Raw genomic sequence first — 58,555 nt, forward strand, 5'->3', positions numbered from 1 at the left:
GCTTTGGGTCAGTTACTTCAGTTACTCTAAAAAAATTCTGGAAATTTTGCTCTACTTGGCAGTAAAACAAAGATGATTTCTACCCGGGGTTATACCAAATTCTTTTTAATTGATTGTTTTTCTTCCCCATGCTCTACCTCCCAACAGCCAGGGATGCCACTGATGAAATATTCAGCATTGGAATGATATTTGATGTATAATTAAATAGGATACATTTAGCAGTTCAGTTTTATAGACCTTTCATGTTCAAGTTAATAAATCTTCACAGAAGGAATCTCACAAACAAGAGCAAAATATTTTTGGGAATGCTATCCTCCTTGGAAAAATACAGAATCCTGAACGTAATTACTGTATACAGGAAAGAAAACATTTATCGAGCACTTTTATGTGCCAGGCAAGGTACTAAGTGCTTTACACATTATTTAATTTAATCTTCATGACCCTGTGAGATAGGTATTATTAGCTCTGCTATACAGATGAAATAACTGAGGCTCCAAGCAGTTAAGTAATTTGCTTAAGATCACAAAGTATGTATGAGCATATCCAGGGCTGGAACTCAGGTCAGATTCTGACTCTCGTGTTTTTCCTTAAATTTTTACAGGAGTTTATTTCCAAAGCGCTTTCATTTACTATGGCTCATTCCATCCTCCCACCAACACAGTGATGTTGAACACAATCATAGGATTCTCTCTTTTAACAAAAGTCACAGAGACAGGGTCAGAACCAAGGCTTACAGCAATCATAACCTCAGTGAATTTCTATTGAGTGCCTTCTATGTGCTGGTTTCTGTATTAAGCATTTTTAATAGTTTTTCCCATTTTAATCTTCATAATCTTTTGAGGTGGGCACTATTATTATCCCATTTGATGGATGAGAAAACCAAGACTCAGAAGGGCCAATCTCTTGCCCAAGTTTATACAGTAGCCAGTCAGGACAAGAATTTAGGTTTGTAATAATGATAACACAATTGATAAAAGCAGTTGCCATTTATTGAGCTCTTCTCCTGTGTTAGATATTGCTTAGAAATTTTTTTTAACCCTACATGCTTTGAGATTTACAATTGGCATTGCTCCTTTAAAAAAAATATTTTTAAGTAATCTCTATACCCAGTGTGGGACTTGAACTTAAAACCCCGAGACTGAGAGCCACATGTTCTACCTGCTAAACCAGCCAGGTGCCCCTGGAATTACTCTTTTAATGCTCACCATTTTCAGATAAGGAAAGAAGACCGAAAGAAAATAAGTTAATGTCTCCAAAGCATACAAATGGGAAGGGGTAGAGCTAGGATTTGAATGCAGGTCTCTTTGACTCTTAGACCTATGTCCTTAACCATGAGACTTTGCTCACTCCTGTTCTGTCTCTATACACCCTTGCTACCCAAAGTATGGTCCCCAGACCAGCAGCATTGGCATCCCCTGGGAACTTGTTATAAAGGTGGCACCCCAAGCCATGCCCCAGACCTACTGAATCAGAGATGTATTTTAACAAGATACCTGCATGATTCTTGTGACTGTTAAACTTTGAGAAGCACTGCTCTGCAGCACTGCCAGCATCTCTCACACGCACACACACACACGCACACACGCACACTTGCACACACGCACACACGTACGTGGGTGAGGGGCAGAGAGAGAGAGGGGAACAGAGGTTCCATCTGAAGTGGGCTTGGTGCTGGCAGCAGTGAGTAATCTCTACACCCGACACGAGGCTTGAACTCACAGCCCCAAGATCAAGAGTCCCGTGCTCTACTGACTGAGCCAGGAGGCACCCCCAAAATTCTTGGATTTGTGATTGTGATTTTATGTTGCATAATAGAAAACAGTTATTCTTTCTCTTAGTAAACTCGTTCCTAATTCACACTGCAGAAATAAATGTTACTTTTGGTGTTCTGCAAAAGTGCCTGATTCCCACCTACATTAACATAAGGATCTAGACTCTGGAATCTCAGGGCACCTGGCTGGCTCGGTCAGGAGAGAGCATGCGGCTCTTGATCCCAGGGTCATGAATTTAAGCCCATATTGGGCATGGAGCCTACTTAAAAGAAATAAAAAGTATAAAAATAAATAAATAACATAAAAATACATACACTTAAAAAAAAAGACTTTGGAATCTCTCTAGAAATCAAATCATCTAACCAAGAGGAACTTGTCTTAGTTCCAAGAGGAACTTGTTCTTACTGGATAGTAGAAACACGAGTGGTTTTATGTTCTCCTTTGTGCTTTCCCGAATATTTAAAAATATCTAGAGTGAACATGCATTCATTCAGCAAATATCACTTAGTAGGAACACCTACTAAGTGACAGGCACTGTTCTAGGTGCTGGAGATAGAGCAGTGAATAAGCCAGAAAAAAATAAGCCAGATTGGTGGTGGTCAGAGGCAGGGCAGGGGGATGGGGCAATGTAGGTGAAGGGAGTCAAAAGGTATAAACTTCCAACTGTAAAACAAAGAAGTCATGGCGATGTCACCTACAGCATGCTGACTAGAGGTAAAAGTACTGTATTGCATATTTGAAAGTTGCTAAGAGAGTAAGTCCTGAAACTTCTCATCACAAGAAAAAATTCCATAACTAGGTATGGTGATGGATGTTAACCAGACTTATAGTGATGATCATTTTGCAATATACACAAATATTGAATCATTATGTTGTGTACCTGTAACTAATAAATTTCAATGTCAGTTAATTTCAATTGAAAAAATCTTGGGGCGCCTGGGTGGCTCAGTTGGTTAAGCATCTGACTTCGGCTCAGGTCATGATCTCATGGTTAGTGAGTTCAAGCCCTGCATCGGGCTCTTTGCTAACAGCTTGGAGCCTGGAGCCTGCTTCGGATTTTGTGCCTCCCTCTCTCTCTTCCCCTCCCCTCCTTGTGCTCTGTCTCTCTCTTACTCAAAAATAAATAAACATTAAAAAAAAATCTCAGGTGGTCTGGATGGTTCAGTTGGTTGAGCATCCAACTCTTAGTTTGGGCTCAGGTCATGATCTCACGGTTTGTGGGTTCAAGCCCCGCATCAGGCTCTGTGCTGACAGTGTGGAGCCTGCTTGAGATTCTCCCCCACCCCTCAAAGTAAATAAAGTTAAAAAAAAAAAATCTCTGTCCTGATGTCAGTATCTTTTGGTTTTTCCTCTTGGTATAGTCAGATTCCTTGAAGAACACAAGTCACGTTTCCTCTCTGGAAGGTAAATGTCTGGTAGCCAGAGATCTAGGAATTGAATGGAAGAAGAGGGCTGGGAATCTTAGCATCCGATATCCATAAATCCACTTAATCTCCTTATTTATACGGAGACTCCTATTCAACCATCTCTGGAGAATAAATACTTCAGTCTCCTTTTAGAAGAAGGAGGGCAGCAGTTGAAGAAGGGAGGAGTAACCTGGAGATCTTAAATAGCTTTAAAAATTCTTATTTTGACCCATGCCCAGAGTACACCCTGTAGATGGCCCGCTTTTCTATATCCCCACAGTGGGCGGCACGGGGACCTACTGTGAGTGATCAAGTGTGGAGACTTGAGGGAGTCTGCGGTATAAATCAGGTGGGGTCTCAGTTTGGTTCCATTTTGGATTTAGGATTCAGGTTCTCCAGGTTGGTAACTTAGTTAATGCTTGTGCATCTGCTTTCCAGCTTCTACTTTTCTTTGTTTTTGTTTGTCCTACTGACTCCACTCATTATTGTGGGTTCATGCTTTAAAAATCCCATCACTGGGGAGCCTGGGTGGCTCAGTCGGTTGGGTGTCTGACTTCAGCTCAGGTCATGATCTCGCGGTCCGTGAGTTCGAGCCCCACGTTGGGCTCTGTGCTGACAGCTCAGAGCCTGGAGCCTGTTTCAGATTCTGTGTCTCCTTCTCTCTCTGACCTTCCCCCATTTATGCTCTGTCTCTCTCTGTCTCAAAAATGAATAAACGTTAAAAAAAAAATTAAAAAAAAATCCCATCACTGGGGCACCTTGGGTGGCTCAGTCAGTTAAGTGTCTGACTCTTGGTTTCAGCTCAGGTCATGCTCTCACAGTTTGTGGGTTGGAGTCCTGTGTCATGCTCTGTGCTGACAGCGTGGAGCCTGCTGGGGATCCTCTTTCCCTCTCTGACCCTCCCCAGATTGCTCTCACTCTGTCAAAATAAATAACAAAAATTAAAATAAAAAAAATTAAAAAAATCTCATTACTGTCATTTTAGTGGTGTTCTAGGAGAGAACATAAGTGGATCTATGTGTTCATCCTCATTAACTGTTTAACTTTCATCACTTTAAAAAAATGTTTATTGGGGTGCCTGGGTGGCTCAGTCGGTTGAGCGACCGACTTCGGCTAGGTCATCATCTCACAGTTTGTGAGTTCAAGCCCCGTGTCGGGCTCTGTGCTGACAGCTTGGAGCCTGGAGCCTGCCTCGGATTCTGCGTCTCCCTCTCTCTCTCTGCTCCTCCCCTGCTCACACGCTGTCACTCTCTCAAAAATAAATAAAGTTTTTTAAAAATCTTTATTTATTTTTGAGAGAGGTGGGTGAGTGAGCAAGGGAGGGGCAGGCTCAAACCCAGGAACTGATGAACTCATGAACCCATGAACCATGAGATCATGACCTGAGCAGAAGTTGGATGCTTAAGTGACTAAGCCACCCAGGCGCCCCAACTCAGTTTTAAGGAACATTTTCCTATCCGAACTTGAATCCTCTCTTGACACCATTTAAACTTTCATTCTCTCCCAGTTGTCCTTAGAATTGGATGTTTGAATAAAATACGTACTTTCACATGTAGCTGACTGTGATTTAGGAAGAGTTCATGTTACCCGCATATTTAAGATTTTAAGTAGCAGGAAACAAACAAAATGATCACTTTCCTCAGCAGATCAAAAATAGAGATGAGACATACACATATTCAAATTGTTAAATTATGTATGTTAAATTATGTAGAAGCTTTGTGATGGCAGTATTGTTTGTAATACCAAAAAGACTGCCAAAAACCTAAAGGCCTATCAATAGAGGACTTGTTAAATAAAACATACCAATCCATATGGTAGCATATTTATACAGTTAAAAAGAATGGGGCAGATCTGTATATTTTGGTACAGGAGAGCCTGGAAGGGCAGAATAGAGTAAGTATACTGTGCTATCATCTGGGTTTATTTTTTTTTTAAATTTTTTAACGTTTATTTATTATTGAGAGACAGAGAGACACAGAATGTGAGCAGGAGAGGGGCAGAGAGAGGAGGAGACACAGAATCCGAAGCAGGCTCCAGGCTCCGAGCTGTCAGCGCAGAGCCTGACATGGGGCTCGAACTCACAAACTGCGAGATCATGACCTGAGATGAAGTTGGTCACCCGACCAACTGAGCCACCCAGGTGCCCCCGTCTGAGTTTAAAGACACATACCTACACCTCCAAGAGGGCTACCCCCTGGGAGGGGAACTAGGTGACTTGGAGACAGGCTAGAAGAAAGACTTAGTTTTCCCTTGTATAACCTTTGTAGCATTTGAATTTATACTACAGGCTTATATTACTTATTTTTTTTAATTTTAATGTTTATTTATTTTTGAGAGAGAGAGAGAGAGAGAGAGAGGGAGTCGAGGAGGGGCAGAGAGAGGGAGACACAAAATCTGAAGCAGGCTCCAGGCTCTGAGCTGTCAGCACAGGGCCTGCTGCAAGGCTCGAACTCACACACTGTGTGAGATCATGACCTGAGCAGAAGTCGTAAGTTTAACCGACTGAGCCACCGAGGCGCCCCATTCTTTTAAAAATAAAGTACTGACAGGGGCGCCTGGGTGGCTCAGTTGGTTGAGCGTCTGACTCCTGGTTTGGGCTTAGATCATGATCTCACAGTTTCGTGGGTTCAAGCCCCGAGTCAGGCTCTGTACTGGCAGCATGGAGCCTGCTTGAGATTCTCTCTCTCTTCCCCCCTCTGCCCCTCCCCAATTTGCACTGTCTCTGTCTCTCTCAAAATAAATAAACTTAAAAATAAAATAAAATAAACTACTAATGAATAGTTTTTTAAAGAATGAACTCCATGGCCTTTACCTAACATAATGCTCTCCCTCATGACTTCCACCTTTCCAAATGTTACTTCTTTAAGATAGTTATTAATTCCCAAATCCCTTTCTGGACAACTCTAGCCCGAATACTCTCTTATCTGATCTTCTTTGTTAGAAACTATTGTGCGTGGAGGAACGCCTGGGTGGCCCAGCCGGTTGAATGTCTGACTTCAGCTCAGGTCATGATCTCAGAGTATGTGAGTTTCAACCCCGCATAGGGCTCACTGCTCTCAGTGCAGAACCTGCTTTCGATTCTCTGTGCCCCCCTCTCTCTGCTCCTCCCCTGCTCATATTCTCTGTCTCTCAAAAATAAAGAAACATTTAAAAAAAATGAAATGATTGTATGTGGCAAAATTTTCACACACTGATTTGCTACCTCGCTGCTGCTGCTTCTTTGAAATAGTATCAGCCATCTTGTGTTAAACGTTCCGTTTTGTATTTTCATTTGTGTTTTACTGAGTCTTTTAGAGGTTGCATGGGGGTCTTGCAAAAAATGAGGAGTGGCTGGTGGAGAATATGTAAGTAAATGGGAAGGAGCGCAAAAGAGTCTGAGGCTCTCTCCAGACCTGTAGTCCTTCACACCCACCTACCAAGCAGAGATTCATGTGAACCAGTGACCCCTTTTCATAAAATACTAAAAGCCCCCTCACATTTTAACATTGAATTAACCCAATTATCATGACATCACTCTGCTAAGAGCCCTTGCACTCAAGGGATGAGAGGTTGGGAGACAGAAGCAAACATTTTGAAGCAAGATCAACAAGCCTAGACCCTTATTTCATAGATCCCAAGACAAGACGCTGGAGGCATTCAAACTCAAACTCAAGTCTCCTCTTAAATGCAGTTGAACTACACGATCCAGCAGAGGTCTGGCCTGCATGAAAGAGGGGAATCTTTGGACAGCAAGAAAGACAGGAAAACTCTGTGCCTGGAGAAGAGGGGAAGAGAAAGCAGGAGGTGAAAAGGAGGTGATTGTGAAGTTTTGTCTCCTCTGTAATTGTGTCCAGGGCTCTGTGGCAGTCTGTGGCAATAAAAGTCTCTATTAGCAGAAGCCAAGTTAAGATAATCAGAACTGGTTTGGAACTGCAAACCTCAACTTCCCCTAACCCAGCCCAGTTCCTTTACTTCCAGAAACCAATGGACTTCGGTTTAAAGCTCTTTAACGACCCTTTCACATCCCCCTTTTCCACACCTGGAGAGAAAGAGGGCGCAATATAAACAAGAACCGTTTCCCTATTTTTAGGGTATTTTCAGTCGATTCTCCACTATCTACTGTATCCGGAAAGTGAGAACCGTTTAGGGTAGCCATGGAGACATCGTTGGCCTCAGTCTTGTTTCCTTCCTTCTCTCTGCTATTGAAATGTTTTGCTCTGATTTCACGAAGACACCCCACTTCTGCTGACGCGGGATTCTGCAGCCTCCTCTCTCTCCTCTCTATGCAGGGCGCGGGAACACGTTTTGAAACGAGGAGAGCGTGTGCGCACAAAAACGGGCGAGGTTCCACCGGGAGTCAGCCCCGTCCACGGTCTCCAGGTTTCGGAGCCCGCCCCCGCCCAGACTACAAATCCCAGGAGATCCCGCGCAGGGCCTGCGCGCTCCAGTGATCCTTCCCTCACTCTCCCGGAGAGTGGAGATAAAGGTTCCGTTGGCGGCGCACTGCGGGTTGGTTTGTTTTCAACGGCGGTGACGGAGGTCGGAAGCCCGGCCGACTGCAGGCGGGGGCGTCAGGGGGTGGATTCCTCCTCCCCGAAGCACTGGGGGGCGGGGAGGAGGGAAGCGGGGCCAGCGGGCCGGGGACCGAGCCGCCAGGACAGAACGGGCCGGGGCGATGGAGGGCGACGGGGTGCCGTGGGCGAGCGAGCCCGTCTCGGGTCCTGGCCCGGGCGGCGGCGGAATGATCCGCGAGCTCTGCCGGGGCTTCGGCCGCTACCGCCGCTACCTGGGCCGGCTGCGGCAGAACCTGCGCGAAACCCAGAAGTTCTTCCGCGACATCAAGTGCTCCCACAACCACAGTTGTCCCTCCTCCCCCACGGGCGACGACGGCGGGGCCGAGCGCGGCCCTGCCGGCGACGTCGCCGAGACCGGGCTGCAGGCGGGTAAGGAGGGCAGCCGCGGCGGAGGCAGGGCTGGAGGAGCAAGGCGGAGGGCGGACCGCACCCCTGTCCCTGCAAAACAAGCCGGGAAGGGGCGCAAAGTGGGAGAGGGGCGGCGTGGCCGGGTCTCCGGGCCTGGGCCGGCCGGATCCGCGAGGCCGTGGGCGGGCATCCCCCGGGGCGGGGGTGGGCGAGGGGCGCTCGGAGGCCGGCGAGAGTGCCAGGAGCGCGCTTCGCAACAACCGGCCGTGCGCAGGGGCGGGGAGTGGGGGTGGGAGGGGGTGGGCGGCTGAGGTCGGAGACCCGCCTAGGGATGGAGGAGGTGGACGCCCGGAGGAAGGGCAGCAGGCAAGGTGCCCCAGGAGCCCGAGGAGTCCAGGGAACTGTAGTGGATTGTGTATGTGTATGTGGTGTATGTGTGTGTGCTTACGTGAAATGCTTTTGCACGAAAACTGTGAAGAAGTAAGGAGTGTACTGTAAATGGGGCTGGGGTCGCTAAAGGAAATCCCTATCTGACGTGCCAGGGTGCCTGAGGGGTTGCTCGTGCTTATGTCGAAGAAGTTGGGGAGAGATCGGGTTGTTGTTTGGTCCTGAGACTTCGTGACTTGATTCTCCCTGGGATGTGCTAGAGTCCCTAAAGCACTTAAAATCGTGCAGGGCCTTTGATCTTTCCCAATTTCTTGCTTCCTCTTCAACTGCTTTTTGGTGGCGATCCGGAGGGTTTGTTAAGTAGCGCGTCTAATTAGGAAATAGGTGGGAAGGGAGAAGGGACTGGCATCCCATGTGGACAGGTACCCTGGGGACAGCACAGCAAGTAAGACAGTGGGTTTAATTTAGTGATTCTCAAACTTAAGTGTGTACTCAAACCAAATTAGCCTTAAAAATGTCTCATGCTCTACCCCACAGATGGGGACGGTCTCGTGGGTGGGTCCTGAGAATCTAAACATAAAACGCTGCCGGGATTCTGTTGCAAGTGGTCTACAGACACACCTGTGGAAGCACAAATGTAGATGCTAATAGCGAATTTGAACATGAGGCTCAGACCAGAATGAATTGTTGAGCTCTTCAGAGTTTGTGTGTTGGGTTCTGTGTTTCCGAAGTTGCCATGTTTCATATCCTCCAGTTGTCTGAGACTCCAGAAATGGCGATGAAAGAAAGTAAGATGATAAGAATCTGATCTGGTCCTAAATAATATTCTTCCACTTAGTGAGCTTGGAAGTAATACAACGGGGAGGAAAGCACGGTAGCTTTTCTGGAGTGGTGGTTTGACATCGTCAGCCCAGAGATTTGCTGTTCTGAAAATGGACCTATAGAGGCTGTCAGAAAATTGGCAAGAAGGGCTAATGTTTTCAGAGATGATCCTCAGAATGTGTACTTTAACCCTCTCCCATAGCAGTGCTTTCCAGCAGCTTTCCTGCTCCCAGGTTTTTCTTAGAGCTTACCTAAAAGAGTCCTCTGTCGCTGTTATTTGATAACAATTGCTTATTTTAGAATCACTACCGAAGGAGAGAAAAAAAACCATCAGGAAGTAGATTCAGGGAGTAGATTCATCGCAGAGAGATGGAGGTTTTCAAGGCACCTTGACAGGCTCTTGTTTTTATTCTTTAAAAAGCCAAGTTAAGAAAGACAAACGTACCCTTTGAATTTTGCCTCACTGGCTTTTCTAGTTGACTGCACCACGAACTAATCTTTGCGTACTGTATTTTTTTCAAAAAATTTTTAATGTTTATTTATTTCTGAGACAGAGAGAGACAGAACACGAACAGGGGAGGGGCAGAGAGAGAGGGAGACACAGAATCGGAAGCAGGCTCCAGGCTACGAGCTGTCAGCACAGAGCCCGAGGCGGGGCTTGAACTCACAAACTGTGAGATTGTGACCTGAGCCAAAGTCAGTCGCTCAACCGACTGAACCACCCAGGCGCCCCTTTGCATATTGTATTTAACTCTCTTCACCCTCTCTAGTCTATTCATCTGAAACAAAAACCAGGGTAGGGTGCAGATGACTGGACTGGGAATAGTTTGGTTTTGTTCCAGAAAGTGCTCCCATTCCCATCCCTAGGGAGAGTTTTATCTTTGGAGGTGAAAATGAGCATCAGGGAAGATCAGTGAGGCGGCGCCTAACTCTGTATATTTTGGGAATGGCCATTTTCCCAGTTGGTTAGGTAATTGTGTTAGAAAGTAGATTTAAAACCTTACTCCTTAAAAAGACAACTAGCTCTTGTGTCCTCCTTTTACGGGCTATCGTTACAAGGTCAAGTCCACTCAGAGACTGTCTCAACTTTCTTTTGTGAATGTTGGTTTCTGAATAGGAACTTGGAATATCAAGAGAAGGAACACTGAACGTTTTTTTTTTTTAATTTACTTTATTTCACCCATCCCTCCACCCACCTCCCCTCTGGCAACCACCAGTTCTGTTTCTCTGTCTCTCTCTCTTTTTTTTTTTTGCTTATTTTTTGTTTGTTTGTTTCTTAAATTCCACACATGAGCGAAAGGAGCACTCAATTTGTAACTTAACAAACCTCTGGAAGGTTTTAATCATCATTTCAGAGTGGAAGTGTGCTTTTAGTTTGGATGTAGTGTTGTATTTGAGCAACTGAAGATCATCCAGTAACTCTAAATTTTTATTATTTCACTTTTAAATCACAGAGGAGATGGGAAGAATGCCAAAATACTGCTTTCTTATTAATTTTGACAGTTTTGTATTTATTGGGGGGTGGCAGGTTAGAGGGTTATGTAATGGATATGATATTTCAGAAGCTAAAACGTAGGTGGGACTGAACTCTTAAAATAGGAATAGCTTGGCCCATACAGAGCAAACAGAATTGCAAGTGAAATTTCTTTGATTCCATTCCTCCCCTGCTGCCCAAATCATTGGCCTTCTTTTCACTTAAGTCTAGGGGATGAGAGTCCTTTTATCTGTTGACTTTCCTCTGTCAGAGGCTTTAGAAGTAACCACATGAAGGCTTTGAGAACTTCTTTGATAAAAGGCAGAATGGAGTGTCACAAAGTAGCAGGGGGAAATTTTTCGTGTTTTGTGATCCAAAGAGTGCTTTGCTGTTGCAACGTATCATAGAGGTATGAATTTTAAGAAATTGGAATGACTCAAATGTGTCTGGTTGGAATGCCCTCTTCTGTGCCGCATTCCTCCCGTCCTGCTTCCGCATCACCGCTGTGCTGTGTCAGTTTCCTCGTTGTCGGAGCTGCTGGTTACAACAGCGGTGCTCGCCTCTAGGGTTGTTGGGAGTTAATGCACGTGTTCAGAACGGTGCCTTGTAAGGTGTTGTGTAAGTATTAGCTGTTATTATTCAATAAACATTTAGTACTTAACCTCTAGGCTTGTTGGGAGTTAATATATGTTAGTAGTTGTGTTTAGGACAGTGCCTGGCACCTTGCTGTGTATGTGTTCCACAGTAATATTATTCAGTTATTATTCAATAAACATTTAAGTACCTGGGGAACAAAGAATCAGATAAAGATATTGGCACTGGCCTTAGGTTAGTGGGAATCAGTCTTTCCCTTCTATACTTCTCTCCTGAGAAAGAAAAAAAGAATTGTAATTATTATCATTACGGTGCACCTATTATTTGTTTATGCTGGATGAGGGATGAAAAGGACTAGGAGTCCTGAAGTCAGTCCTCTAGAAAGGTACAGCCTGTCTTCAACCATATACATATGCAACGCCCAAAGCAGAAAAATGGCACAAAGGTAAGGTATGGCTGGATTATAGGCATTTTATGTGAGTTACAATTCTTAGATTAAAAAAAAAAATTTTTTTTAACGTTTATTCATTCTCAAGAGAGAGAGAGCGCAAGTGGGAGAGGAGCAGAGAGGGAGGGAGTCGCAGAATCCGAAGCAGGCTCCAGGCTCTGGGCTCTGGGCTGTCAGCACGGAGCCTGATACGGGCCTCGAACCCAGGAACCACAAGATCGTGACCTGAGCTGAAGTTGGACGCTTAACTGGCTGAGCCACCCAGGCGCCCCACAGTTCTTAGATTTTTTATAGCTCTTTGCCTTTGGTTAGCAAACAGCTTAGTTTCTTCAACATTCTTCTCCCTCTTTTTTTCACACCTCGTATAAACTGGCTGCCAGTATTTAAAAGAAGAGGAAAAGCACTAGCGTATTTATTTGAAATAGACATTTTTCTTGGACTCCTTAGACAGAAGTTGGTATAGGTAATAAAGTTCAAGTGGCAGAGTGACTTCTGGGAAAGAGACAGAAAATTGGGCGAGAGGAGATTCCTTATAGCCTAGTTTCGTGTGGCTGCCTCCTTCGTGGGGCTGAGCGGTGGGGAGGAGTTGGGTTGTGGGGTGAAACAGTGAGAGACGGGGACAGGGGTGTGCTTTCCAGTAGTTTTCCCTGGTCTGTTTTAGAAGAGCTGCCTCAGCTTTTCAGTACATCCTCAGCAGACATGGTGTTGTAATTGTGGTTCTTACTTACTACTTTTATTAGCCCAAGTGTAATGAAAACTTTCACTTTCTCTCACAAGTTTCTTCCTATATGGAGGCATCACATAGTGGTCGAAAAGCAGGTACAAACATTTCCATCAGACCTGGTTTCCTATTGTAGTTCAGCCTCCGATTCACTGTGTGACTTGGGCTTTGAGTCTTGGTTTCTTCATATGTAAAATGGTAGTGATATAATATGGTGTCTATTGGATGAGTCCATCTCTGGGAAATGCCCAGAATAGGCCAGTCTGTAAAGATGGGAAGTATAGTGTGATTGCCAGTGGGTGAGGAGAGAGGAGGATTGAGTGACTGCTAACGGGTATGGGATTTCTTTTTGAAGAATGAAAATGTTCTGCAACTAGATAGTGGTGATGGGTGCACAGCTTTGTGAATATGCTAAAAATACTGAATTATACCCTCTAAAGGGGTGAATTCATACAAATACGTACATACATAAAATGGGAGTGGTAATGTCTACCTCCCAAAGTTGTTGTGACAACTAGAGATAAATACTCTAAAGCACTTAGCACAGTCATATGGTTCGTGTTAAATCTACACGGCTGTTTGTGTGTACGTATGTAGTTTGAGCTGGAGCCGGATTCAACCCCGCGTCTCTACCTACACTCCCAGTCAGTTCTGCTTCTGTGACTCGTCCCTTACTCTTCCGACCTGCCCGTGAGAATATAAAATGCACCCTGGCAGTGGAGAGATTTTGTTCTACATGAGTCATAACCCAGGCTCCGTAGCTTGCCATGGAGCTATAATTGACTTCAGTGGGAGACTTTATCTGATTGAAATTGAGTGTAATGTGACCCTACCTCCTCTAGCCTCATATTCCAGTTTCCAGTCCCTGACATTTAGGGTCCCAGGCTCCAGTTTGCTGATTTTGCTGCCTCCGGTTCCCTGGGGGGAGCCTGGGAAGAAGTGGCTTCTCCCAAACACGGTAACTCTTTGCACCTTTTCCCTTTACAGCCTTTCCCTTCCTAAGTTTCCTTTCCTAGGGTAATCTGTTTCCCATGGCACAGGGCAGCTCACTATTAGAAAGGGTTGGATAATTCTGCCTGCCTTTAAAAGAAAAGACATGATTACCTTCATGATTTGCAATATGTGTAGTTTAGTCTTAACTGTCATTACTGACTTCAGTATACTTAGCTCTTCAGCCTTGCAAGTGGTTTTTTAATGTTTATGTATTTTTGAGAGAGAGAGAGCGTGCACGAGCAAGGCGGGTGGAGGGGGGGGCGGGTTGCTGGTGCAGAGAGAGAGGGAGACACAGAATCGGAAGCAGGCTCCAGGCTCTGAGCTGTCAGCACAGAGCCCGATGCGGGGCTCCAACTCGTGAACCCCGAGAGATCATGACCTGTTGGACCAGTCGGGCGCCCAACTGACTGAGCCACCCAAGCGCCCTGCAAGTGGTTTTTTTTTTTTTAATTTTTTTAAACATTTTTATTTATTTTTGAGACAGAGTGAGACAGAGCATGAACGGGGGAGGGGCAGAGAGAGAGGGAGACACAGAATCAGAAGCAGGCTCCAGGCTCTGAGCCATCAGCCCAGAGCCCGACGCGGGGCTCGAACTCACGGACCGCGAGATCGTGACCTGAGCTGAAGTCGGGCGCTTAACCGACTGAACCACCCAGGCGCCCCTTTGCAAGTGGTTTTTAAAGAAAGCATGGATTTAAAGAAAAATCCATTCTGGTCTTTAAATTTTGTTTTGCTCTGTCTGCTTTCCCAGCACCTCCTCTTTCTTAATGCTTTTATTCTCTGTCTCACTTCCTGCATTAAATGTACTTCTCAAAAACAATCTTTTGAAAATAAAACCTCAAAACAGATGTTGTCGAAGTAAAGGGGAATATGAATTTCCCCTTGTACCTGTCGCTCAATTCCTGTAGGCTCTGGACATACAGAACATGTTCTGTTTGCTTCTGGGATTGCTTCAGGTATCTTTGTTTTATCCCGTTTACTAGATTGGGGGGTAAAGACTGTGTTTTATTCATGTTTGTACCCCCTGCAAAGCCCGCCATGATGCTTTATATATAACAGGCAAATAAATACCTGTTAAATTCTTTCCCCGGATGGTAGATATTGGAATGCTGCTTTTTCCACTTCAGAAGGGCATTTCCCACCCCCTCCCTACCCCCCATGAAAGACAGGGATTTTTGTAGATTTGCCCACATTTTACTAGCTGGGCCCCTAGAAAAGAACAATGATGCGTTTGAGACATGACTGATGAGGCTAGGTTGCATTCTGTGCTGATACTCAAATGATTTTCATGCCCCAAAGATGAGTTGCATACAGTCCCAGTACGCCAGAGCTTCACCATGATAAGCTCTCAATATTCATTCACTCAACAAATCTTTATTAACGCCTGACTCAGTACTGGGCACAGGACACACAATGGTGAACCACAGACCCACTAATTGATGCTGTTTCAAGTTGACGTTATGCAAGGAAGGATTAGTGTTTCCTCGCGTTCCCTCCAGAGGATTTTCTACAAATTGGTTACCTACTTAACTATTAGCTGTCTGTGAGGGCTTGGGGTAAGGCGTATGGGAAGTTGTAAGATTAAACGACATTGACAGAAAAAGGAGTTGAGATGCTTTGCTAATTCTGACAGAGTTCAGGATAATTAGCCCCGACCTGCCTTTGATGGAGGAATTATAATTGTGTTGTTTGTGTGGCTCAAAAGCAGAATGCATTGGGGCGCCTGGGTGGCTCAGTCGGCTGAGCGTCTGACTTTTGATCCCAGCTCAGGTCTTGATCTCAGGGTCGTGAGTTCAAGCTCCACATTAGGCTCTGCGCTGGGCATGAAGCCTACTTAAAACAACAACAACAACAAAAAACAGTGCATTGGCGAAAGTTATCGTTAGAGCGTCTTTTGCCTTCATATCTCTCCTCAGACTTCCTCAGAGGGAAGCCAGCGTGAAGAATACGAGGTACGTGGGTACATGAGGTTCTCTCCACATGTGTCAAGACCTAAGGGGAATTTGCTCCTTAACGTCTCATAGGAAAATAGTTCATCTCTAAGGATGAAGGCTTCTGCTTCTTCTGTGGTCCAGGGAGTCTGATGGTGTTATTCCTAGCAAGGGTACAGAGGGTGAGTCTGTGTGCAAGATGCAGTTTTTCTTTCTGGATTCTCTCAGAGGTCTGACCGGAGTCCCCTGAAGGGTTTCTAGTCTAAGTATAGGCCACCCGATGCTTGAAAATTGATTTAATTCTTTGCCAAAAGGAGAATCGATGTAGCGTTGGTGGAGATATGGGCCCCTTGCTTAGAGCCATCAGTCAGCCTCTCTGGGAAAGTCCCCTTCTAGATGGTACTCCCAAGTCCAAACCCAGACTCTCTGAAGGAAAGTTGGTCAGAGCATGGGGACTCATTAGTATGGCCTGTGGGCCCCTGGCTGAAGTGCCCATCACGTGTGGTGCCTTTTTGTGTCCTCTTTAGCAGGTGGCGTGAATGGTTTGGACGGACTCCCCGGCCTTGTGCCATGCGCTGTGGGAAGCTTTAGACCACAACGCTCTTTGGAGTTGGGCTTTGTAACGTGCTTCCGTTCCCTGGGGTGGTGTTCGCTGGGCAGGAAGATGGGAAATAGGACTTGAGGATTGTTTTGCTTTTCACTTGTCTAACTAGTCATGCCTCAAAGCTGTCCTGAGGAATGATGATAGGTTATGTACCCGTAAAAGCCTTTGATTAAACACACACACACACACAAAACACACTTGTTTTATTTATTATTTTTTATTTATTTATTTTTTGATTTATTTGTTTATTTATTTTAATTTATGAAATTTATTGTCAGATTGGTTTCCATACGACACCCGGTGCTCATCCCAATTTTTAAATTTATTTTTGAGAGAGAGAGAGACAGAACATGAGCAGGGGAGGGGCAGAGAGAGGGGGAGACACAGAATCCGAAACAGGCTCCAGGCTCTGAGCTGTCAGCACACAGCCTGATGCGGGGCTCGAACTCACGAACTGCGAGATCATGACCTGAGCTGAAGTCGGACGCTTAACCGAATGAGCCACCCAGGTGCCCCACCTCTTTTTATTTTTTAATGTTTTACTTAGTTTTTGAGAGAGAGAGCGCAAGCTGGGGAGGGGCACAGAGCGAGGAGGGGGATAGAGGATCCAAAGCTGGCTCTGACAGCACAGAGCCGGATGCAGGGCTGGAACTCACGAACCGTGAGATCATGACCCGAGCCAAAGTTGGACGCTCAACTGACTGAGCCACCCAGGTGCCCCTCACTTCTTTTTTAAAGGTGCTTTTATCCCTTTTCTTTATTCAAATGTAAAGAAAAAGAACAAAACAGTCCAACTTCAGCTTCATCAGATTAAGAACTTTAGTGCCTTATTTATGCTGGACATATTTTATAGCTTAGTGTTTTTTACTCTTTCCATTCTATATATGGGGAGAGAATTACATTTCCCAGGGTTTTTTTTTTTTTTTTTTTAAATCAAGCCAAACTTTCCAGAGCAAAGACTAAGGCCCTGTCATAAATGCAGCTAGATTCAAGACTAATTTGAATAAAAGTTCACTCTTCATTTAAATTAGAGGGACAGTATCTGAACCAATATGGAGTTGATTTTTTTAAAGAATATTCTGTACAGCATACCCTAGCCTTAACTTTTAATATTTTGGAGATATGCAGGGGTGAGGAGGAATGTGTGGGGAGGGAGACCGGCCAGGAGGAGAGAAGACATTCTTATTCTTTCAGCATACAACACCCCACTGGGGGATCTCAGTCTCTCCTGATTGAGAAACTGGCCTGCTTGGCTGCCTCTTGTTCCGTGGGCAGAAATGGAGTGGTTCTGTCGCTCCAACTTGGAAGAGAGTTTGTAACTGTGGGACACAAGTGGTTACAGAAGAAGGACACCTGTGCTCCAGAAGAGGTGGAGAGGTGGTCCCTACTGCCGAGCAATCAGAAGGGACCCCTGCAGGCAGTGCAAGGTCATGCCTCTTTGTGCGGCTCTTGTTCAGTGAACTGGATGGTTACCCGTAACTTTCAGAGGTGTGTCCTATCCTGGAGCGTCTTTGTCGGTACTGCTTAGTCTTGAGGATTTCGGTTCTAAATCTGATCCTGCACAGCTTACTTAGATTAATGCCTTGAACTCCCCTGACTCAGGGCAAAAGTAAGGGATAGTGAAAAAACTGTTACTGCTTCAATTCTGTTATTACTGTATTTGATTGTGTGTGTGTGTGTGTGTGTGTGTGTGTGTGTTGCCTATTGGGTGGTTGTTGTTGTTGTTGTTTTTCTGGTAAAATTCTGTCTCTCCATCTCCTTCCTGTGAGATCCAGAGCTGGATACAGTTCGCTAGGTATCCTTCTGGCCCATTTAAACAAAATTACTTTGAAATAATTTTAAATTTACATAAATGTTGCCGGAACAGTACAAAGAGCTTCTTGTACCCACTTTGTGCAGATTCCCCAGTTGTTAAAGTATTGCTTTTGTGTTTGCTCATGTTCTCTTTCTCCCTCACTCTCTTTCTCTATTGTATCTACTCTTTGTCTGAACCTTTTGAAAGCAAACTGTAGACAGGTTGTTTTCTCTCCTCTAACACTCCAGTGTGCTGTTCTCCCAGCCAAGGACGTGCTTAGCGTGTAACTCCTCAAGTCAGGAAGTTAACTGACTCAGTGCTACCATCCAGCGCTCAGACCTCACCCGCGGTTTGCCAACTGTCCCAAGAACCGCGCTTTTTGTTTCTGATTCAGGATCCTATCCAGGAACACGTGTTGCATTAGTTGTCATGTCCCTTGAGACTCCCTCAACGTGGAACAGTTCCTCAACCTTTCCTTGGCATTTATGTCTTCGACAGGTTTAAAGAGTAGGTTTTATATTCTATAGGATGACCCTCAACCAGGATCTGTTTTGTCCTCGTGACTAGACTCTGGTCCTGAGCTTTTAGCAGGACGGGGCGTGGAAACGATGGAATGTGCATTGCGTCAGGGGTACCTGATGTCAGCCCCCCATATCTGGAGATGTTAAGCTTGGTCACTGGTCACGTTGGTGTCCTCTGGGTCTTTCCACCTTAAAGTCTCCATTTTTCTTTCCCCTTTGCAGTTGGTTAGTCTTTTGTGGGAGGGAGGTGTTCTAAGATTTCGCTGAGAATCTTGTTTCTGAAAACACCTCCCTCCACCGGACCTCAGCATGCACTGACAGCTCCCTCCTGCCTCGGTGCTGGTGTGTGTGCGTGTGTGTGTGTGTGTGTGTGTGTGGTTTTCACAGTCATCATCCCTTCTGGCCATCATCCCTTCTGTATTTTGTAGTTGGTATTCTTGTAGTAAGGGAGAGTTTTCCTTTTCTTTTTTTGCTTAGCTGTTTATATCAGTGTGGACTTGGACTTGGGAATTTTTTTTCAATAGATTATGATCTCATATCATTTAAGAGATTTTTTGTGCCTAATTGACCCTGATTTGGTCAGTGAACCCCACCCCCTCCCCCCTCTTGCCCCCCCTCCCCCCTTCCCTTTGAGTTGGTTCCTGTGTCCTTTTGACTCATTCCCACCATGGACTCATTCTTGATGATTACTAGGTGTGGGAGGCTGGCTCCCAAATGACAGAAGCTAAGCCCTCTGTGAAGCTTGGGGTTGGCCTCCTTGGAGGAACTGCTTCCATCTCTGTATCCCATAAATTACAGCTTTAGCTGCCTGCTGCCTGTCCCTTCCCTCCGCAGGGTGACAGCCTCAGGAGCAGTTTTGCCCAGAGGGAAACTTGTCAGCAGGCTGCTAAGTGTGGGCTCTTCATTTCACAGCTCCCAGGGAATATAAGCTTCTGGGGGGATGCCATCTCCCTCTTCCCAGGTGCCAGGACAATCTACTTCTTAAAAATGGTTAGAGTGACACCTGGGTGGCTCAGTCAGTTAACTGTCCGACTTTGGCTCAGGTCATGATCTCATGGCTCATGAGCTCAAGACCCACATCCGGCTCTCTGCTGACAGGTTGGAGCCTGGAGCCTGCTTTGGATGCTGTCTCCACCTCTCTCTGCCCCTCCCCTGGTCATGTACTCAAAAATAAACAAACATGCAAAAAAAAAAAAGAAAGAAAAAATCTTGTCAGAGAGACCTCAACGTGGTCTCTAGGTAGGATAACTTACTGACGTTTCTGCCAGCCTGACTTTTCAGCTTTCAACAAGAGCTTTGGCTCCTCGAGAGCATTTCAATCTCTAATCTCCAAAAACCATTTTCTCCAGCCTCAATGTACTTGTACCGTTTGGTCTTGAAGATTCTGAGACCAGACTACCTAGGCGTACGTTTTCCTTAAATTCTCCTGTGTTCCTAATGTCTCCTCTGTAATTCAGAATCCTTTAAATTGAGCTGAAGGTCAGAGCTTGTTTGGGAATGATAAATGAATGTGTCATGACAGAATTCTTTCTCTCCGCTCCTGGGATTTTTGTAGCCCAATACCTTGGCGCTTGTACTAGAATTTATGGTAGTGGAAAACTGTGTAACATTCATTTCTCAACTTAGGATTTGTCCTTTGCTATTGGCACTCCAGTTCCTAAGAAATAAAAACGCCTCACTGCTTGTTTGTGGAAATGCAGATTTGGATCCGCTGATTGCCTCAGCAGGTTATTAAATCCTCCCATAAAATCCCGTGTATGTCATTCACTTTTGGAGAGGACTATAAGTTCGATGCTGAAAGTGAGGTAAAAACACTTTACCCAGCGGAGGGAGATCCTTGGGTACCAGGAGCAAGGATTGCAGTAGTAACTATTGAGACCTGAATTCACTCTAAAGCCCCGCCAGCCCCGCCAATTGCAACCTTGGTGGCGATTATATTATTGCAATTGTGAGTTGCAATAATATAAGGTGAAGGTAGAGTCCATTTCGCCTCCTCCATGTAGTGCCTTCCCTACCTTGGCCATGGACTGCCCCTTTTCCTGGCCTTCGCTAGCCTCTTGAGTGTATATTAGTGATGGGAATGGAAGACAGGCAAGGAGCAAGTATTGACCTAGATCCCTTGCCATTACTCCAAAAACAATTCAAATAAAGTGTCTATCCTAATGGGTCACTAGAGACGTAAAAAGATCATTAGCATTTCTTCCCTCCAGTTCTCCCTTTTTATCATAGTCCAAAACTGAAACATAAAGGATAATAATCCAAACGGATAAGAAGAGCATGACAAATTTTTCTGACAAGCACCTACCTTTTCTTTTAGAAAAGGGGCTCTAGAGACCTCCGGCAGAATAACAACGCTCTTTAAAAGCGTGTACCAGCTAGTGGTAATACTGCGTTGTTACTGTTGTTTTTCCCCCACGGGCTTTATTTATTCCTCCCGATTTGGGGCAGTTTTCAGAGAGACTCTGTCAGTCCTCTTTAAATCGGGGTCCTGCAATCACCAAATTGTGTTTGGCCCCAAATTGGGAAAAATGTAATGGGTGTGGGGGAGGAAAAATTTCTCCTCTTTCTGGAGTCTTCAGCCAGGCCTAGGAATTAAACCGATGTTTGATGGGTACACAAGAGAAAAACGCACACATTTTATTACATTTTACATGTACATAAGAGTCCCCACAAGAGCTGAAGGGCCAAAGAAACAGAGCTGAGCATATATAGACTGAATTGGACAAAAAGAAGTAAATTATGAAAACGTGACAAGGCAGAGGAGCTCGGGCTAGAGCAGTTAGTGGTAGATAAGGGTTAGGCTAACAAGGCTTATTTGTACTGATTTTTCTTGGCCTTGACTCCAGGCCTCTGGTGATAAGAACGTTGCTTTCCTTCTGGTATAGCGAGTTCATCCTCCAGATGGGGGTTTTATCTCCTGCTTTCAGGAAGAAAAAGGGGAGGTCAGAGTGCCCTTCTTATAGTGCCGTGTGTCAAATGCCTTGGGCTCAAAACACCCTTATGTCAAAGTGGCACATTTGGGGATGGCATATTCCACCATCCGTCACGGTCACTGTCTGTTACCAGGTGTTGAGCTGACCCCCTGAGACCTAGGTCCAGCTCCTGGACCGTCCTGTGTACCATCTCTTGTCTGCTTAGATAAATGGAGAAACGTGGGCTCTGTTTTGTTTTGTTTTTTACGCTACTGGTTCCTCATCTATCAATGGGGATAATAATGGTCCTTGTCTGGTAGAATTGTGGGCATTAAACATGATGAAGTAAATAAAGAGATGTACTTAAAAAGGGCTTAGTAAGTGTTACTGTGGGGGAGGAAAGTAATTTTTCCTCTGCTCTCGTGGGTTCTTGGCCGAGACACCCCTGAGATAAAAAGACACATAAACAGGAGAAGAACAAACACCTTAAACGTGTATACCTCCCGTGTATACCGTGTATAACGTGTATACCTCCCATGTACGGGGAGGGAGCAAGGAAAAACTCTCCAAAAAGGCCCACGCCACCACCCTAAACATCATCTCCAGCTACAAAGACGTTGGGGGCGGGGAGGCCGTTCTGGGAGGTCACCGAGAGAAACACTGTGAACGGGGTAAACGTTTGTTCTGCATTAAGATAAGAGTTTCTAGAGATGTAGACTCATCTCTGTCTTCCTGGTACAGAGAGGGAGCCGCCCTTGCGAATGGAGATTTCCCTCCAACGGCTGTAAATGTAAATGTTTCTTACAAAAGGGTAACTTGTACTCAGTTTTCAGAGAGCTTCACCTGTGTCTGCTGTTTATTTTTAAGTAGCCGGCTTAAAATAAATGCCAGAGAGGCATATTTTGGGGTGGTCTATTTTGCTCCCCATTCACTGTCGCAAACAAATAAACCAAATGGGTTGCTGCTGTAGGTCCTCTCCTCGTCCTCCTTCCAGGTGGAAACCTTTGTTTAGAAGGAACCCTAACCAAGACGATCTGTATTTAAGAGGCATCGAGAGAAGAAGTAAGAGCCTTGGCTTGCACTTAAGACAATTTGATTCGAATTTGCCTGCAGCTAGCCTTGGCAGGGTTAATGTGCTCCCGCTGAGAAGTCCTGCTGGTCCCTTCTGGCAGCCCCATATGCAGATGCTGTTATATTAATTACAAAAGAGAACCCGATTAACTCAGAAGTCCTTTAAGTGTCAGTGAGACAGCTGCTCCCGCTCTGAAGCCGGTTTTCTTCCTCCTTCCTTCGCTGCTAAAAATGCACTCTCCATAGATCCTCGGAACCCCTGGCTAGTTTAGTCAACTTTTTGATCTGCAGTTATCTTAGTCCAGGGAGAGCTTGCCTGATTCAATTCACAGATAAAAACAACCAGACCAACCACCCATCCCCCTCAGTGGGTCTTCTTTGACCCGTGAAAACCTGATGGTGCCCTGGAATTTTTGGAGCTGGAAAGGATGTTGGAGATGATGTCATGCAGCTCTTTGAGTTCACAGATGAGATATCCAAGGCCGAGGAAACTCAAGTGAATTGCCAAAGTCACCGAGCTAGTGAGCGGCGGAGCCTGGGATACACTCCTCCCTCCGGAGCCCTTTGCCGAGAGAGGCGGGGAGTGAAATGATCTAGGGTTGACTTTGTTTCTGTCCGTGCCCTTGTTCAAATGTGGTACACCTGTGTCAGCGATCAATGAAAAAGCTAAAGAGTAGTAGCAGAAGCAAAGGGCTTGAATAGTGACGCGTTGAAAAACAGATGGCGAGACCCACATGGAAGATTTTTCTTCAGTCCACTAGTTGCACGGAGAATCCCAGCAGAGTGCCTGGAAACACATATTAGAACTGGGCTCAGCACCAGCCCCCTCTCCCACTGCAATGGTCTATGGTGGTTTGACCCTAGCTGGCTTATTTGTGGTGGCTGTTTGTGTCACTACAGAGATTGGGGAGGAGGGTGATAATTTGGGTCAGATGATTAACGGGGTGTGTCTCCTGTGGTTTTGGCTGATGGAGCATGTTTTACTGGCTCTCCTATAGTTGGCCCTTTGTCTCAGAGGTTTTGTGATCTCTCCCTCTGGTCCTGAAAAGTGATGAGTTGGTTTTAGTTCAGCCATTTGGTTGGTTTTATCCACTCTCCACGCTCATTTAGGTTTATTTTTTTTATTATGTGTCAACTTTTGTTGTAGGAGTTACAAAGGTTGTCGGTGTGGACTTTCACCTGGACACCTATCTATGAATCCGAGCAGCACTGGGGAAAGAGGAAGGGATAGAAAGTGTGGGTGAGAGGGACTCTAGCTGGCGAATCTATCCTTCTCACGGCTCAGACGGACACCACTGGAGCTAAATTCTGTGAGGTGAACGGGTCGGCCTTATTCTGTTGTCCAGGTCCAGTCTCCATGTTGACATGAAGGTTTTTAGGAATAACAGTTGCCCCTAAACTATTCACCATCCTACTAGACTTTTCTGAGTACTTGCTGGAGCTGCTTACAGCTTTCTGAAGATAATTCTCCCACAATAAATAGATTCTTACACCGAGCAAGCAAGTGCATAAGCCAGAGTACTTAACGAGGAGTCAGTCACTGTGCTGGGTGTTGAGGATACAGAGAAGAATATGGCCCTTCCTGCTTATGATCACTATAAACAGATAACTAGAATTGACCATGATAAGTGTTGTTTAGATAAAACAAGATAGGAAGGGACTCAGGACTAGCCCATTGCTACTTGCTAGGTGGTCACACAAACAATTGACCAAGGCCCCCTCCCCTCCTCTCCCTTCCTCTCCCCTCCTCTCCCTTCCTCTCCCCTCCTCTTCCCCTCTTCTCCCCTCTTCTCCCCTCCCTTCCCCTCCTCTCCTCTCCCCTCCCCTCCTTTTCCCTCCTCTCTTCCTCTCTCCTCCCCTCCCCTCCTCTCCTCTCTCCTCCTTTCCCCTTCTGTCCTCTCTTCTTCCCTTTCCCCTCTTTCCTCTCCCCTTTCTCCTTTCCTTTCCTTTCCTTTCCTTTCCATTTTTAGGTGATCTCTACACCAGCATGGGGCTCAGACTCACAACCCCAAGATCAAGAGTCACATGCTGTACCGACTGAGCCAGCCAGGCACCCCTTCCCCTTGCTTTTAGATTGTGGATCAAAAAGACTAGACCCCTTGCTGGTATGTTACTCTTGTGCTTGGTAAATACCTTGCACACAATTAGGCACTCTGTCACCACTTTCTTTCTCAAAGCAACCCAGCTCTTTCCCAGGAGAGTAGATTTCCCTGTCTCGGAGTCCCGTGTTGCTGATGTACACGTGCAGGCTGGACTTACAGTCAGTCCAGCAGGTGCTGGTCTTAGAGACAGGCATGAAAGGAGGGGCCTAATGAGATGCACAGAGGGGTCTGGGTAAAAGCAGACTTCTTGAAACCTTTTGGTGGTGCCATTTGTGGAAGAGAAGGAGGTTTGAGGATTTGTAATGGGACAGGTACATTCCGAAGTAGAAGTGCTTCTTAAACAAATTAGACCTCCCTTACATGAACAAAGTAAACAGCTCTTGGATGGTTCAACAGCTCATGGTGAGATGACTGAAGCGAATCCCTTTCAGCTGGTACCATACAACATTTCAGTGAAGGTGTGTGTGGCTGCCCAGAGATAAGCCTTCTTACAGCCTAAGAACCCAGGGTCCGGGCCTTTCTGAACAAACGCAGGGGCTGCCTGAATCCTAGGCAGGAGCAGGCACCGGCACCCGAGCCGGGAATGATTGCATTCAGAATCTGAGGGTTTCAGGTCGATGAATTTCTGGTTCCTTTTCCCAGACAGAGGTCTCTCATACTTTAGGAACATAAACCGAAGTCTCGCCATCCATAAACCGAAGGAATGTGATTTGGCCAGGCGATATTGATCTTAACTGAGCACCCGAAGTTTTAAGAGAACAGATGACTTGGCAGCTGGGATGCCGTCACCCGCCATCAGAGAGATGAACTGGAAAAGATTCTGGAGCTTCGGCAAACTTGAATAACATTGTATTTCGATATATGTATATGTAAAGATTAGCTCACACATTTAGTTATAAAATATGTCATAAATGAGGAAGATAAGCTAACACTGCAGATGGTGGAGACATTTAAAAGGGCCTTACGTTCAAGTGTTCGGTCTTCTGTCACAAAGGTTTTCATTTTCACATGTTCAGGTACAGTTTCTCCTTGGGTTCCCATCCTGATTAGTGTAATCCTTTCTGGCTCTGTCATGTCAGTGATCTTGTGATTGTGGTTGAGTCCTTGTATACTCCTTGACCCTCCACTGGATGTAAAAGGAAGGGGAAGGGATCGGGTCACTGCCACCTTTCTAGGTAGAGACACCTGCTCTGGGGACAAACCACGGAGGGGACTTCTGTTTGATATTTGAGGAGCCTGTTCTGATTGAGATGTTTTCCTGATGTCTTGTCCAACCAAGGGCTTCTGAGATACTTCTTCCCTAGGGCCCGGCCGTCCTGACTGGGTCTCTGTGCGAGTCTCTGTCTACCCCTCCTCACTGTCTCTCTGTACTCTCCTTCTCACCCTCCTCCTCCCCAACCAGGCCAGCTGAGCTGCATTGCCTTTCCAGCTAAGGAAGAGAAGTACCTCCAGCAGATTGTGGACTGCCTGCCCTGCATCTTGATCCTCGGCCAGGACTGTAATGTCAAGTGTCAGCTGTTGAACCTGCTGCTGGGTGTGCGGGTGCTTCCCGCCAGGCTGGGCAGCGAGGAGAACTGTAAGCTTCGGCGCCTCCGCTTCACCTATGGGACTCAGACTCGGGTCAGCCTGGCACTCCCGGGCCAGTACGAACTAGTGCACACGCTGGTTGCTCACCAGGGCAACTGGGAGACCATCCCCGAGGAGGACCTGGAGGTCCAAGAGGACGGTGAGGACGCTGCCCATGTTTTAGCTGAACTGGAGGTGACGATGCACCATGCCCTCTTACAGGTACCCGTCTCGTATTCCTTCAGTTGCGCGCGCGCGCGCGCGCGCGCACACACACACACACACACACACACACACACACACACACACACACACACCAGCTTTTCCTGTAGTTGAGCTCTCTCAGAAAGTAGTTTGGCCCTCTATAGTCTGGGCTCTGAGCATCAGCCAATAGAGCACATAACCTGGGAAGTTGAAAGCCAAGGCCACAGCAGTGCCCACCCCTGCCTCTGCTACCCTGCTGCAAGCCCCTGCACAATGTACTTATCTCCTTGCCTCCCTGTCTCCTTTTCTGCCACAGAAGGAATGGGCTACTTGCACCTCAGGCTTTCACAGAATAACCATGGTCAGGGCTAGAAATCCTTTTTCATTTCTCAGCTGGAAGGTGTTGCTAGAATCCCTTTCTAAAAGGAACGATAAGGTAATAGATTATTAACGCTCTTATTAGAGCCGAGGCCAAGTGAAGAATCTTGTGAGTTTTTCCGTAGACCTGGCCATTATGTACTAAGTGGGACAGGCCACGTCTCCTACTTTCTAAGGAACTCCGGGAACCCGAGAACAGGTCTGGCTCAGTGTAAGGAGATACGGAGATCCCGTCATCTGAAGAACGTCTTTGCTTCTCTTTTGAAGTGAACTCCCGAGAGAGAGCTACACCTCTTGCAGCATCTTCCGACAGATCATATTGACTATCTGGTATTCCTGTCTCCACTTAGGAAGGACTCAGCTCTTGTGCTGGCTTCCTCTGCTACCCTATAGCTAGGACTGGGCTGACTGATTAGACCGAGTGAGGCTCAGCAAAGAAGGTGACTCTGTCAGGGGTCAGGAGTGGGTAAGATGAAAAGAATGCAGACCTGCTCAGAACAGAGAGTCTCTTCACGTTGGTCAGCTGTGCCGGAAAGGAAGGGCTAGTCTAGCAGGACTAGGAAATTTGCTGTTTCTTTCTCGTAGCCTCCTTACCTACCCCTGTTCTAAAACGCCTGATCTTCTAGTCAATGAATGAGTCCTTTGGTTGTGACTATGGCCTCTGAGACTCCAGAAGTAGAAAGTGTCATCTCATTTCCTTCCAGAGACCAGATTTCTTTTATCTTGATAAATGCTAGAGGGGCTGTGTGCACAAGCCAGCGTTTTCTCTGAGCTGAGTTTCGGCAGCGGCTTTCCTCTGTTTTCACACGGAGAGCTCGCGATCCTTAGCTCCAGGGTTGCCGAGAGGGTTCTTGGAGGACCCTGATGGTAGCTCTGACGGTAATCCTTGTTTATTGACCGAGGCTGCTCAGTTGACCCGCGAACCTTCTTCACAGTTCACGAATACTTGAGCCATACACAGTCTTTCTGTGATATACTGGCCTGGTCTGGTTCTTTCAGGTTCCAGTGGCTCAGTGGTTTTCAGACTTTCTCAGAATTTCTTAGAATCTCATTCACTGGGGTCACCTGGCTGGCTCAGTCAATAGAGGATGCTACTCTTGATCTTAGGGTTGTGAGTTTGAGCCTCACATTGAGTGTAGACATTACTTAAAATATATGTGAAGGATTTCATTCACCATAAGAAATAACATTTTAGGGGCGCCTGGGTGGTTCGGTCAGTTGGGTGTCCGACTTCGGCTCAGGTCATGATCTCGTGGTTCGTGGGTTCCAGCCCTGCATCTGGCTCTGTGCTGACAGATCAGAGCCTGCAGCCTACTTCGGATTCTGTCTCCAGCTCTCTCCCCAGCTTGTGCTCTGTCTCTCTGTCTCTAAAATAAATAAACATTAAAAAAAATAATAAAAAAAAGAAATAACATTTTATATCAAGACCTAGTACATATATATATGTGTGTGTGTGTGTATATATATGTATATATGTATACACGTATACATATTGACATAAAATTTCATGAAAGAATACTTTTACTTTTTGAAAAACACACTGTTATCTTCTCCTCTATTTGATTTCATCTAGCAAAAATGATGACAGAAACCTACTAAACTTGATGTTGTGAGGTGCTACATTATGACCTGCAGCTTAAAAAATACCGTTAGATGGCTGGTGTAACTGCTGTCGGTTGGGCCGTGATTCTCTTCCTGTTCTTGTCTTTTATTTTTATTTATTTTTTTAATGTTTATTTTTGAGAGAGAGAGAGAGAGTGAGCAGGGGAGGGGCAGAGGGAGAGGGAGACACAGAATCCGAAGCAGGTTCCAGGCTCTGAGCTGTCACCACAAAGCCAGATGTGGGGCTCAGCTCACAAACCCCTGAGATCATGACCTGAGCTGAAGTCGGACGCTTAACCGACTGAGCCACCCAGGCGCCCCCCTGTTCTTGCCTTTTAAAAAACAATCTGGGAATGTGAGCAAAGCCATGTGCGGGAGAGGCACGTTCTTTGATTGATTTCTCTGGATCCCTTCATCTTATTGGCTTTAATTTTTAATGCTCATTTACTTTTGTGCCATGAATTGAAGTACTTCAAGCGAGCCCCGGACAGGAAAGTGAGAGCTGTTCCCCAGGTGCACGTCTGAGCACTCATCTTCCTGAGAAGAGCCCCCCTTGCCTGCCCCCGAGGTGTGCTGAGAACTCAACTGAGGTACCGGCAGAGGAGGCCACTTGGTTGGGAAGTTGAGCCACCAGATCAGCTTCTCTCTCTGCACGACAGAAATACGGATTTTCTTTCTTGAGGAATATTCTTCACCAGTCTTGAGGAATTCTCTAGGCTCTTGTGCTCTGTTTCATGTGGTTTGTGAGGCTTCCTTAGCCAGTGTTTGTCCGGATCTGCTTTCGTCTCCAGTGGTTTTGATGTAGAAATAGCAACGGACCCCAACGGTTCTAAGTTTGGAACCCCTTGATGCTGTGCCTCAAAGAAGCCTTAGTTGCCTTTGTGGAGCTCCGGCCTGCTCCGCCGCTGTGGTCGGGTTCCTGTCTTCGTTAAATTCACGGGCCTCAGTGCCGGGAGCTTGCTGCCGGGAGCAGTTCACAGCCACCTTGACGATTTTTGTGCCAGTGAAAAAGATTTTTTTTTTTGTTTAGCTCCGGTTATTTTTGGGACCAGTGAGTTAGCTCTAAACAGCCCTTCCATTTGGTTTTGCAGAGGGTGATAAAGAAAGGAAACACTTAGCTCAAGGAAACCAAGATTGAATTAGGGGAAATGAGATGTTCATTTTCAACTGTCAAATTATCAAAGCAGAATTTCCCCCTACCCTTGTATACAATGGTCATTCTTCTAGTATGGTACTTTAAAGCCCTCATAAATTAGCCGTTTTTAGTTTGTTCCAGAATATGCTGACCCACACGGCCCCTTAGTGTTTGGTATTCCCAGCTTTGTAGCTCTGGGTCCCCTGAGATTCCCAGTTCATAATTCAGCAGCAGAGGAACAGAGTCAAGCCGTTAGTTTCTGTAACCTCGTTTAGTGTTAAAACATAGTCCTTTCCAGTTGGCGACATATTTCACCCTTCACCACGCTCACTGGATCTGTCTCCACGTACAGACTCCCCTGCCCCACCCTTCCCCCCTCTCTGGCACGTATACTACCACCTTCTCTTACAAGTCCAGTGGAACATGGGTGTTTGCTTCAGAGTTTCCTCAGTCTGGAGTGTGTGTGTGTATTTTTCTTTTTCTTTTTCTTTTTTTTTTTTCAACGTTTATTTATTTTTGGGACAGAGAGAGACAGAGCATGAACGGGGGAGGGGCAGAGAGAGAGGGAGACACAGAATCGGAAACAGGCTCCAGGCTCTGAGCCATCAGCCCAGAGCCCGACGCGGGGCTCGAACTCCCGGACCGCGAGATCGTGACCTGGCTGAAGTCGGACGCTTAACCGACTGCGCCACCCGGGCGCCCCTGTGTGTGTATTTTTCCTGTGAACATCTATGAGAAAAGGAGTAGAAAGGAGCTGAAGTGATTCAACTTTCTGAGTCTGAGCCGGGACTCCTGCAGCCTGGCTGTGGCGTTTCGCTTACGGTGGCACTTACAGACTGACAGTTATTCTGCTGGCCTGTGTGTCCCCACCCTTTGGATGAATATACATGTCACCTGGCAGCCAGACTGCCACACGCTGACATGGCCATTGGCTCAGGGTGATGTCTGGTAGGGTATCTTTCAGGGAACTGAGGTAGACTAATGTTTCTAGGCAAGCTCTAATGAGTTGCAAGTAAACCTTTTTTTTTTTTTTTCTCACTACTGTTAACTCTAACCAGTTGGAGTCATAAAGTTTTCTCTTTATAACCCTCAGCCAGCAGCTAGCAATGGGCATAATCTATTAAAAATTTTTTTTAATGTTTATTTATTTTTGAGAGAGAGAGTGTGAGCAGGGGAGGGACAGAGAGAGAGAGACACGGAATCTGAAGCAGGCTCCAGGCTCCTAGCAAAATTTAACGTCGAAATTTACGAAAGTGTTGCTGGAAAATCAGCTTCTCTCAAATTTTTGTCTAGTCATTGGCGTTTATGATGGTGCCTTATAAGACTCAACTTGTTGTGTGTTGCTTCCCTTTGGTTAGACACCATATCTTCTCCTGAATGTCTTTAGATGGAAAAATAGCAGTGAATTGGTATATAAAGTCACAAAGAAAGCCGGGTGAAGGTCCTGAGGGCAAGAAGATACCTTTTAGGACTAGGATATAGTATGTTGAATTAGGTTAAAAAATGGCCATTCCAAGGCAAAAGACCCAAAGTTGGGGTTACTATGTATGAGGGGGAGAATGATACTCTAGAGAGAGAATTACAGTAAGGAAACCATGATTTTATGGGGCAAAGAGAAAGGAGAACTAAAGTGTCATGTTAATAAAGGGTATCGGAGGTTCAGGCAGATGCGAAAGTATAAACTCCTTCCAGACTGTGAGCCTGTACTCGTCCTGTTTAGCTTGTCTCGTGCCTTTCCCCTACACACGCTGACATATGTAGTGGGCCGTAGCCATCCAACACGTGTGGCTCTCAGCCAAGAGACCCGCAGACACCTACTGCAGGTTAACTTACCTGGTAAGGGTACGGGTGGTTTAGAGGCAGGTTGGCTTTTTGTGTTTTTGGGGGTTTTTTTCCATGCTCTTGAAAAAGGAAAAAGAACGGCTTGAGTCTTGAGGCTGTGTTTTCTCAGATCACCACCAGCGCTTCATTTGCGGCCTTCCAGGGTTAGCTCTTAGGGAGAAAATCTGCCGGAGATTATAGTCTTCATCTTCCTCTTTCACCTGTTTTCCAGGATCCCGTCTACCTCTTTCTTCGGCCCGGAGGCTTCCCTCTGTGTTTTCACCAAGAGCTCTGCGTGTTTCACTTTGAGTCGAGGATGGTTGGGGTGGGGATTTCAGAGACTCAGAGGCTGAAAGTACTGTCAGCAGACAGTTGGGGTTATTAAAAATGCTCTTTTTGACTTCCTTCCTTGGCATCTCAGCTGAGTCCCTGAGGATTGTCTCACGGCAGAGCCTTTGCTTAGTAGGATATACTTTTTAACCCGGGAACTAGGATTGTTAGGATCCCTAAAGTCACCTTGTCCATCCCTTATCCTTCTTTCAGAACTTCCCCAACGTCAGCCCAGACGGTCCCCGACACACAGTGGACCTTCGGTAACTGCTTAAACATGCTCTCTGTAGTCTGTCGGACCTGGATTTACGTGCTGGCTTTGTCAGTTAACTGTGTGGCTGTGCTGGTTCCCTCGTTGGCAAGGGGGGGGGGGGTGACAGTCCGTGTCTTTGAGAACTGGTGTGAGGCCTAAATGAGAGGGTGTGTGTCAAGCACTTAGCACAGTGTCTGGCACACCGTCAGTCCGTCCCCTCCTCCCTGGGTGTCCTAATCAGTGTCCTCGAGAAGAGAATTTCCCTCCCCGTCAGTTACCAGTCCTTTCCCTGACAGCCATGTTGGCCCTCCTTCCTCTTGTCCAACCGAAGTCACTCTGGTTCCAGCTTACTTACAGTTATTATCCTGCTCTAGTTAGAGACAAAGCTCTTCATACGTCATTATGAAATACTTCTGTGATGACAGAAGAGAAAGATATTGTTAAAAGGTAAATAATACAAAAGGTAAAGTTACAAAGTTAGAAGTTAAAGGTTTCCCTTCCTTCTTCTCTCTTCCTCTTGCTACTACTTTGCCTCTCTGCTTTGATGAATGTAGTGACAAGACAATAAAGCTTCCGATTCCTGTTGTTTGTTTATTATTTTAGAGAGAGAGAGAGAGAGAGCAAGCCTGAGCAGGGGAGAGGGGCAGAGAGAGAGAGAGAGAGAGTCTTAAGCAGGCTTCAAGCTCAGGACAGAGCCTGATGTGGGGCTCAGTCCTACAACCCTGGGATCATGACCTGAGCCAAAAACAAGAGTCAGGCGCTCGACTGACTGAGCCACCCAGGTGCCCCCAGATTCCTGCTTTTATCTGTATCTATGGTACTGGATGTTTGGATCACTGTTGAATACGGCTGCAAGGCAGATTGCACAGAGGCTACTCAGTATATCTTCAGCAAGGCATTTTCTATAATGTAGCAAGGATAGAGAGGTATTTTCCTTAATGTAATTGACATGTAAGAGTGATCGTTCTTGGAACCGTATAAAGATGAAGAGGAATCATCCTGTGTGAAAACAAACAGGAAAAATCTCTCAACAGTCCTGTGAGAATGGTGGGGGAGGAGAACGGATGGTAAAGGTAGGTAGAACACAGGGACTGGGACTGAGGTCGAGGCCGCGTTGGTTGTGTACTTCTTTTCTGTGTGATGTGAGCCTGAGGTCAGAACTGTAGAGAAAGCAAAGGCATCTGCGACCTACCTGAGTATATGGCTGTCTTCTGTTTGAACCATCAGTTAATATACTCATCCTCGGCCAGAACTGAGTTTCCGTGATGTGCCATGAACCATAGATTAAGGAGTCTTCCCCAGTAAGAGCCAGTGTTCTTAGGAAGTGGTCAGGCTTCTTCAGTGATTGAGCGATTTCTTCTTGGCATTTAAGATAATGTCATTTTACATCAAAGATAAAACCCAAGAGGTCACTTCTGGTGTTTGCAGGGTAGCAACAACCTCCTTTCTGTTCATTCTCTTAATGTTGCCAAGAAAATTGATGGTGAATATACCAACTTCTGCAGATTCTGTAGATTTGTGCAGAATGCATTCTACAAGAGAAATCTCTTTAGGAATTCACTGTGACTCACAGTGGGAATTATGGGATACTCTTATGATTCCCTGAGATTCTTTTCCCCTGATCGAGTTAGAAGCAAAATGCTCACTTACTCACTGCTTTATTCTTAGAGTAGAGGCAAACAGCAATTGCAGATAAATGTGTGGGATACGGGTTGAAAGACAGCAGATTTCACACATGATTACTGAAGAGTAGCGAAGGCATCATTTGTTCATCCATCCATTCCACGTTTGTTTATTGGATGCTCACGAAGCGCCAGGCACTGATTGAGGTGCTAGGAAGGAAGACAGCTTCCACGGAACAGCCCGAGATCAGACCTCCCTCTCACGTGGCCATAATAGGGCCCAGAACAGGTCTGGTTCCTCCTCTCTGTATTAATTATTACTTTTTTCACTCCCTGTCTCCAGGAGACAGTGCTGGCTTCCCTTTTTGTTTATAACTGTCAAGGATGAGTCATCCCTTCACCGTAAGTGTCACAGAATCACATAGCACGTTCTAGACTAGTATGTGCTTCTGCCAGGACGTCAGGCCGCAGCTCTTCTTTGCCTGTCTTCTAGCAGCCACGATGGCGCAGCGAGACCAACGGGACGAGGTTGCTCACTGGGGAATCGAGGAGCAGGAGCACAGTACTTGGTTTCTATCCATTTTCATTTCATACAACATCTATTTAGGAGTGGACACCTTCTTTCTAGGTGCCAGCGTACCGGGCAGCACCTACCATTAGAAAGCCCAGAATCCATTAAAAAAAAAAAAAAAAAAAAAAAGGATTTGCACCTCTGAGCACACAAAGTCAGCACTCTCCTAAGAAGGATTTTGGTTGTGCAGATGGACTCCGCGGCTTTCGGTTTTCTTGCATATACAAAATGGACATTTAAAAAAAATTTTCTTTACGTTTCTTATTTTTGAGAGACAGAGAAAGACAGAGAGACAGAGCATGAGCAGGAGAGGGTCAGAGAGAGAGGGAGACACAGAATCCAAAGCAGGCTTCAGGCTCTGAGCTGTCAACCCAGGGCCCGACACAGGGCTTGAACTCACGAACTGTGAGATCATGACCCGAGCTGAAGTCAGACACCTAACCGAGTGAGCCACCCAGGCACCCCCAAAATGGACATTTTAAATAGACATTGATTTTAGAATTTTAAGAAAACCCTTGAAATAAGCAAGCAAAGAAAATTATTCCTGAAAGCTTAGAAGACTTTCTAAAGAACTCCTACTTTAGGCTTTCTTCTCATAATATTCCTATAATAAGTGTGATTGGATTATAGCTCTAAAAATGTATATGTTTAAGAAAGGTTTGCAAGTTTAAAATATTTATTTGAAAAAACATATTCACCTATAATTCTCTACCTTATTATAACTTTTCATTCCTTGGGATTCTCTTCTCGTCATTATTAAATTATTGTGTATTATAATGCTGGCATTCAGGCAATTATGTCTTCTGCTCTCAGCCTTACAAGTTCTTACCCACTCTTTGAATATGCCCTCACGAAGTGATTCATGCTGTAGCAGTGTGACTCAGGGTAGTGAAAGGGGGTTTGTTTGGAACAGTGGGATGAGTGTCAGACTAGTCTACCAACCAGAAGACATTTCCTGCATTTCGAGGCATAGATGAAACAGCAGATTTCTTTTTGGCCTAGGCTTGGATGGAAAGTAGGTGGATTTTTAGTGTTTGCTCAAATCATAATTGGTGAGATGCTAACAGCACTTTTAGCTTTAGGGAGTTCACAGCGGCCAGCCAAATAACAGTTATGTGACCCATCTGTGAATTAAACTTACTAGTTATTTACTGGGGAAGATGAGACCTTGTGCTTTTCTGGAGATGGGAGATCTCTCTCTCTCTCTCTCTCTCTCTCTCTCTCTCTCTCACACACACACACACACACACAGATACACACACACACACACACACACACACACACACACAGAGTACAAGAGACAATTGGCTGGCATTTTCTAGTCCTTTCCTACTTAAAAGGTCCCAGGTTTTTATTTAAAAATGTTTTTCATCAAAAATGCCTGCTGCTCAGTCAGGTAAGGAATGAAAACAGAATATCAATCTGAAAGAAAATAAACAACTGCATTATCTTTTACATTTCAAATAAAGTGAATTTGCAACATGTGACAAATGTTAAGGGCACAAATGAGCAGATTCGCGCTGACTTCTTTTATAACTCTGTCAAATGTGCTAGAATTCTGTGGAGGATTGATTTGGAACTGCAGATCCCTGAAGACATCAGGAGTTAGTGTGCCTGCAGCGGTGATATGGGCATGAGTCTCCGGGTTGACCCTTCGGTCTGGGATGCCGGGCAGAGTAGACAGTTTCAAAGATAGAGAAAAGCAGCATGGGCAGTGGGTGGAAATGTATGCTCTTAACTGCCTCAGGATCCTCAGGAAAGAAGCAGAGCACAGGGGCACCTGGGTGGCTCAGTCGGTTTAGTGTCTGACTCTTGATTTCGACTCAGGTCATGATCTCAGGGGTCATGAGTTCGAACCCCGAATTGGACTCTGCTGACACTGGAGCCCGCCTGAGATAGTCTCTCTCCCCTCGCCCCTCCCCCACTCGCACGCACGCACATATGTGCGCATGCTGTCTCTTTCTCTCAATATAAATAAATTAAAAAAAAAAAAAACAAACTGTTGGCTAGGAAAGGACCCGTAGACGTTTGTTTCTAAACCAAAGCCCGTGCTTGAAACTCACTTTAAGATCGTGGGTATATCCGTTATGACTGGGTTCAATCACATGTAACAGACAATCTGAAAAACGGGCTTGCTTAAACAAGATAGAGGTTAATTTTTTTTCCCTCGTGAAAGAAGTCTGAAGCTAGGCTGGTGTGGCGGCTCTGCGGTCACCCGGGACCCAAGCCCCCTGTTTCTTTTTGCTCCATCATCCTCAGTGCTGGCTTCTACCCTCAGGTTTGCCTTAGGGCTGCGGGCTGACGTCATCTTGCCACTGGCAAGAAGGCTGAGGCCAGAGAGCGTGCTTCCTGGGAGGGTCAAACCCCCTCTAAAGAGTTCTCCCGAAAGCCCCGCCCCGTTATTGGCCACCTTGTCCGTAAAGCCCATTGCCTTCCCAATAATGCAGAGGCTAAATACTGGATAGGCAAACCTTAGTCTTGTCGTACCAAGTGATCATGAGAATGAAGGTATTACCAAGACTTAGGTGGCTAAGACTTTGAGATACCTGCAAACTTTTAGAACAGGACAGTAACAATGTTGGCCAAACCTGGTTTTTAGTTTGCTGCTTGAATGACTCAACAATATTGAGGCCCATGTGTTAGGCACTGGAGTTATAATAGCGAACAAGGTGGACATGGTCCCTGCCCTCAAAGGGTTGACAGGCTAATAGGGAAAATGGGTTTTCAAAAAATAAAGTATAAATGTGTTGAACATTAAGGAAAGGAGAAGTAGAGAGTGCTTGGGATTATGTTCGAGGAAGGACTCTCTAGGGCATGACATGAGTACACAGGCAGATTGGAAGCCTGCTTGGGAGTTGGACTGGGAGTTAGCTGGCTCTGAAAGGTTGGGCAAGTGCCATGAGCGAGGACTGGAGTGGGAGGAAAGTTCCAGACAGCCTCACTCCTGAGCTGATAATTTCCACAGCATTTCTTTCTCCTTCCATTATTTGTGTTACTCCTTCATCGGAGGGTATCTATAGGTGTTTCCAAACAACGAGGGAAGCCAGGAACTAAATTCTTTCTTCTGAAGTGGCTAAAGAGACGGCCATCCTTTCTACTGACTGCTTTCTCTCTCTAGACAAGTGCCTGTCTGCACAGGCTGCACCAGGGAGTGTTGGTAATCCAGGAAGGAGTTGGACAAATGATGGGGGCGTACCGAAGTCCCATTGGCCCATCACAGATCTGGACTTTGGTCTCAGTGTGGGACTCAGGGGAGGCAAGGATTGGTTCTGACCCTGAAGTGCTGATATGACCCCCCCCCCCCTTCCCCTTCTAGGAAGTGGACATTGTGGTAGCACCGTGCCAAGGCCTCCGGCCTGCAGTGGATGTTCTGGGTGACTTGGTGAACGATTTCTTGCCTGTGATAACCTATGCACTCCACAAAGATGAACTCTCTGAGAGGGATGAGCAAGAGCTTCAGGAAATCCGAAAGTATTTCTCCTTTCCCGTATTCTTTTTCAAAGTGCCGAAGCTGGGCTCGGAGATCATTGCCTCCTCTACCAGAAGACTGGAGAACGAAAGGTCACCGCTCCATCACCAGCTGATTGGCCTGGGCTATCTGAGCAGCAGTCACTGTAACTGTGGGGCTCCTGGCCAAGACACTAAAGCTCAGAGCATGTTGGTGGAACAAAGTGAGAAACTGAGACACTTGAGCACGTTTTCTCACCAGGTGCTACAGACTCGCCTGGTGGACGCGGCCAAGGCCCTGAATCTGGTGCACTGCCGCTCCCTTGACATCTTTATTAACCAGGCCTTTGACATGCAGCGGGACCTGCAGATTACTCCCAAACGTCTGGAGTATACTCGAAAAAAGGAAAATGAGTTGTATGAATCGTTGATGAACATTGCCAACCGAAAGCAGGAGGAAATGAAGGACATGATTGTCGAGACGCTGAACACCATGAAGGAGGAACTTCTGGATGATGCTGCCAACATGGAATTTAAAGGTAGGTCCTAGAGAGCTGGGCGTGGGCTACTGGGACCAGAGGATTCTTTAACCCTTTGCTAACCAGAAATTGAGCCAATTAATTCTGAGGGCCAAAGGAAACTCAGGAGGATCTTATCTACCCAACCGTCATTAGCAGGAGCCCACCTTAAATCATTTAGCCAGAGTGGCCTCCCTTGTTCTCAGAGGCCTTCCTGGAAGATTCCGCTGTCATTCCTTCCCAGGACTGGCAGTCCAGCTTCTGGTAAGTTCATCCTAATAGTGCTCTTTAATCTCCAGTTTGTGTCTGTATCCCCTTGACCTTGATGGAGCTGGAGAAGAGCTCCAATTGGAGAAGAATGTTAGTGGAGAAGAATTCTGGAGAAGAATGTTACTAAGTCATGCTTTAACCTTGGCTTTAACCTTCGGCATGGCCCATGCTTCCTTATTGGTTCTTTCTGTGTGTGTCGTGATCTCATTTTCTTTCCAGGCTGCTCCCGAAACCCAGCTGAGGAGGATTTCCCAAAGTCCTGTTTTCAGCTTTTCTGGAAGCCCCATTCTTCGTGGATAGCTGTTAAGAAAATTGGGCCACGATGATTGGTCAGGTCTTTTGGGGCTGACGTTTAGGTGTGGCTGACCTTGTATACTGACTGGTCTGTGGACCTCCCTGAAGGAACATGAGCCCTACCACCTGTTCATTAAAGGGAAGTAGTTTGCAAGTTACACTTTGGGTTCTCAGTCCCGGCTGTACATCCAAATCTGCTGGGAGGCTCTTTGAAAATATAAATGTTCGATACCACCGCAGAGCACTGCAGACCTATTAATCAGAATTCCTTTTCTTTTCTTTTTCTTTCTTTCTTTCTTTATTTTTGAGAGAGCAAGCGTACGTGAAAGGGGAAGGGTCAGAGAGAGAGAGGGAGAGAGGATCCAGGGAGGCTCTGTGCTGTCAGCACAGAGACCGACTCAAGGCTCGAACCTATGAAGTGCAGGATCATGACCTGAGTCGAGACAAGAGTCGGACACTTAACTGCCTGAGCCATCCAGGCACCCCAATCAGAATTTCTTATGTGAGAGCTAGCATCAGTTTTTTTTTCTTTTCTTTTCCTTTCTTTTCTTTTTCTTTTTCTTTTTCTTTTTTTTTTCCAGTCTCCCTGCGGATTCTGTACATTGCCATCTTCTTGATGAGGGAACTGAGGCTCAGGCAGGTTAAGTAATTTGCTCCAGGTCACATAGCTACTGAAGAGTAAGGGCAGAATTTGAATCTAACAGTCTTATTTCTGAGTTAATTTCCATGCTTTCCTGCTTCTTAATCTGTTTCTGGCTGCTGCCGCCACCGTCGTCCTCATAACCGGCTCCCAAGGCTCAGCCTGGTCTCCGGCTCTTTGCTTTCCTTTGTCCTGCATCCGGTCTGCCTCCGGGTCCTGACGAGACTTCGTCCCTGTTTCATATCTACCTTTGCTTTTCTGCTGCCTCTTCTTTAGTCTGCCTGAACTACTGTTACCTGTTGCTCCCCCGGACATCTTTCTCTCCTTTCTCCAGTTCATCTTTCGCGGCTCCCTGTTCCTACAGACTAAGTTTAGACTTATGAGCCTAATGTTAAAGATCTTCCAAAGTCTGACCAACTTTCCTCTTCCTCTTTCCCAATGTGCACCTTCCTGTAATTTCTATTTCAGTTGGTCTCAACTGCTTGCTGTCCTCCATATGCTTCCTTTACTTTTTCTTTGCTCCTGTTCTGCCCTAAACCCAAAATGTCTTTTATTTGTGAATTTCCAAATCCTACCTAGCCTTCAAGGCCTCTTCTAGATAACATTTTCATATCTCTTACAGCAGATAACACAGAGTCTGTGGATGGTACCTCTTCAGAGCCCGAATGAGCGTGCGAATGATGGTATACGGCCGTGTCACGCTTATACAAAGGACATAGAGTTGACTCTAGCAAACACAGGTGCCTTATTTCTTCCAGGTCTTTCTAGTATATGTGCTGCCGAAGCGAGCACTTACAGGTCTCTCTAAAGATGAGCAAAGATACGTCTTTGGTGAATTCCCCCCGTAGGGAGGACTTGCAGTGGAGATGCTAGGAAGGCTTCTGACTCACTGAAACAAAGCTGGCACATCAGTGCCAGTGGCACAGAGCCCTTGGTAAAGGTGGGCAGACCGTGAAATATTTGACTGTATATTAGGTGCCAAGTACACCAAGTTTGGTGCCTGGGAAGCGGTGGTTAGTTCAATAGACGCAGGGGGAACTGGGAGCGTGTAGATCAGATGTCTAGCTCTGTTAACTGCATGATGGATTTGTGAAGCCACTTCCGTACTCGGCTGTGTGTTAGACGAGACTTGCATGGCTACTACTTAACCTTGTTCTAAGTTCTTCCCGGAGACCCTTGATGCAATAAGTAAATTTAGAAGAGGCCAGAAGATTTACCAGCTGGCCTGGGGAACCAGATTTTTGGTACCGTTTTTTTGTTTTGTTTCATTTTGTTTTGTTTTGTTTAAATAAAGGTAATGCAGGTATGCTGGCTATATGGCATACACACTTCAGAAAAGACTTTTGGGGTGCCTGGTGGCTCAGTCAGTTAAGCGTCTGACTTCGGCCCAGGTCATGATCTCACGGTTCGTGGGTTTGATCCCCACGTCGAGCTGTGTGCTGTCAGCTCGGAGCCTGGAGCCTGCTTCAGATTCTGTCTCTGTCTCTCTGCCCCTCTCCCACTCGTTCTCTCTCTCTCTCTCTCTGTCCGTCTCTTCCTGTCTCTCTCAAATATAAACATTTGAAAATTGTATTAAAGAAAAGCCTTTTTTTTTTTTTAAAGGTAATACCTACATACATAGAATAGTTAGGTCAAAGGGAATGTAGGTGATTTTGTTGATTTGTTGGTTAGCTTAAAATTCTGATAGATTAAAAACAATTTTTTTTGTTAGATGTTATGGGATCTCCTCCAAAGAGGTAGCACCGATTTAAATTCCCACAGTAGACATGAGAGTGCCTTTTTAGGAGTGGAGTTTTTGCAGGTAACTTGTCTTCTCTTAAGTTCTGTCCTCTGGCTGGCAAAACAGATTTCTGATTCTGGGAGGTAGCTGGATGGTGACAGTGTTCCAGTTTTACTTTTTATTTATCTAGTAATTGATTAGTGCTGAATCCCCGACTCTCGGGTTTTTCCAGGAACTAGGCAGTGTGAAAGGTTACAAAGGCTTGGCAGTCCCTGAGCTTTGGGTTCAAATGCTAGCCGTATTACTTCCTAACCGTACCGTACCCTTCCAGGTGCCGCCTTTGTCCTTTCTTTGAGACTGTCTCCCAACCCGTAAAATGTGACCAATAATACTCACCTGACAGGGGCGCCTGGGAGGCTCAGGCAGCTGAGTGCCCGACTTCGGCTCAGGTCACGATCTCACGGTTTGTGGAGTTCTAGCCCCACATCGGGCTCGCTGCTGTCAGCGCAGGGCCCACTTCTGATCATCTGTCTCCCTCTCTCTCTGTCCCTCCCCCTCTCACGCCCTCTCAAAAATAAAACATTAAAAAAAATACCCACCTGACAAGGTTATTGTGAGGATTAAATTCGATTGCATATATAGAATGCTTAGTATGGTGCCTGTCAAATGGTCTGCACTCAATAAATGATCCTCCTCCTATAAAGGCGACATGAAAGCTGACAAAAATCAATGGGCTCGTTCTAGACACAGTTGCTTTTTCTCAGTATTCTTAGATGCCTAAGTGGTAGAGGATCGCATGGCCCCGGATCATACTGAAGGTGAGAGCTCGTCAGCCAGCCGTGTCTTTTACAGCCATCGTGCTGGTAGCTCCTCGGCTTTGGTTGGGGGAGGCCCTTATTCTCAGTGCCTGCCCCTTCCTCTCACAGCCCACTGGCTTCTTTCTCTGCCTCCATAGATGTCATTGTCCCTGAGAACGGAGAGCCAGTGGGCACCAGAGAAATCAAATGCTGCATCCGACAGATACAGGAGCTCATCATCTCCCGGCTTAATCAGGCGGTGGCGAACAAGCTGATCAGCTCAGTGGATTACCTACGCGAGAGCTTTGTCGGCACCCTGGAACGGTGCCTGCAGAGCCTGGAGAAGTCCCAGGATGTCTCAGTTCACATCACCAGTAATTATCTCAAACAGGTACTCGCAGAATGGCCAAGATACCGTGTCACAGGTGACGCACAAAGCAGACACCACACAGAAACCCAGCCTCAAGTTAGCCCGGAGTTGCCCTTTCACCCCTCTGCCCATCCCCTTTGAGTTATATTGAACTTTTCCGTCACATGAGCACTGCCTGTCGGAGGGGCTTGTGAGCTGCACAGTCGCAGTTCGGGTGATGAGCTAGAAGGTGAAGAGGGAAGGAAAGGGGCCCAGAGAGCCGCAGAACCGATGATGCACCTGTGTCAACTCTGCACTCGTATCGATGGGTATATTTGGGAACCTTGGAACTGGACCCTGCCTTAAGTAAATACTATTTATCACATTTTCTAATCAGTCCCTCTGCTCAGGGCGTATTGACTTTGGTCTGTGTGTTCTCTTCCAGATCTTAAATGCCGCCTACCACGTCGAAGTTACGTTTCACTCAGGGTCCTCGGTTACAAGGATGCTGTGGGAGCAAATCAAACAGGTGGGGCTTGCTTAGAGAAACATCCTCTGGCCCTGGTTGGCTCAGAACCTTAGTCACCCCAATGGCAGCTGATGCCTAGGATCTTCTGTTGGTGTAGGTAGGTAGGTGGCCGTTTGTCCCGATTTGCCTGCCCGGGACAGTTCTGGTTTATGCCGGCTCTGAGATAATTAGGAACGGAGCCACTTTAATGCTTGAGAATGGTGCGTTTAAACATTTTATGCAGCCCTAAGACTCTCCTTCACTAGCTCCTTCAGATTCCTTTCTCCCCGGCCGAAATGTTTTCTCAGAATCAGGCTTTCCTGCCAGAGGCCATTTGTGTGGTTTCTTTTCTGGAATTTGACGTGGCTCTTATTCCATACTGAGTTCAGAAAGGGAATTCCGGGCGCCCCCGGCGCTGACTGTATGTAGTGAGGGTTTGTGAGCCCATAGACTAGGCCTAGTGTTCTTTGATGCTTTCCTTTGGTCTGAGCCCTGATTATGAGGTAGGTGGAACGGGAGAGGAATCTTGGCCTTCACGTGGCTGCTTTCTTACTAGCCTGCTCCTAACGAGTGGGTAGCCCAGAGGGGAAGGGCGTTGGCTCTTTCTGGTGGCTCCTGTCCCCACCCTTGCATGTTCCTCCTCTCTTCTTCCCACAGATCATCCAGCGTATCACATGGGTGAGCCCACCCGCCATCACACTGGAATGGAAGAGGAAGGTGGCCCAGGAAGCCATCGAGAGCCTCAGTGCCTCTAAATTGGCCAAGAGCATTTGCAGCCAGTTCCGGACCCGACTCAACAGTTCTCACGAGGCTTTTGCAGCCTCCTTGCGGCAGGTGCGTATGTCGGAAGAGAGAGAAGAGCCTTATCTGTCGAGCAATATTTTGCCCACTGCTCTGCGTGTCATTTTTCTAAGATCATCAGTGTATCTTCTTCCTGTATGTTAAAGGATAATATCATGTTTTAGGAAGTTTCATCAGTACATTTCTCACGTGGAGATTTTTCTAACTCTTGGGAACAGGAAGGGAACTCAGTTAATTTCTCCCCATTTCACTGAGTGAGGAATGAAAATCAAGGGGTAGGAATTTTATTTATTTAGTATTTTAGAAATGAGTCACAGAGGAGGACGACTTTGTAACTTTCACACTGGTTCATAGTTATGTGACGTGCTTGTCCCCTCAGAGTGTGCGTGTGTGTGTGTGCGCGTGCACGCGTGCACACGTGCACATGTGTGTACGTGTGTATAGAGGGGAGGGTGTGGAGATGGCGCATCCAGGAGGCAAAGTGGTTATTTATTGAGAGCTCACTGTATGCCAGTGTCGGAGCCGTGTTCTGCCCAGCTTGTGTAACTCTCTCAGTTGTCCTCAGCAGGTAGATATTATTGTCCCCATATAATAGGTGAGGAAGCCAAACTAGGGACTTGGAAAGTCACGTGTCTTCTTTCTGTTTCTCTTCCAGCTAGAAGCTGGCCACTCAGGTCGGTTGGAGAAAACAGAAGATCTCTGGTTGAAGGTTCGCAAGGATCATGCCCCCCGCCTGGCTCGCCTTTCTCTGGAAAGCCGTTCTTTACAGGATGTCTTGCTACATCGTGAGTCCCTGTCTTTCCCAAGTAAATTGGGTGAAGTTTCTGGATACCTGGCGTTCGCATGTTCTACCTCTAGCGCTGCTTCCTTGCAAAGCTACCTAAGCACCCACTGATGTGTTTTTGAAACCTAAAGTCTGTTTGGTCCCACTATTTGTTACAGAATCCATTTCTTTTTTTTTTTAATTTTTTTTTTTTAACGTTTATTTTTGAGACAGAGAGAGACAGAGCATGAATGGGGGAGGGTCAGAGAGAGAGGAAGACACAGAATCCGAAACAGGCTCCAGGCTCTGAGCGGTCAGCACAGAGTCCGACGCGGGGCTCGAACTCACGGACCGCGAGATTGTGACCTGAGCCGAAGTTGGACACTTAACTGACTGAGCCACCCAGGCGCCCCTGGTCCCGCTATTTGTATAGTTCAAGTGACATGACAGGTTTATTTAAATCAAACCAGTTGGGGGCACCTAGGTGGCTCAGTCAGTTAAGTGTCCAGCTTCAGCTCAGGTCATGATCTTGTGGTTCATTGGTTCAAGCCTCGCGTTAGACTCTGTGCTGACAGCTCAGAGCCTGGAGCCTGCTTCAGATCCTGTGTCTCCCTCTCTCTGTGCCCCTCTCCCCCTTTCAAAATAAATAAACAAAAAAAATAAATAAATCAGACCAGTTAGGGTACTTTCTACTAGTTTCCAGTACTGTCAGAATTACAACTTCCTACTTTTAGGTCTGTGTCTAAGAATCCTTTTTTTTTTTCCTTTTTTCTTAAACAAGATATATATTTTCTTCATAGGCAGTCTTTAAGGTTTTATTTTTAAGTAATCTCTACACTCAACGTGGGGCTCGAACCCACAACCCCAAGAGCAAGAGTCACACGCTCCACTGACCGAGCCGGCCAGGGACCGCACACATCCAAGAATCTTAGGGAGGATGGGGCGCCTGGGTGGCTCAGTCGGGTAAGCGGCCGACTTCGGCTCAGGTCATGATCTCATGGTCTGTGAGTTCGAGCCCCGCGTCGGGCTCTGTGCTGACAACTCAGAGACTGGAGCCTGTTTCGGATTCTGTGTCTCCCTCTCTCTGACCCTCCCCCGTTCATGCTCTGTCTCTCTCTGTCTCAAAAATAAATAAACGTTAAAAAAACTTAAAAAAAAAAAAAAAAAAGAGTCTTAGGGAGGTTGGCCAGCAGGCTCCCATTCCTCCTGCCTCATCCCTGTCTCCGTATTTCATAGGTAAACCTAAACTGGGTCAGGAACTGGGCCGGGGCCAGTACGGTGTGGTGTACCTGTGTGACAACTGGGGAGGACACTTCCCGTGTGCCCTCAAGTCGGTCGTCCCTCCGGATGAGAAGCACTGGAATGACCTGGCTTTGGAGTTTCACTACATGAGGTGGGTTCTCCTGTCGTTCATCCCTGTGGGAAAAGATCCAGAGAAGAAGCCAGAAGCCGACACGACTTTTGTACCAAGAGCTGCAGCGTCCCTGATCTCTCCATTCCTGTGCCCCAGGGTGTCGTGGACAGTATTTCTGGGTTTGTTCCAGTCACGTGCTCTCTGCCAGGCCTTCAGTGGCTTTGCTTGCCCTCTCCCCGCCATCCTGATTTCTCAGACTCCGTCTCCCGTTGGACTTCTTCCTTAGTCCTTGCGGCCTGTCCGTCTCTAGATTCTGTGACGCTTCATCCTCACTGGAGGCCGTTGTCTTTCCCTTTCCTCTGTACCGAGGGCCGTTCCCCCTGGACCTGGACTGAGGGTGGTCTCCGGGGTATCCCTTCCCACGTGGCGGCACGCTGTGCAGGGTGAGACCGGAGCACGGCAGCCGCGGCCTCTCTCGTTCCCACCAGGTCTCTGCCGAAGCACGAGCGCTTGGTGGACCTCCACGGCTCAGTCATCGACTACGGCTACGGCGGCGGCTCCAGCATCGCCGTGCTGCTCATCATGGAGAGGCTGCACCGGGACCTCTACACTGGGCTGAAGGTGAGGCGGGGCGAGGGCGTGACCGCGCAGCCGGAGCCACGGGGTCCTCCCCGGCCTGTCATCCCTCCTTGTCTGTCCGGACCTTCTAGCTTTCACGAGACGTTGTTGGAATAATCAAGCTTGATTACCCCAATCCAGAAAAACCTCACAGACTTCTCAGAGTCTGATTTTCGGCCCAGAATGCTGCCAGTTCGCCACCGTCACCTCTGGTGATGGTGGTACAAACCTAGACTACGCGGAGGAGCAGAAAAGCGTCCTATAACTTTGCTGTTCTTCCTCCTTTTTTCGCTCTCGAGGGATGAGCCAATTTTTGTCGTTTAACCAGCCAGTATTTATCAGTGACTCCTTTTTGTCCAAGAGCCTGTATTAAGCACCAGAAGGGGATATCAGGAAGTGCGATTGCCAGGGGCCCCCGGCTGGCTCGGCCAGTGGTGCGTGTGACTCTTGATCTCGGGGTCAGGAGTTAAGCCCCGCTTCAGGTGGAGAGCTCACTTGAAAAAAAAAAAAAGTCTAATTGTCAGAAGCTTCTAAGAGACTTGTAGTCAGTGAGTATGTCATGAGGATTTGAGTTTGGTAAATATACCTTGATGGGTAAAATTTGGTAGAAGGAAGAGGCCACACTAGGGGGAAGGAGGAACGTAATGCCCTCCACCTGAAGGACACTGGTCGTGTTGGAGCAGCCGTCTGGGACTAGGGGAGCGTGATGTGCAAAGACATGTTGAGAACAAATTGTAGAACACCAGAATTAAGAATTTCCACACAGGGGCGCCTGGGTGGCTCAGTTGGTTGAGCGGCCGACTTCAGCTCAGGTCACGATCTCACGGTTCGTGGGTTTGAGCCCCGCGTCGGGCTCTGTGCTGACAGCTCAGAGTCCGGAGCCTGTTTCAGATTCTGTGTCTCCGTCTGTCTATGCCCCTCCCCCACTCATGCTCTGTCTCCCTCTGTCTCAAAAATAAATAAACATTAAAAAAAATTTTTTTTTTTAAAAAGAATTTCCATAGAATTCAAATCGCAGTCTAGACCCTGAAAAGCTGTTGAAAGATTTTGAGCGAAGAGGAGATACGGTCAGTCGGATGCTCAGTTTCCCTCGCCCAAAGCAGCAAGGGAAGTAGAGACGCCCGTTTCTCTGGTCCCTACACTGGGGCTCAGTGGGGCTGGGGGAAGCTAACCCTAGCACATGTGGGTAGGTCCCTTCTCACAGATGCCTCTCATGCCAGTTTATGCGGACGCTTCCGGATATAAGACCGGAATCGCTAGAAATCATTGCAGGAGCCGTGGAAACTCAATAGGGTCGAGAAAATGACTCTCCCGGTGGCTCTCCCTCTTCATTTCAGAGGAGTTAAGCTCAGCACTGTCTGATGCTTTCCCACAAGAGGGCTAGAAAACTGAATCTCAGCTTCTGGATGAGTGATGTAATGTCCTCTGGAATTCAGGAGACCCTAAGTTGGAGGCCCGGTACAAGTAAGATGTGTGAGTTTGATATTTGAATCTGTAAAGCCAAACCTGGGCCAATGAGGCTTACAATGCAGCGGAGGTCATTCTGCCTGAGAAACCTAGAAATACCTTTTTCGTAAAAAATATGTTTTTATTTTCTTACTTAAAAATATTTTTAAGTCATCTCTCTGCCGAACGTGGGGCTCAAACTCACGACCCCGAGACCAGCAGTCACGTGCTCTGCTGACCTAGCCAGCCATGCACCCTGAGACCCGGAAGTACTCTGGGTCTCAAGGGCACTTCCAGAGTTTGTTGGGGGTAGGGGATGGAAATGAACTCATGCGTTCAGTTGTTGGACTGTGCCTCTTGTAGTCCTGTTTGGGGCAACCCCTCAGCCTCCTCCTCCTAACTTCTTTCCTCTTGCCTTCTTCCCATCTACTCTCTGCGCTTGTCCTGTGTGCCCTAGTGCAGGCCGACTCTCAGTGCCCCGCAGAAGGAACTCTTAGTTGGTTTAAGCAAGTTGGACTGAGGAGTTGTCTTGTTAGTGACACGTGAGCCCTTTTGTCTCCCCAAGGCTGGGCTGACGCTGGAGACACGTCTACAGATAGCACTAGATGTGGTGGAAGGAATCCGCTTCCTGCACAGCCAGGGACTTGTCCACCGTGATATCAAGCTAAAAAATGTCCTGGTGAGTAGAGCTGTTTCCCCGAGATAACGCCCTGCCTCCGTGGGTTAAGTGACCTTGGGAGGGTCCGCATGAATGTGAGTTTGATCATAGGAAGAGGCTGCCGGAAGAACAGTGGATTGATGGGATCTCAGACATAATGCTTGGGGAGCGTGAAGCCGCATCATAGACTGAGCGTACGTTGCTTAAGGCTTTTCCTCCGAACACTGTTGAAAAACTTCAAACTTACAGAAGAGAAAAGAGTGGTACAACGACCACATATGGTTCACCTGGATTCATATTCTCTTTCTCCTGGGTTAGTCTCTCTCTGTTCCTCAGTCTCGCACACACGTACGCACACTCTTTGTTCAAGTATATGAAAGTAAGTTGCAGATAACACGTTCCTAAGTACTTGAGCTTGTATCTCCTAAAAAGGACATTCTTCTGTGTAATTAAAATGCCATTATCACATCAAAGAAATTTAACATTGGTATAATACTGTTAGTTAACATGCAGTCTATATTAACATTTCCCAGTTGTCCTAAATACGTTTAGTTACCCGAATACGGTCATTTGTTTGTGTGTTTGATCCAGGGTTCACTCCAAGGGTCGTATGGCGTACTTTGTTGTCATGTTTTTTATCCTCCTTTAATCTGGAATAGTCTTTCTGCTCTTTTGTGCTTTTGTGACGATGTGTTCGAGGCTTCCAGGTCTTGTTATTGCTTAGGGTTTGATCACAGGTGCTGGATGAGGGCTGAGATGGGTAAATGCACCTTAAAGGTAAGGTGGTCATGTTCCGTTATCTCAATTGTAGAGACTCCTCTGACATATTCTCTTGACACTGTGTTGCATTATCATTGAGGTGTTTCTGGCAACAGGTACATACAGAGAGATGACAGCAGTTTGGGGGGAAGGGAAAGATCGTCCTAAAATCATAGGCCGAAACCTAAGAGGCTTATCTGTAGTCAAATGAGACGTAGATTTATTCTCTTGGGTCTTTGGGAAAGGAAACTGCAGGGAATTCAGGAAACTCTCCTCAGCTCACCAGAGGACCTCAGCCTTCTTACTTAGCAACTTTCTGCCCTGGGGTCTGGAGGTCAGAGAAGAATAATCAGGAACCAAAATCCTTTCCTCCGTGTCCTTCGCTTATTCATTCTTCCTAGACTTACTAAGTTCCTGCTATGTGCCAGGCAGTGTGCTAAGCGCTAGGTATACAAAGACGAAAAAGGCAGCCCCTGCCCTTAGGTTGCTTACAGTCTGGGGGGAAGATGGGAATGGGAACGAGTCTGGAGACAGGGAGGCGGGAAGCAGGATTGAGGAAGCGCTACTGGGAAGTAGACACCCGCTTCAGAGCTTGAGTGTGCCCCTGAGCTTGAGTGTGCCCCTGAGCGTTACGTGCAGGGTCAGACGCAGGCTGACTCTTGCCCTGCTTTGTTGGCAGCTGGACAAGCAGAACCGTGCCAAGATCACTGACTTAGGGTTCTGCAAGCCAGAGGCCATGATGTCAGGCAGCATTGTGGGGACACCAATCCATATGGCCCCTGAACTTTTCACAGGTAAGCTGCAGGGCGGGAGTGGGCCTCAGCAGGGCTCCATGCTTTAATGAGTTCTACCTCTTGCTTAAGTAGTATCCACAAGTACTACCGGCCGGTCTGGGGCGGGCAAGGGAGAGCCAGGGGAGGGGAAACCTAAAGACAGGTAGGGGGAAGGTGAGGAGGTGAAGGGGTGAGAAGGAGAAGTGTAACTAGGAGTCACCGAGTCTGCTTTTGGACGTTTCTCTGGGCTATTCGTGCCGCGGTTGCCATAATCAACCAGTTAGTTGATCATAAAGTCCTGATTGAATAACTTCTGTACATCAGGAGTTGGCCCTGATCATCAATGAACTCGCTGATGACAGAGATCTATTAAGAGAGGTTAAATAATTAGGAAGCAGCATCAGACTGTGTGACCAGGTGCTAAATCGGGTGCTACATGATGTGATGCTGGTGTTCAGACAGGTGGTAAGTGAAGGTTGAAATGTTTGACAGTTTTATGGTATGAGATTTGGGGTAGGACTTGAGTCAAGTCCGGAAAAATTGGTATGTGGGCAGGGCATTGCTATTAAGCATGTTCTTGGAGCTAGGCAGTGCGAGTACGGTTTTTCATATATTTTGTTCCATTTAATCCTCACAGCAAGTCTGTGCTGCCGCTGATGCATTTTTGTGCCCGTGTCACGGGTAAAGTTAAGTCCAGACTGGTGAACATCAGAAAGCCACCCCACAATGCTGAGCTAGAAATGATGGAGCTGGGATTGGAATCTAGGTCTTTCTGGCTCTAGAATCTAACCAGGTGTCTGGAAGGAGAGAACATTCTGGAGGCTGGGGAAAGGGAAGTATGAGGAAAATTGCCTGACAGGGGACAAATCCCTGTGGGGAGTAAAAGCAAACAAGGTTGGAGATGAAACACACCGAGCTTGAAATCCACACCGAGGAAGAAAGTCTCGTTGTGGAAGAAATATTGGAACTTGAGCTTTTGGGGCGCCCACGTGGCTCAGTCTGTTAGGCGTCTGACCTAGGCTCAGGTCATGACCTCACGATTTGTGAGTTCAAGCCCCACGTAGGACTCTCTGCTGTCAGCACAAAGCCTGCTTTGGATCCTCTGTCCCTCTTCTCTCTTCCCCTCCCCACTTGCTCTCTCTCTCTCTGTCTCTCTCAAAAATAATTCTAGGGGCGCCTGGGTGGCGCAGTCGGTTAAGCGTCCGACTTCAGCTAGGTCACGATCTCGCGGTCCGTGAGTTCGAGCCCCGCGTCGGGCTCTGGGCTGATGGCTCAGAGCCTGGAGCCTGTTTCCGGTCCTGTGTCTCCCTCTCTCTCTGCCCCTCCCCCATTCATGCTCTGTCTCTCTCTGTCCCAAAAATAAATAAACGTTGAAAAAAAAAAATTAAAAAAAAAAAAAATTCTAAAAATTTGAAAAAAAGAACTGTGCAGGCGGGGGATGAGGACACGTTCACGGAAGGTCAGCTTAGCAGCGGAAGGTGGAGGGGCTTTGCGGGGCGAGAACCAAGGCAGGCAGACCAGGGGTTTGGGTCTCCAGGATCAGGCTGGTAGCAGCACGGACACAAAAAAGCCGTGCCGGATTCAGGATCGGTTCACGGGAGGAACGGGTGGGATTTTGTGGTTAACTAGGTGTCGATGGTGAACAGCAAAGGATGACCAGACGAGGACTCGAGAGTTTGAGCCTGAGGGGTTGGCGGGGGAAGGGGTCGTGTCCGTGCCAGGGAAGAGGGGACGGTCCCGGCAGCCCCTTCATCAGCGTGGGGAAGAGTTGAAATGAGCCGTGTATGTGGCCTGCTCTCGTTGGCCTCACACACAGGTCCGGCCCCGGCCCTTCCCTGAGTGATGTGCGTGAGGGCGGGGGTGAGCGGGACCCACGGTGGACTCAGCATACAGTCGTTTTCTTTCTCGAAATTCACTTCTTGGAACATTTCTCTCCCCGCCCCCCCCCATGGTTGTTTTCTTTTGGCTGCTTGGTATTTCACTTCCCTTGATTCTCTGCAGTCCATCCAGTTGCTGTCAGAAGAATCTTTCTAAAATAGGTTCTTCGTGTCACCTCCTGCCCTAAAACCTAAAGGACCTCATGCTGCCCATTGAATCCAGACTTTTCTGTCTTTTAAAAATCTTTATATTCTGAGGTGCCTGGGTGGCTTAGTCGGTTACATGTCCAATTCTTGATTTAGGCTCAGGTCATGATCTCATGAGTTCGAGCCCTACATTGGGCTCTGTGCTGACAGTGCGGAGCCTGCTTGGGATTCTCTCTCTCTCTCTCTCTCTCTCTCTCTCTCTCTTTCTCTGCTCCTCTCCCTTCTCTCTCTCTCTCCCAGAAAGAAAAAAATAAACTAAAAAAATCTTTACATTCTAAGGGCGCCTGGGCGGCTCAGTTGGTTAAGCGTCCTGACTCTCTTGATTTCAGCTCAGGTCATGATCTCACAGTTCGTGAGTTTGAGCCCCCGCATCAGGCTCCTGCATGCCTGCTTGGGACTCTGTCTCTCTCTCTGCCCCTCCCCACCACCCCCCCTCAAAAATAAATTAATTATTTTTAAAAAATTTAAAAGTCTTTACATCCTGGTTCCAATCTGCTCACCCACCTGTGTTTCCCAAGCTTATTTCCCCAATCCGACCCGTCAGGATGGGTCTTCTTGGCTGTTCAATCAAAATCAGAGGCCTGTCCTCCTTCTCCTCTGTCAGGCTCTGGTCTTGGCCATCCTGGTGTCTCGCATCGCCCTTCCTGTGCTGTGGTTTTGGGTAGAAGATGGGCGTTGTCAGCGGTCCTGCCTACCGGGGTTGCTGTGGGAGATCATGGCTGTTAAAAGCTTTAGACAAAAAGGCGTGATGACCTCTGCAGACCCAGTTATAGGGGCACAGCTGATCTCTCGCCCCGGCTCACTGCCGTCGCCCTTTCTTGCTGTAGGGAAATACGACAACTCCGTCGATGTCTACGCCTTTGGCATCCTCTTCTGGTATATCTGCTCGGGCTCTGTCAAGCTCCCCGAAGCATTTGAGAGGTGTGCCAGCAAAGACCATCTCTGGAACAATGTGCGAAGAGGTAAGAGCCACAAGCCCTACCCTGTCCCGACCCCGCCCCGGCCCCCATCAAGGGGAGACTGAGACCAGGCCCTGCAGCCGGGCCTCCTGTCACCCGCTCCGGCCGTCGCACCGCAGGGCCACGTACCGTCAGGGAATCCGGGGAAGACACCGAGGTCGCCCCTTTGCTTTCAGGTAGCATTGCGCTGAACCGTGTCAAGGCTTTTTTTCTTTAAAATTTCCAATTCTTCTACTTCCTATGCCAGTGCGTTCCAGTGTTCTGTCACCGTTACTGTCAGGTTCTAACCTAGGTGTCTGCAGTCGAAGCCAGAACTCCTGAGCCCCACGTGGGCCACCGGTCTGCGAGCCGGTCAGGCCTCGTGGTGGCACTGGCCCCGTCGCTGACTCTGGTCTTCTTTCCACGCGCCCGTCTCCAGGGGCCCGGCCGGAGCGTCTGCCCGTGTTCGACGAGGAGTGCTGGCAGCTGATGGAGGCCTGCTGGGACGGCGACCCTTCCCAGAGGCCCCTCCTGGGCATCGTGCAGCCCATGCTTCGGGGCATCATGGACCGGCTGTGCGCGTCCGCTTCGGAGCAGCCGAACCGGGGACTGGATGACTCTACTTGAAAGCAAAGACCTTTCTCTTTTACTCTGTTTCTTCCCTTCCCCTCACCTGTTGGCCGCGGGAAGAATTGGACGTCTATTCAGAGAGCTCCCGAGGGAACTGCTGCCCGCTGGGCAACTTGAGACCTTCCCAGGCAGAGGCACCTGCCAGGTAGCGAGGAGCTCGCCGGCCGTCGGGGTGCGTTTAGCGGCTCGCCGATGCCCCACACTATCCCGTCCGCACAAGATCGTGTGGGACACGTAAACACTGAAGAATGCAACGTTCCAGCCCCAGAACTGAAAAGGAGGCAAATGTCAACATCGTCTGCTCACTGTATGTTGCTAAGACAAGTGGGGCACTGTGGTGGCGATAGTACTAAAAATTAGAATTTTTGTAATTTCGGCTCTAGCTAGGAATAGTTTGGTTCTATCCAGTCGTCAGGACCCCTGGAAAATATGAACTTAGTTCTGGGATTGTAAGAACATCGGAACAAAAAAATAACTTCCCGCTACCTGCAGCCGGAGACCTCAGGTCGCAGCAGCCCGAGGCCCCGGTGAGGGAGCTAGAAACGGAGCTGTCTGCTCCTTATGGTGCCAGCGTGTTTACATTGATGGGACCGAATATCCCTGACTTCTGGGGGAGGCTTTCATGGGTTACGTCACCAAGAGGCCGCATAAAGGCAAAAAAAAATGTGTGTGTATGCATATGTGTATATATACATGTGCGATTGGATTTTGAGTTACTGGCAACCCCAGGACCCAATCTCTTTTTCTTCCCTTCATTCTTGACTTTTTCTCCCCCCCTTTGGGTTTCAACATGGGGAAGGTCCAGTTAACATGGTACCTGGGGATGAGTGTCTGAGTAACATTGACCCATGTGGAGTATCTGGTGAGACCTGAGAAGGGGCAGTGATCTGGAAGCCGTGAACTTCCACGCAAACCTACTAGAAAGATACCACATTGTTTCTAAAACTTAAAAGAATCAAAAACTCTCGTTTTTGTGTTTGAACCTAACACACTTAAGGTTTTAAACTTGGGTCAGTGAGCTTTTTCACCAAGATCTCTTTCGCAATTCGTCCCTTCTTTTTACCTTGTTTTGAATACAAGGCAAGAAGACAAGCACCAGATGAAAAAGAAGAATGCTCTTTGTAGCTCTGTGTGTGCTCCTCGCCCTGTGTGTTAGCCTCTGGGGCGGTTCCCCCCCCTTGCAGTTGGGACACACACAGTGTGAGCATTTGTCAGGAGGTGTACACAGTAAGAAATTCTGAAGGGGAACAATTTAAATATCAGTGCCTCTCAGATCTTGACTTCGAGCCTCTCTCCACCAAAATGGTCCTCTAGATTTAGAAAACCAGGCGGATGAAGGAAGAGGCAGTGGAGGTGAGGAGCCTCTGTCGCATCTGCCTAGTCCCCAAGCACTGTGGTCTGTCCCTTGTGCCTGACCTCCAGCTCTGTGAAGCAGGTCCCTGAGTAGATGTGTAAGAAAATGGGCGGACTTGCTGCTGGAATTTTGTAGGGTTGTTTCCGAGAGAATGACCATCTCTTAAACATTAACGGAGTAGAAATGGAATCTAAAGTTCAGTTTTAACTCTTTGGCTATCCCGAGCTCGGATTATGATACGTTTGAGCACAGTAACCCTCTAAGCACTTGGAGCCCTTCAGAAACTCCACATAGTGCTAAAAACTTTTCTACTTGCAAACGATAAAGTGAGACACCCAGTATCTTTGGGTTCTGTGAGCGCCAGCCTTGTGTTGGTAGAACGTTCGGTAGGTCTCTTAACACCTATGTATAGCTTTACTTCTTCAAATCATCACTCCGTTCTTGTCACGTTAACTCGTTTGTCCTTCTGGAAACAATGATGGGGCTTCCAGGAAGCCAGATTTCAAGCTTAAAAAGGAGAGGTGAGTAGTGTCTACCTGCCAGAAAAACAGTCTCAGTGTCTGTTCTGTATGAGATTTCATAAAGGACTTCTGTGCTTCCCTTTTGCAGCCGGTCTTCCTTTACTCTAGCTGGGATCAGGAATCTGCTTCCATGAAGTCCCATTCCTAACATTCTTCCGAAGTCTTAGTTCCCACCCCCATTCACGGGGAGGGAGGGTCGCTTGTCCTCCACCCAGTGTCCCTTGTCAGCTCTCAGACACCAGTTTCCTAGCAGATTTTTTGCCTGAGTGAGGAAGAAGGAGGATGGGAGGGACCAGTGCTAAGTAAGACGGTAGTTGTGTTAACAATTCATTAAAAAAAAAAAAAAAAAGTATTCTGAGGAAAGGTGCAAAATATTCCTGAAAATCTCCAGGCGAGCCAAAGTCCACATATAGATATTTGGAGGTGTTATTTAAACACTCAGCAGGCTGAGTGCAGGAGTGCCTATATATAACACGCTGCATACTTTGCTTTTGTTTTATAACATTGTCCGCTAATTTCGGATCCTTTGTTCCTTGGCACCCGTTGTTACTACGGTGATGGGATGCCATGAAATGTACTGTACTGTATATTACTTGGGAAGACACTAGGTATTCAAAGAAGTCTGGGGGGCACTTGGGCTATAGAGGGCTCGACAAGACCAAAGTCCTAAAGATTTTCCCTCCTAGATTTGGTTGTATGTGCTCCCGAGCGGTGAGGTGAGATCGTGGCTGGGGAGGAGGAAGGACGGGATGGAAGAATGACCCTCACTGTGTTCTGTCCTTCTAATCACTTCATCAGGGCGCTTTACCCCAGCCCGAAAATGATCACCTGGCCATTTTTAATGTGCTTGAAGTCCGGCCCCTTACGTGACTTCAGAACCGAGTGAGGGACCTTCTTGCAGAGCAATCAGAAAAATAGATGAAGCCCGGAGCCCCGGAGTGGCTGCCACTGTGCCCAGGGAGCTGGCAGCGAGGGCAGTCTGGCATGACTTGAGGAATGCTCGCCTGGGTGAGGTTTCCACAGGCACGCGGCTCGCGGGTTGAGCGAGCCTTCCACTTCTCTGGGAAAGAGGGCAGTGTTGGTTCTTTCCGGACCAAAGAGAATCACTTGTGACTCCATCAGTTTCAAGGGAACAGAGCCCAGACAGCAGCTTCTCCTGATTTTTTAACACTAAAGTTCAGGGAAATGTTGAAGGAAAGGCTATTATTAACTACGACAGATGGAAACGGGAACGGTAGAACTCTCCACCAGTCCCTGTCAGCATCTGGATGCATCTTTACCTGAGCTGCCAAAGAGGGGCCAGAAGTCTTTCCCTGATGAGAGAAGAGGTTGGCGTGGCAGGGCTCCAAAGTGATAACTGCACTGCATGACACTTTATTATTATTATTATTATTATTGTTATTGGCTTATTATTTAGCACTGAGAAGCCAGGAGGGATCAGTGATGACAGCAGCCCATGGGGAGTAGAGATTCCCTCTGGCCTTGCTCTGGAGAGAAGGCACGCCTGGTCTCCCATCTGGCTAACCAGGGAGACTCCAGCCAGAGTCCATACTGCTTCAGAGCGGGATAAATGGCCCTTGATGAGTCCTTTGCCAAAAGACTAGATGCTTCTTTGAGTTTTCAAAGCTTGATTTTTGGATTTGCTGGATCAAGTAACCCACTTTTTCTTTAAAACAACAACAAAAAAGTGGATTGCTCCTTCTAACTCCGGGGGGAGTGGTTAGGGCCAGTGCTGCGGCAAAGTGGATAAGGGGGGGGGGTAACCTTCAGAAACTTGTATCGCACTCTCCTTTGGGGGTTGCAAGTAGCACTACTGTTCTTAAAAGGGTTTTATGTTTAACTACATCTGCTTTGTTAACATCCAGTCCAGTTGAGAGGAGCGTAGAGACCATGTGAATACCTGGAGTTGGGGGAGGCCACCTGACTCGGAGGGTTGAAAAGAAAATTGGTCTGGATGGCTTGTTGTCTTTTACCTTTATGTAATATTTTTATTTGTTTCAAAAGGACTAATGTCTATTACAGTGTTAATAAAAGCATAACGTACTGAGTGTGTAGAATGAAAGTGCAATAACCAGAGGATGTTACGTTGGCCCAAACCCAGTCCTTCTCCTCTCCCTTCTTGTGCTGCCTCGATCCGGAACATGGCACACAGGACCGCGTTGTGTTTTTACAAGACGTGACTTTGGGTTAAATCTTTGTCCAGTGTAACTTTGAGTGGTCAGGTTTGGTTTTATAGAGTATCCTGTATACTTGTTGGGATGTACAGATACCACATGTGCTGTATAATAAAGATCACATTCACGTTTTAGTTGACATCTCCTTGGCTTTGTTTTCCCTTCCCTCCCCAGGTTAGGAAGACGCCCCCTATTCGTTCCGTTTCCACTGGGACCTCGGCAGTCAGAGGCCTTTCGGTGTGCCTTAGAGAGCGATGGAACGTCTTACTGCCCCACGCATGTTGCTCTGGACTTCTGGGTGCCTGGCATTATGGCTACCAGAGGGCGGGGCAGGCGGATGGGAGGTAGGACAGCAGAGAAGATGCAGGCGAAGTCGAGTGATAGCAATTCACTTTTCAGAGCCTCTTCCTGGATTCACAGCCTTTTCTCCAGCTTCTTTTCAGCACGAACTTGCAGCGCGCTGAGCCCAGGCATGGGCCTGGCTCCTCTTTATTTCACTGTGAGAGAACGGAATCTATATACTGGTGTTTCTGCATTTGGAATATTTGAATTTTCTTTTTAAAAGGTTAAAAAAAATTTTTTTAAGTTTATTTGAGAGAGAGCAAGAGGGAGAGAGAGTGTGGGAGGGGCAGAGAAAGAATGAGAGCGAGAGCGAGAGAGAGAGAGAGAGAATCCCAAGTAGGCTCCACGCTGCCAGTGCATAGCCTAACGTGGGACTTGAACCCATGAACCGTGAGATCATGGCCTGAGCCGAAACCAAGAGTCGGATGCTCAACCGACTGAACACACCCCCCCACCCCTGCCCAGGCGCCCCAGGATATTTGAATTTTTTATTTAGGCTCACCCCACTGTTCAGATCTGCTTACCCAATACACCCCATCATAGACCCCTAGCAGCTGAGTGGCACCACCTGTAGTCACCACGGAATGCCAGCCAGCAGCTTGCGGGTGTGTTTGGTGGGGTTTGGGGTTACCGGATTGCACTTGTGTGGCTGCGTCACTTTTTGCTACAACTGCCTGTGATGTGACAGCAACACGAGTTCGGCCAGGAGGTGGCAGCACACCCTAAAATACAGTTGACGTGTCTGTGATGGACTCTGGGTGCCAGGGTTGGAGCTGAAGTTCAATCTGGATGGTTCTCAGCCAGGCCCTACACAGTAGACGTTTCATGCAGATGAGCCTCTTAGGCTGAAGAAACTTTCCA

At 47.1% G+C, this 58,555-nt stretch overlaps 1 protein-coding gene across 5 annotated transcripts; it reads left to right on the forward strand.

Annotated features, from left to right (window-relative positions):
• The first annotated feature begins 7,471 nt into the window (after window positions 1–7,471).
• DSTYK (dual serine/threonine and tyrosine protein kinase) lies at window positions 7,472–57,955 on the forward strand. 5 transcript variants are annotated; one of them, XR_006961553.1, is made up of 14 exons: window positions 7,472–8,100; window positions 25,857–26,242; window positions 37,253–37,922; window positions 41,781–42,013; window positions 42,417–42,500; window positions 43,137–43,313; window positions 43,936–44,065; window positions 45,280–45,436; window positions 45,886–46,018; window positions 48,027–48,140; window positions 49,558–49,672; window positions 52,563–52,697; window positions 53,113–53,610; window positions 57,527–57,955. XR_006961553.1 is itself a non-coding variant. In XM_047076628.1 (13 exons), the coding sequence occupies exons 1-13, from the start codon at window positions 7,833–7,835 to the stop codon at window positions 53,298–53,300; spliced, it is 2,790 nt and encodes a 929-aa protein (XP_046932584.1). In that variant the 5' UTR covers window positions 7,472–7,832; the 3' UTR covers window positions 53,301–57,486. The 5 variants fall into 5 exon arrangements, 3 of the variants coding, with proteins under 3 accessions (XP_046932584.1, XP_046932586.1, XP_046932585.1); XM_047076628.1 differs by lacking the exon at window positions 57,527–57,955 and having other exon boundaries at window positions 53,113–57,486; XR_006961554.1 differs by lacking the exons at window positions 52,563–52,697; window positions 53,113–53,610; window positions 57,527–57,955 and adding an exon at window positions 48,231–48,432 and having other exon boundaries at window positions 49,558–49,640.
• Window positions 57,956–58,555: the final 600 nt, after the last annotated feature.

Source organism: Lynx rufus, unplaced genomic scaffold, assembly GCF_022079265.1.
Source record: "Lynx rufus isolate CCGP_SWC_20201006 ecotype Redwood Valley unplaced genomic scaffold, mLynRuf1.p SCAF_15, whole genome shotgun sequence".
Taxonomy (NCBI): Eukaryota; Metazoa; Chordata; class Mammalia; order Carnivora; family Felidae; genus Lynx; species Lynx rufus.

What these genes read in the sequence shown, in the direction of transcription:
- DSTYK (XM_047076628.1), top strand. Translation starts at nt 7,833, where the DNA reads ATGGAGGGCGACGGGGTGCCGTGGGCGAGCGAGCCCGTCTCGGGTCCT. An exon ending in TTGCAGCCTCCTTGCGGCAG is followed by an intron (nt 43,314 to 43,935) that starts GTGCGTATGTCG and finishes TTTCTCTTCCAG; the next exon opens with CTAGAAGCTGGCCACTCAGG. An exon ending in TCAAGCTAAAAAATGTCCTG is followed by an intron (nt 48,141 to 49,557) that starts GTGAGTAGAGCT and finishes CTTTGTTGGCAG; the next exon opens with CTGGACAAGCAGAACCGTGC.